General features: G+C 41.9%; 2 long non-coding RNA genes across 2 annotated transcripts; one reads left to right on the top strand and one right to left on the bottom strand.

Annotated features, from left to right (window-relative positions):
• Positions 1 to 15040: 15040 nt before the first annotated feature.
• LOC133240390 (uncharacterized) lies at positions 15041 to 57882 on the top strand. The gene is made up of 7 exons (XR_009734215.1): positions 15041 to 23557; positions 23723 to 23848; positions 27158 to 27279; positions 31041 to 31162; positions 49007 to 49164; positions 52853 to 52897; positions 54750 to 57882. It is a non-coding gene; the product is annotated as an uncharacterized LOC133240390 (long non-coding RNA).
• On the bottom strand, positions 37520 to 48044 carry LOC133240392 (uncharacterized). Its single transcript, XR_009734217.1, has 3 exons — positions 42731 to 48044; positions 41305 to 41396; positions 37520 to 40822 (listed from the first exon to the last, which is right to left on the bottom strand). It is a non-coding gene; the product is annotated as an uncharacterized LOC133240392 (long non-coding RNA).
• Positions 57883 to 72089: the final 14207 nt, after the last annotated feature.

Here is a 72089-nt window from a genome sequence, read left to right as displayed (position 1 = left end):
AATGTCAAGAACCTCCGTCCATAGTTCTTCAGGCTATCTATCAGACCTAATCCCTTGAATCTATTTCTCACTGCCACAGTATAATCATAAGGAATTTGATTTAGGTCATACCTGAATGGTCTAGTGGTTTTCCCTACTTTCTTCAACTTCAGTCAGAATTTGGCAATAAGGAGTTCATGATCTGAGCCACAGTCAGCTCCCGATCTTGTTTTTGCTGACTGTATAGAGGTTCTTCATCTTTGGCTGCAAAGAATATAATCAATCTGATTTCGGTGTTGACCATCTGGTGATGTCCATGTGTAGAGTCTTGTCTTGTGTTGTTGGAAGAGGATGTTTGCAATAACTAGTGTGTTCTCTTGGCAAAACTCTATTAGTATTTGCCCTGCTTCATTCTGTACTTCAAGGCAAAATTTGTTCACTGATTCCTAAAATGTTGACCTTCACTCTCACCATCTCTTGTTTGACCACTTCCAATTTGCTTTGATTCATGGACCTAACATTCCAGGTTCCTATGCTATATTTCTCTTTCCAGCATTGGGCTTTACTTCCATCACCAGTCCCATCCACAGCTGGCTGTTGTTTTTGCTTTGGCTCCGTCTCTTCATTCTTCCTTGTGTTATTTCTCCACTCTTCTCCAGTAGTATATTGGGCACCTACTAATCTGGGGAGTTCATCTTTCAGTGTCCTATCTTTTTGCCTTTTCATGCTGTTCTTGGGGTTCTCAAAGCAAGAATAGTGAAGTGGTTTGCCATTGCTTTCTCCAGTGGACCACATTTTGTCAGATCTCTCCACCATGACCCGCCCATCTTGGGTAGCCGTATATGGCATGGCTCATAGTTTCATTGAGTTAGACAAGGCTGTGGTCTGTGTGATCAGATTGGTTAGTTTTCTGTGATTGTGGTTTTCAGTCTATCTGCCTCTGATGGAGAAGGATAAGAGGCTTATGGAAGCTTCCTGATGGGATAGTACTGAGGGGGAAACCAGGTCTTGTCCTGATGGGTGGAGCCATGCTCAGTAAATCTTTAATCAAGTTTTCTGTTGATGGGTGGAGTTGTGTTCCTTCCCTGTTATTTACCAATGGAACATTTCACACAAAGATGGGCACAATAAAGGACAGAAATGTATGGACCTACAGAAGCAAAAGATATTAAGAAGAGGTGGCAAGAGTACACAGAAGAACTATACAAAAAAGATCTTCATGACCCAGATAATCACGATGGTGTGCTCACTCACCTAGAGCCAGACCTCCTGGAGTGTGAAATCAAGTGGGCCTCAGGAAGCATCACTATGAACAAAGCTGGTGGAGGTGATGGAATTCCAGTGGAGCTATGTCAAATCCTAAAAGATGATGCTTTTAAAGTGCTGCACTCAATACGCCAGCAAATTTGGAAAATTCAGCAGTGGCCACAGGACAGGAAAAAGTCAGTCTTCATTCCAATCCCAAAGAAAGGCAATGCCAAAGAATGCTCAAACTACCACACAATTGCACTCATCTCACATGCTAGTAAAGTAATGCTCAAAATTTTTCAAGCCAGGCTACAATGGTATGTGAACCATGAACTTTCAGATGTTCAAGCTGGTTTTCGAAAAGGCAGAGGAACCAGAGATCAAATTGCTAAAATTCATTGGATCATAGAAAAAGCAAGAGAGTTCCAGAAAAATATCTATTTCTACTTTATTGACTATGCCAAAGCCTTTGACTGTGTGGATCACAATCAACTGTGGAAAATTCTGAAAGAGATGGGAATACCAGATCACCTGACCTGCCTCTTGAGAAACCTATATGCAGGTCAGGAAGCAACAGTTAGCACTGGACATGGAACAACAGGCTGATTCCAAATAGGAAAAGGAGTACCTCAAGGCTGTATCTTGTCACCTTGCTTATTTAACTTCTGTGCAGAGTACATCATGCAAAATGCACGCTGGATGAAGCACAAGGTGGAATCAAGATTGCCGGGAGAAATATCAATAACAGATATGCAGATGACACCACCCTTATGGCAGAAAGTGAAGAAGAACTAAAAAGCCTCTTGATGAAGGTGAAAGGGGTGAGTGAAAAAGTTGGCTTAAAGCTCAACATTCAGAAAACTAAAATAGTGGCATCTGGGCCCATCACTTCATGGGAAATAGATGGGGAAACAGTGGAAACAGTGACAGGCTTAATTTTGGGGGGGCTCCAAAATCAAAATCACTGAAGATGCTGACTGCAGTCTTGAAATTAAAAGATGCTTACTCCACAGAAGAAAGGTTATGACCAACCTAGACAGCATATTTTAATATACTTTTTAAAGCAGAGACATTACTTTGCCAACAAAGGTCTGTCTAGTCAAAGCTATGGTTTTTCCAGTCGTCATGTACAGATGTGAGAGTTGGACTATAAAGAAAGCTGAGCACTGGAGAATTGATGCTTTTGAACTGTGGTGTTGGAGAAGACTCTTGAGGGTCCCTTGGATTGCAAGGAGATCCAACCAGTCCATCTAAAGGAAATCAGTCCTGAATATTCATTGGAAGGATTGATGCTGAAGCTGAAACTCCAAAACTCCACCTGATGCGAAGAACTGACTAATTTGAAAAGAACCTGATGCTGGGAAAGGTTGAAGGCGGGAGGAAAAGGGGATGACAGAGGATGAGATGGTTGGATGGCATCACCGACTCAATGGACGTGAGTTTGAATGAACTCCGGGAATTGGTGATGGACAGGGAGGCCTGGCATGCTGCAGTCCATGGGGTTGCAAGAGTCGGACATGACTGAGCGACTGAACTGAACTAAACTGAACCTGCTTGCATATTGTGAGGATTAAATGAGGCAAGATGTGAAAGAAAATACCCAGTGTGGTGCCTGCCATCCTGTTTGGATTAGTTTTCTTTCCTTCTCTCCAGGCTTTTGCAAGTGGGGTTGATGGCGGAATGGTGTTGTCCTTCAGAAAATCAGGGAAGCAGAACACCAGCTTGTTTTGTTGGTAAAGATGAATTTGACTTTGGGCGTGTTGACTTTGAGATGCTGTTGAGACAGTCAGTTGAAAATGTCCATCTGGTAACTGAAATGAGGGATAACAGAAATTACTGAACCATCTTCATGGCTTGTGTCCATCATTGTAGGTGTAGATAGGAGATGAGAGCTGTGAAGGAGAGCACAGGGAGGAAAAAATGAAAAACAGCATTCAGAGTTCAAAACTGTGGAGAGAGCAGCTTCAAAGTTGATACAGGGTGATGAATAGATGAAGCTGGGTGAAGGTCAGAATCACCAGAATTAGGTCAAGAAACTAAAACCTACACTTGTTTTGTCACAAGGAAAAAAAAAATCCTTGAGATCCTTCAACATAATCTACCTGCCAGAGTCAATGTAAATGCTGCCCTCTCTGAACATCCCTGGCACATTCCCCTCTCTGCTCTGTTACTCACTATCCAGGAAGCTCTACCAAGATGGTAACAGTCCTTCCAGGCCCAGTACCAGTCTTACTTTTGTGAATACTTTCTCCCATCTCCAGCCCACCAAAATCTACCTCTCCTGCCTCTAAACTCCTAAAGCATTTATTGACTACTGCTTTTTTTAATCATTTATTGTTTATGTCCAGGATGGGAAGTGGATTTCATCCCACATTCCAGTACTGGTCAATTCCCAGTGGCTGCTCAGAGAAGAAATCTAAGACATTTTCCAGATCCAATGGGAAGAAGCCATGGTTGATATGCATGTCTGTCAAGAACTCTGGAGTGGAAATGCGGCCCATGTGCTGGATATTTGCTGGCCACAATAAATGACTCTCTTAGTTTGAGTTCCCCCAAAGAAGGTGGTTAGACAAAGGTTTGGGTGCAGGGAATTTGTTTGGGAAATGAATCCTAAAACCACAGATGACACAATGCAGAAGATGAGACAAAGAGGGAGAGAAGGAAAATGTGGGTTACCACTGGAGTATGCTACTTCCGAGGACTCTCCAGAAAACTGTTGTCTGCCTTAGCACCCTCCCCTGGAGTGTGGGAGCCTGGGCATTGATCTACCCACTCTCACCCACTGTTGACTGACGGTTGCCCCCAGGGGTGCCAGAGCAAAACCTCAGGCAGAAAACAAGTGCAATTCAAACATCTGAGTGAGAAGTTGACAGAATGTGATAAAGGGTCTCTCCCAGGTGAAGCCAAGCGAAGATAGGCTGAGCATCCACAGGTCTGCTCCAATGGCCTGGTCACCCTGCTTTCCTAGTGCTTTTCTTCTAATTCTGTTAGCTGCTTGAAGGCAGAGTCCCAGGAAAAACTTATGCACAATGCCTAAGACCTAAAAAATATTCAGTCAGTATAAAGTCAATTATTGTTGATTAGCCTGTGAAGAGAGAAAAGGGAGGACAATTAGATTCATCATTTGCAGTTTCTTGTTTAAAGCCCAAGATTGTGCGGATTGAATCACCTCCTGTGAAATCCAGCTATTTGGCCAAAGCAGCATGCTAATCTAGATCATTTTCATCACACAGACACCACTCAGAAGTCCAGAAAACCAGACAGCACGCTCCCATGAAAACACTGGGCTCAAAGAAAAGATGGAGGATGATTTAATGAAGGCACTTAGAGACTGCACTGTCCTGCAGATGGGGCAGGATGAATGGTCCTGGGAGGCCTCTGAAAGGGCATCCTTGAGATGGAGACCTGGGTCATCTGATCACAAAATATGTATACCTTTTATATTTTAAAACTATCCTTTGAAGTCAAAAGCACCTCCTCTTTCAACTTGCTTGGATAAGTGCCAACTAAACAAAATAAAACTGCTTTAAAAGATGTGCACCCCTCTAGTAACCTGTACCAGAATTTCATTTCTATGAACTGAATTATGTTGCTACAAAATTTATATGCTGAAGCCCTAAACCCCAATGTGACTATGTTTGGAGATAAACGAAGTGTGTGTGTGTGTGTGCATGCATGATCAGTTGCTAAGTCGTATCCAACTCTTTGCAACCCAAGAACTATAACCCACCAGTCTCCTCTATCCATGGGATTTTCAGCAAGAATACTGGAGTGGGTTACTATGTCCCTCTCCAGGGGTCTTCCCAACCCAGGGATCAAGCCTGTGTCTCCTGCATTGGCAGGCAGATTCTTTACCACTAAGCCACTTGGGAAGCCCTCTATAAGGAAGTAACTAAGGCTAAATGAGGCCATAAGAGAGGGGCCCTGATCTGATAGATTAGTGTCCTTAAAAGAACAGACAACTGCTGGTGCTCTCTGTCTCTCTCTGCCTCTCTTTTTCTTTGTGTCTCTGCCTCTTTCTTTCTCCCTCTCTATCTCTGTCTCTCTTCCCCTTCTGCTTCCTTCATCCCCAACAGTAGGGACACAGCAAGAAGCCAGCTACCTACAAGCCAGAAAGATATCCTTTACTAGAAACTGAATTGGCTGGCACATTGATACTGGATTTTCTACTTTTCAAAACTCTAAGAGAAAAACAGTTTCTGATGTTTAAATGACCCAGATTGTGGCATTTTGTTGTGGTAGCCCAACTGACTAATATAACCACTCTAGTCCCTTTCCTAATGGTTCATACTGAAGTCCCAAAAAAGTGCTACCAAAAAGAGTCTCATCTGAAACTCTCACTACAATTTCCATCACAGCCTTGCAAGGGAAACTGGCCAGGAATTTTTATGTGCATCCCAGAATCAGAGAAGTGAGGTTCCCTAGGATTTAGCCCAATGCTCAGTCACAGTAGAAGCTCAATAAATATTTGGTGGACGTAACCTTGAAGCATCCCAAGTGTAAGATCAAGTAGCTGACTCTTCTCCCAGGGCTCATTATTCTCTTCAACACTGCATTTTCTCCAATGTCACACAGTTGAAAGAACTAAGAAATGGCTTCTCGAAGCTACCTGAAGTTGTAATTTGAGTTCAAAACCCTAGCTGAGTGAGCTTGGGCCAGTTAAAGTATAAGTTTGGGTCCCCAAAGAAAGCTTCAGATCTAAGTAGTTTATTTGGGAGGTGCAGGAAACATCTATATGGTGGTGGGAGGCCAACAGGGAAAAGAAGACAGTTGTTCAGTTTGTGTTATCGAGCAGGTTGCCACTGTGGGCCACTGGAGTTAATCCCCTTGCAGAACTCCAGGGATCAGGGTAGAACACATGCCTCAGAATTAAATCCCCACCCTGCTACCAAGGGAGCCGCAGAGAATTTGTACACCAGCTCCTGCCAGTTACTAGCTGACGGCTGCTCCTCGTGGATATTTATCCCCCAACTCATCTGGCATGCCAGAACACAGCAGACTCCAGAGGAGAGTAGAAGCTCTCAGGTCAAATTTTGGCGTTTGGAGGTTGAGTTGGTAGATGCTGAGATGGTGAGGACCAAGGAGACATGGGTGGGGCACAGACAGTGTCTGCCATCTGGAAAAGAAAGACAAATACCCGAATACCCAGTCCATTAGATGAGTTGATATTTGCGGTGTACTTGGAACACTGGGTGGTATACAAATGCTCTGACTGTAGCAGATTGTATTTTCCATACACAGACACAGAAATTTTCTGGTCCCATATGCTTTTCAAGAACCTTGCTATTCCCTCTTAAGGGCTGGAGTCTACTTCCCCTTCCCTTGGACTTTATGACTGCCTTGATGAAGGCAATGCTGCAGAAATGAAGGGGGTATTTTATGACTGCCTTGATGAGCACAGCGCTGCAGAAGTGAAGCTTCTGGCTTCCAAGGCTATGTCATATGGGTCTGCCTGTTACTCTATCTCTGTCTGTCTCTTTTTGTATATGAATATGTACACACACACACACCTTGGGAGCCTCACCCTGAAGCTACCACTCTGGAGAGATCACATTAAGAGATGACATAGGAACAGAGAGAAATAGCCAAGGAGCCTCAGCTATTGGAGTTGTTCCAGATCAGGTGCCTTTTGGGTGAGCAAAGAAGGCTTTGAGATGATCTCAGCCACAGTTGTCTTACAGCCACAGTCACAGGAGAGACCCTGAGCCAGATATGCCCAATTAAGCTGGACCTGAATTTCTAATCCACAGAAACCATGAGAGGAAATAAACAGTCATTGTTATTTTAAGACACTAAATTTTGAGATAAATTTTATGTAGCCATAGTAGCTAGAACAGTGATTGATAAACAATCTCACCTCTTCTACTCACAATTCCTCCTAAGATATGAAAGGAACCCTTCATATTATGGATATCAGATTCTAGCAGATGGTTTTTAGCACAAGTTCATGTTTTTCCAGAAGTCAGATGTTCACAATGTTGATATGGTAAGGTTTTATGTTAAAGTTGATGTGTGCAAAGGTTAGGTTTAGTCCTGGGCTGGACATTGTGGTGACTCCTCAGTACCCACTTTCCTTGTATCCCATCCAGGAGCAGCTTGGTTGTTTGATCATTCACCTCTGACTTGAGAAGTAAGCTATAATGATCTAAACCTTCAGGAAATCCCAGACCTCTTGCCAGTGATTGGACCACATAAGTCAAGCATAAGACAGTCAACACTTGGCTTTCCCCTACAATCGGTTAGGGATGGTATCATCAACAGTACGTGTAGTACTTTTGCTGGGGATTCTCCAACGTAGAAGCATTCTTCTTCTGGAGAGTAGTGGGTTTATATTGCAAACCTTTGCAATCATTTTGCTAGCGTGAAGGAAACCATCCTGAGGATGGAATCAGTACACAGAAGAGGCAAGATTGAAAGAATCACATAGTCTAGAGCCTTGGTCAAACCATATGGAAAGCCCAGACTACAGCTGCATTTTCAGGTATGGGAGCCAAGAAGTCGCCTTTATTGTTTAAACCACTTTGGTATGGATTTTCTCTTGCTGGTGCTTTAGTCATGAAAGAGTGTCTGACTCTTGTGACCCTATGGACTATATCTTGCCAGGTTCCTCTGTCCATGGGATTTCCCAAGCAGAAATACTGGAGTGGGTTACCATTTCTTTCTGCAGGGGATTTTCCTGACCCAAGTATCAAACCTGAGTTTCCTGCATTGCAGGTGGTCTCCTGCATTTCAGGCAGATTCTTTACCACTGAGCCACCAGGGAAGCCACGGATTTTTCTCTTACTTATAACCAAAAGTGTCCTAATTAATTTAGGTATCAACATCTCAGACTTTAGTGACTAATGTCACTAGAACTCTTCTCAAGAGGTGGAAGAGAGAAGCAATATTTAATCTATACAACATTTCCTAACATTTTCTTTGGATATATTTCTATAAAACCTTGAGTTTTGCCAAGAAAATAGCCAGCATTTTCCTGGCTTCATCTTGAGTGTAAAAGTGTGTACACATTCTGATAGTACTAGGGAAGGCTCTGCCCCCAGCCTCTCTCCTAGTTTCTGGTGGCCTCAGAAATTCCTTGACTTGCAGATAGCCATTTTCTCCCTGTATTTTCATATCATTTTCTCTCTCTGGGTGTTTGTCTTTGTTTCCAGATTTCCCACTTTAAAAGGACACTGGCCATACTGAATTAAGGCCCATCCTGATGACCTCATTATAAACTTGATTGACTCTGTATGGACCTGATTTCTAAATGAGGTCACATTCTGAAGCACTGGGCATTAGAACATCAACATATCTTTATTAGGGGACCCAGGCCATTCCATAACAGTGTGGGTAGAGGGAGTTGCTTGAGAGGGTATACGTGAAAATGACAAGACAGCAAACATAGGAAAGTTAACAAAAACACTCTATCAAACACAATTTTGGAGTCATTCCTATGTAAGAAGGCCTTACTTTAATTTGTAGGAAAATGGAAAGCACAGGGTTCTTGACAGAAGACATGTTTCTTGGCTGAGACACGGTGATGAGTTGAAAGAATCAGAGCCAGGTTCCTGAAACACAGAGTCTGTGTTGCCTTTATTTTTTTTCTGGCCTAGATGTTTCCATTACAACAATCTCTGTTTTGTTAGGTCATTTTTTTGAGGGAATACACACAAAGCTTTGACTTATATTATTCTCACTGCATCCAACTGAATGAAATTTATGAAGCTTTTTGCACAGTGTGTTCATTGTTTGGGTTGGGATAATTGAAGTGTCAGGAATATTTGCTTATTGAAAACAACTCCAGAAGGCCCTGATATGCAACCAGGCCAGGGCCACAAGGCATGCCATACTGGGGACAGCTATGTCCTGATGCCTTTCATGGCAGGAGCATCTTCCCAGGTAAATTAATTTCACACCTTGGGAGGACCACTGGATTAGGATTCAGAGGGCTTTATTTCTGATAGGAGCATCACAGTGCACTCACCCTGTGACTGTAACTTTGAATAAATCATCTAATTTCTCTGGGCTTCAGAGTTAAATAGACTTGAAGAACATGGTCTTATCTACTTCACAGGGATACTGTGTAGCTCAAAAGGGATAACCTATGTGAAAACATTTTATGAAGCAGAAAATGTACAAATGTGTATTATTAATGATAAAAGTAATTATTTCTACTTCTGCTCAGAAGATAATATTTAATTAAGCAACTATAATGGGCAAAAATGTTCTAATGATTCTCCATTTTCTCCCCAAGAGCTGTCTTCTACCCTTTTCTCTTCTGCTCTGTGTTCTGGGAGATTGAATGCTACAGGTTGCATTAACTAGACCTTCCTTATCTTGTGGCTTCGGTTTGAGTTTGACCGATAAGGAGTCAGAAATGAGAAAGTAGGAGGGGAGAAAGATTGGGGGTATTTATGCCTCTTGCTCTCTGCTTGGCCATTAAATGTTCAGTAGTAGCTTTGTTCCCCTACAGCCACAGCTCTGACTGGACATCTCTTCCACTCCTTTAGCCCTCACTGGACTCCAGGTAACACCTCTCCTCCTCTCTAGGTTGAGGAGGATAACAGTTACCACTGTGACTGATCCTAATGCCTTGTCTCTATAAACAGTCTCTTCTTCACTACTTTTCGGCCCTTTGAATGTGCCATCTTATTCCTGAGGACCCCTGACTGTAGCCATCCTGACCAAAATGTGGACACTATCTCCTTTTTATGAGTGAATGACTGTTTCTGTTCTCTCAGATAGACTACGTTGTCTCTTGTCTTCAGCCATTGGGCAGGTCTGCAAAATGATTCTTCTCTTATAGAAATGAGCATCTTTGTATCTTGAAGGATTATTGAGATTTGGAGGTCTTTGCTATTTCCCATCAGCAAATGGGAAATGGATGCTTTCTTTAGATTTAGGAGGCTAGGTTCCTGCCTGTCCTTTCTCTGGTACTCCTTGTCACTCCCTGAGTTTAGGTGATCCCCGAGTTCGGTCAGTCCTTCTCTCATGTTCACCCACTCTGTTCTCAGGGAGCATACAGGGAGCTTATCCAAGACCTTTACCTCTAGTCTCTCCTCCTGGTCCTGTGTCTTTAGTGGTGCTCACTGAATAGCCACGTGGATCACAGCCTCTTTTCTCTTTTTCACTCCTTGCCCACAGCTTTCTTGTTTTTCTTCATACTGCCTAGGCTTGGAACCTTGGCTCATCCTTAGTGTCTCTGTTTGCTCCTTATGTACAAGCAGCTACCATGAACTAGTGCTTCTTTCTTTTGAATACTTCTTTCATTCCTCTTTGTACTCTCATTGTCTCAGTTCAGACCTCTCTGTACTTCCTGAATTTCTGTCCCAAGATTTCCAATTGGCCTTCCTTTCTACAGTCTCTTCCAATTTAGTACCGTCCATAGACTCACTGTGCTAGTTTTCCTGAAACTTGGCTTTGGTTGTGCCCCTTCTCTGTATGGGCTTCACTAACTCTCTGCTGCCTACCAGACAGAATCTGGATTCCTGATCATGGCACTCAAAGCAATACACAATCTGCTTCTTGACCTATTGATTCCCTGACAAACCCTCTTCTCTCCTCACTCCCTTCTGACCATACCAGGGGTTTTGCAGCCTCCAATCCAGTGCTCACCTTGGACCCAGCTTTAGGAGCTAGCTCTCCTGCCTAATTGTGTGAACACCACCTATTTGTCACAATGAACCCCGATGCTACTTGCTCTATGACACCTTGACCACTGTGAACCACAGTGGTATTTCTCTCCTCCCAAACCCTCTATGAAGTCCCAGAACATATTTGTTGACCTGAATTTCAACTCCTGCGGGCACTGTTTGCACTTATCATTTAAGAATGATATATCATGTTTGGGTTACATGTGTCTTGCACAGTAGGGTTAAGATTCACTATTTATTGAATGAACAAATAAGTACCTGGAGGAAGTTAGCTTTTTCAAACTGCTGATCATTAAGGGGTTGGACACTCACATGTATTTTGACTATTAGTGGGTCTGTGGTGCTAACGTCACATGCTTACTCAGAGAGGCTCTGGGTCTAAAAAGGAACAGTGATGTTGATGATGAGGATGATGATGAAGGTGATAAAATAAAAATGACTACCATTTCCATTCACTGAGTACTTGTTCTGTGCTAGTGCCTCACATGCATGATCTCTTTTAATCAACATGAGGGACTATTTTTTTAATATATGCACACAGTTTTGTATATATTGCAGCGTCAAGCCATGTAGGGCATTCACTCTTACTTTATACATTCAGGTATGTTTGAAATACTTCTTAAAGTGGCAAACATATATGAATGTATAAAACAAGAGTAAATGGTGATACTGAGGACAGTGCCTTGCACATCAGCAGCACTCATTAATAGTTTTTTAATTGATTCTAACCCATTCCAAGTCTGAATTTTAAGTGTGTCTTGTGGAAGGACCTGGCCAGGATTGCACCATTGGTTTTCACAGGAATTACTTTTCCATTCCACACATATCATAAAACCTTTAGTTTATCTAATTACTTGTCTCTAGAGTTCTCCCCTTGATGAGGCTTTGAACTGTGTTGACTTAGCTAAAATGATAGTATTTCCCAGAATCCTCTTCCCTGTATGGAACCAGGTCAGGGCTGGCCACAGAGGAATTTTCTTGAGATGGGGAAGTCAGAAGTGAAGTAGCCACAACTCTGCAGATTGGTGTAGGGTGCCAGGGAAGCCACCTTAGCTCATGTTGATCTAATGGCTCATCCTACTGGCATGGAGCAGCACCTGGGCCTGCAGTTCCTTCGGCTCCCACACAGTCTCCTCCTTCAGATTCTCTGAGCTGCAAGCTTGCTGTGTTTGCAGTTCCATGGAGAAGGTGCCAGCTTTCGCAGGTCCCCTGTGTTGTCTAATTTGGAGGTAATAAGAGACAACCATGGTTTCTGGCCCTTTGCTCATTGGTTCTAGTGTTTCCCACGCTTCCAGTTTATGTTGCTTGCCCCACTTTAGGTGCTGCATTCCTTCCTGATTATCAAAGCTGCTGACTCACAGCGACTTCAGCTCCCCACCGGATGCAGAGACAACAGCCTGCCTGCCGCTGAGTCCACCAGCTCCCACAGCTGTGCAAAGTGTAATCTTTATAACAAATCTTTATTTCTGCATCACTCACAGCAGCTCTGCTCCTCTGATCAAATCCAAGGTCCTACAGCCCTTTCCCCCAGGCTCTCTGATCACATGGCTGCCCCAAAGAAATTTGTTCCTGGTGATTGGGCAAAGTCACCATCAAAGCAGGATTGGTGAGCCTCTCACACCCTTTCTCTTTCCCTTGCCACAGTCTGGTGTTGTTTCTGGAGGCAGGAGCTAAATCAGATCTGACTTGTAGTGAAACTCAATGTAAGATACCTTGGAGTTATTCAAGGCTGTATCTGCCCATGCAAAGTTGAGCTGAACTCAGCTTTGCTGTCACTGCTTTTGGAGGCTGTGGGGCACCTCCACCCCTTTGTGGTTGCTCTCAGATGTCACTGGTGCATATGATCTTGTGCAGAGAGCTGGGCTTGGGACTCGTCACAGTCAGACCAGAAGGGGTTGCCTATAGTGAGTGCTGTGTTCCCAGAGGCTCTGAAGACTGATGTCTTCATCCAGGTGTTTTAAAGTCCAAAATTTCACCATTAGGGAGTCATTTCTTTGGATTAGTTTTCCTGATGTCATTAAAATGACATACATTTTTGATAAAAGGGTCATCTGCTGAGTATAGTGGAAATAACATGGTTTCTGGAATCATATCCTATCAAATCCTATCATCTCTGCCATTTAAAACAGCTGTGAGACTGCAATAAGATAGTTATTTGACTTCTTCACAGTGCAGTTTTCTTGCCTATTAAAATAGGAGTAATAATAATACCCAGTTCAGGCTATACCTTAGTCTGTTCAGGCCGCTATAACAAAAGTATCTTAGACTGAGTGAGTGGCTTATAAACAACATAAATTTATATGCACAGTCCTATAGGCTGGTTGAGAATCTGCTTCCTAGTTCATAGACAACCATCTTCTTGCTGTGCTCTCAACATGGTGGAGGGTCTCTTGTATAAAGGAACTAATCCCATTCATAACTCCACTTTCATGACCCAATCACCTCCCAGAGGCCCCATCACCTAATACCATCACATTGGAGATTATGAATTTTGGGGGAATACAAATATTCCATTGCAGTATACAAGCCAACATATATGAAAGTACCTAGCACAATGCCTGGCACATAGGTGATGCTGAGTAAACGTTAGCATTTACTCCTGATTTCCTTTTCTCGAGGTAAGTTATACATTGGAATTCTTAAGTTCTGCGTACTGTGTCTTCATCACCATTATTGCAGTACCTTCACAGTCAGGATCTAGTGGGTGAGTGTTAAGAGTCTACTATGAGTGTGTGTGTGTGTGTGTGTTTTAGAAGAGAGAAAGGTCACCAGAAGACCAGAAGATAAGTAAGTTTGGAAAAACTGGTTCATTTCCATCTATTGATACCTCTCTCCACTTCCATTGCCACTGTTCCAATTCAAGTTGTCCTCTATTTCCTAGGTTATTTCAATAGTTTTACCTGGTTCTTTTGACTCTATTCTTATTTCTTTTTAGTTTATACTCTTCTTAGAAACCAGTGATCAAAGTGCAAATCAAAATTTATTTTAAATCCTTAAAACTCATTGATTCTTTAAATTATACTTGTCATCTGATCTAAATCCTAATCTTAGCCTGGAAAGCACTCCACATCCTGGCCCCAGTCTACCCCTCCCCCATCAACTTAATTTCCATCTTCTCCCCCCAGCTTATTACACTTTAGCCTCGCTAGAAGTCTCCCAGAATCTTGGATCCCTGAATTCAAGGCCTTTGTCCATCTTTCCTTCATCCCTCCTCCCCTCCCCTCCTCTTCTCTGTCCTCCCTGTCCCTCTCCCCTTCCCTCCCCTCACCCCCATTCTTCTGACTTCTACTCAACTTTCACATCTTTGTTCGTATGTAATTTCCTCTAGGAAGCTTTTCCAATGGAACAAAATCAGGCCCACTTCTTATCTTTCTCATAGAAGAGCTCTTCTATGGTTTTCTTCTTATAGTCTGTCACATTTCAAAATTATAGAATTCTGTGTATAGTTTCTTTCTGAGTGTTGTCTCCTCTCACAGAGTGGAAGCACAATAGTCTCGTTCCCTGCTGCATTACCAGCAGCTAGCGCGCTGCCCCTAATGCAGAGGTCTCAGTGCTGGTTCATGATGAATGAATATAAAGTAGTATACTGGGATAAATCTGTCTGCATGTGATTCGCATGTTCTCTTCCACAAGGTCATGGTCTTGAGCTTGTGATCTCAGAGTCTTACAAAAGCCACCAAGATAATACAGATCCTGTTTGGCTCTTTTTAATTTTGTTTCTTTTTTCTTTTTTAAACTGAGATATAACTTACACAGAGTAAACTGCACAAATACTACATGTGCAGATGGTGAGATTTTCATAAGTATACACTCATGGAACCACCACCCAGATGAAGATCCAGAATATCCCAGCATCCAGTAGGCTCCTTTGTACCCTTCTGAATCTATAACCCCCCTTCTTCCCCTTCCCCAACTTGGCCAGGTTAATCACTCTTCTAATTTATATCATCAAAGATTAGTTTTGTCTGCTTCAAAATTTTATGTCAGGGAAATCATACAGTTGGTATGTTTTTGTCTGGCTTCTTTTTCTCAACATGTTTTGGTATTCAATCATGTTACTGTGTGTAGCAGTATATATATATATATATATACATATATATATGTGTATATAGATATATAGATATATATGTGTGTATATATATATATATATATATATATATATATATATTTTAATCTGTAATGACTTCCTTGGTGGTCTAGTGGCTAAGATTGTGGTCCATTGCAGGGGGCCCGGGTTTGATCCCTGGTCTGTGAATTAGATCCCACATGCCACAACTAAGACCTGGTATAATCAAATAAAGAATAAATAAAATATATATTTTTAAATTATATGTTTAATTGTTGAGTAGTATTTCATTGAATACATATATGTGTGTGTATATATGTATATACACATATAATATATATATGTGTGTATATATATGTTACAATTGATCCATTCTACCATTGTCTGATATTCAGTTGTTTTCAACTTTAGACTATTATGAATAAAGCTGCTATGAATATTCATGCACATGTCTTTTGGTGGACATGTCTTTGGGTACAGAACAAGGAGTGGAATTGTTGGGTTTCTGTCTTTAAACCAGGCTCCTTTGGTCTGTGATACATTCTTTTTTTCAATATTTTATTTTATTGAACTTTTATTTTTTACTGGAGTATAGCCTATTAACAACATTGTGAAATTTTCCGGTGAACAGTGAAGGGACTCAGCCATACATACAGGTAGATCCATTGTCCCCTCAAACCCCTCTCTCCTCCAGGCTGCCACATAACATTGAGCAGAGTTTCATGTGCTACATAGTAGGTCCTTGTTGGTTATCCATTTTAAATGTATCAGTATGTACATGTCCATCCCCAAATCCCTAACTATCCTTTCCCCTGGCAACCATAAGTTTGTTCTCTAAGCCTGTGAGTCTCTGTTTTATAAGTAAGTTCAACTATATCATTTCTTTTTAGATTCCACATATAAGCGATGTCATATGATATTTCTTCTTCTCTGACTTACTTCACTCAGTTCAGCACTCTCTAGATCCATCCATATTGTTGCAAGTGGCATTATTTCATTCTTTTTAATGATTGAGTAATATTCCATTGTATATATGTACCACATCTTCTTTATTCCTCTGCTGATGGACATTTAGGTTGCTTCCATGTCTTGGGTATTGTAAACTGTGCTGCAATGAACATTGGGATCCATGTATCCTTTCAGATTATGTTTTTCTCTGGATATATGCCCAAGAGTGGGATTGCAGGGTCATACAGTAGCTCTATTTTTAGTTTTTAAGGAAACTCTGTACTGTTCTACATAGTGGCTGTACCAGTTTACAGTGTAAATTTACAGGTCACAATTACAGCCTCTCCACACCTTGCCAGCATTTATTGTTTGTGAATTTTTCGGTGATAGCCATTCTGGCTGGTGTGAGGTGATATCACATTATAGTTTTGGTTTGCATTTCTCTAGTAATTAGCAATGTTGAACATAATTTCATGTGCTTATTAGCCATCTGTTTGTCTCTTTGAAGAAATGTCTATTTAGGTCTCCTGCCCATTTTTTGAGTGGGTTGTTTGTTTTGATGCTGTTAAACATCATAAGCTGTTTGTAAATTTTGGAGACTAATCTCTTATTGGTCACATTATTTACAAATATTTTCTCCTAATCTGTGGATTGTCTTTTCATTTTGTTTATTGTTTCCTTTGCTGTGCAAAAGCTTTTGAGTTTAAGTTGGTCCCATTTGTTTGTTTTTGTTTTTATGCCCTTTATTCTGGGAGATGGATCAAGAAAGATATTGCTGTGACTTATGCCAGGGAGTGTTTTGCTTATGTTTTCCTCTAGGAGTTTTACAGTGTCTGGTCTCACATTTAGGTCTTTAATCCATTTTGAGCATATTTTTATGTGTGGAGTTAAAGAATGATCTAGTGACGATATTAGACTGTCCAGTTTTTCCCAGCATCACTTGTTGAAGAGACCGTCTTTCCAACATTGTGTAACGTTTCCTCCTTTGTCATAGATTAATTGACCATAGGTGCATGGTCTTACTTTTGGGTTTTTAATCCTGTTCCATTGATCTAACTTCTATTTTTTTGCCAGTATCATACTGTTTTGATGACTGTAGCTTTGTAGTATAGTATATACTTGTAGTATACACTATAAGATACAAGACTATAAGACTATACTTGTAGTATAGTCTTAAGTCAGGGAGACTGATTCCTCCAGGTTCATCTTTTGGTGGACATGTCTTTGGGGATAGAATGAAGAGTAGAACTTGTGGGTTTCTATCTTTAAACTGGCTCTTTTGGTCTGTGGTGTATTCTTCAAAAAATTCTGGCATATCTCAATCTGAATTCAAAACTGAGATAAGTTAGGGGTAATTATCCATGTAGCTCCAAGCTTCTTACTTGTATAAAATCCTTCCTATGGCTTTTTATTAATTGCATTCAGGGATTTGTGTCAATATCATTTAACAATTTGATACTAAGCCAGTGGGATGATAGTTCCAAGCAACTTAAAATTGTTCTCTAAAGGGAGTCTGTCTATTGAAGCTTAGTCAGGAACCATATTAAGTTAATTCAAAACTTGTCATCTAAGCCAATAAGAAAATGTTATTCTGTTTGTTTAAATCATTGAGCTACAGAAGCATTCTAGGACACATTTTTTTTAATTATATTGATCCTAAGATGATTGCTTTGGCCATTCCTATAAAGCACTGTAGCTAACAGGTCATTTACCCTCTGATATATACTAAAGGCCAGTAGTAATATTTACTGTTTGCTATAATATCAGTGTGGAAGATTTTCTGACATAACTAAGTAGTTATTTTTTTCCTTTTTGTAGGAACACATAGGGCTAATAAGCTGTGACCATTAAATAATATCCACCAAATTCTGTGTGCCTTTTTCCCCAAAGATAAATTATACTGTTGGAGAAGGAATGGCAACCCACTCCAGTATTCTTGCCTGGAAAATCCCATGGACGGAGGAGCCTGGTGGGCTACAGTCCACGGGGTCGCAAAGAGTCAGACACGACTGAGTGACTTCATTCACTCACTCAAATTATACTGTAGGAGGAAGAACTTTATCCCCGAAGATTCTCTTGCCAAAACCTTCTTGCTTTCCCTTGAAGGACTCTTCTATGTTGTTTAATTTTCTATGGGAGAATTTGCAAAAATTTCCCTTAGTGCCCTGTATAAGGTAAGAAAAGCTCAGAGTTGGCCCCAGGGGAGGTAGTAAGTAGTTAGACCACCTTGCCCATTGGAAGCAGTGGACCAGTTACTCGCCTAGACCACAGAGAGGGCTATGCCTACCTCTGTCTGCTTCTAAGAACTCAAGAGGCTTATCGGCTTAGGGGGGCTGGAACCACCAGTCGGGGAAGAATAGAAGTTTCATCAGAGAGATGGAAGCATGTGGCAAATATGTGATTCACGCTTTGAGTGAAACTGCAGAGACAACCACATCCATTTGGACACCTGCCTCTTAGTGTCCTGAAAAATCCTTCTCGTTGCAATGAAAAACATTCCAGGAATGGGAGGCAAGCCTCCTATTATAACTAAATTCTAAAATAGCATTAAATGATTTTATTTAATTCCCACTATAAGCCTAACTAAGCAGCTATCATCATCACCCCCAATTTAAATATAGGGAAACTAAGGTTCTTTGAGTTTGAATATTTTGGCTAAGCTTTCAGAGTGGTGATACAGATTTGAACCCAGGCAGCTCAACTCCAGAGCCTGAAAGGGTTTGGGGAAGAAGTAGTTCCAACACAGGGTAACATCCTCCCATTCTCCCCCTACCTTTGTAAGTTTCATCTGAAAATGTCATGCAAGGTCACCTTTACTGCACAGAGGAGATGAAGAAACAAATAAATATGGGGGAGGAGGAAATGGAAAATAAAACTCCCACTGGGGTCTGGCTATTAATGTGTTTGCACTGTTCCTATACATGAATAGATCTGGTTGAGTCTGCTACTGAAAAGGAACCAAAAATGACCTTGAATTGAAACTCTTGCATAGGAAGGTGCTGTGATGAGCTCAGAGAGACCACAGCACACCTCTGCAAGGGCTCTGAGCACCATCGTCATGGTTGCTTCCAGCCAGTGGAGGGATTGGGCGGGGGCATGCTGGTTATGTAGTTTCAGTTCTGACGAACTACCTGACTACTAACACAAGGCCTGGGTTTTCCTCTCTACAGGATGGAGATGTCCTTTCCTAAGGGGGGACTCTTCCATCAGTGGCCCCTTAATATATGCTGCCTTTGTGGAGGCAAAACCCTAGTTAATATAAACATGGTTGAGATGAGGGGGTCTCTTAAGCAAATATCAATATCAGTCAAGCCCTCCCCGCTTCTACCTCATCTCCTATCATTGCTTTTGCTCTCAGTGATGTCCAACTCTTTGTGGGCCCCTGGACTGTAGCCTGCCAGGCTCCTCTGTCCATGGGATTTTCCAGGCAAGAATACTGGAGTGGGTTGCTATTCCCTTCTCCAGGGGATCTTCCTAACCTAGGGATCAAACCCGTGTCCCCTGCATCTCCTGCTTTAGCAGGCAGATACATTGCCTGTTGTTTCCTCTTTTTTTCCTCTTTCAGTCACCTTTTGCTGTTCCTGGAACATACCAGGCACACTCCTGCCTCAGAGACTTTGCACATACTCTTTATGCTGCCCAGAAGCTTCCCCTTTAGCTACTCCATGGTTTCCTTTCTTCTCTTAGGCCTTTCCTCAAACATCCTCTCTTCAGTGAGACCTTCCCTGGTTATCTGTTATATCCACAACTGCATTCTGAACTGCATCCACCCTGCAACAAACACACAGTCCTGCTTCCTCCCCTCTTCCCATTTTTGATTGTCTCCTCTAACTGAAGGTTAGCTCCATGAAGGCAAGGATTTATGTCTGCTTGATGCCTGTCTATATTTCAGCACCCAGGCAAGGGGTTTGCTTCAGTCATGTCCCGACTCTTTGTGACCCTATGGACTGTACCCCAGCCAGGCTCCTCTGTCCATGAGATTCTCCAGGCAAGAATACTGGAGTGGGTTGCCATTTCCTCCTCCAGGGGATCTTCCCAACCTAGGAATTGAACCCAGGTCTCTTCTGTCTCCTTCATTGCCAGGCAGGTTTTTTTTTTTTTTTTTTTTTTAACCACCAGTGCCACCTAGGAAGTTCCCAGTGTGTAACCAGTACTCAATAAAAAAAACATGTGGATTGGATTAACATGTAAATTCACAGATACTGGCTCTACCATATATTACCAGGCAACCTTTAGCAAATCAGTGAATGAGGTTTATTCTACTTCTATAAAATTGGGATAGTAATTTCTACCCTCCAATTGTGAATTTTAAACAAGATTACAAAAGTACATTCCTAGGACAATATTTGCATGCACTCAATGACTTATTTTCTGAGTTTGGTGAAAGTTGGACACATAATAGTAGTAAACATTTTTAGATTATTTATAGAAAATAAACTACCAGGCATGGGTTTAAGCACTTTATCTATCTTAATTCATTTAATTTGTACATCCTGTAAAGTTTGTACTATTATTATCATCATACTTATCTGACAGATAAAGAAACTGCAGGACTAACTTGCCCAAGGTCACAAGACTAGGAAAAAAGAAAAAAAAAAGAAAATCACTGAACCTGGATTTGAACTCAGGCTGATCTGTTTCCAAAGTCCATCAGTTAGCTACTTCCCCACATTGCTTCCCCCAGGAAAGAAGACACAATTTATTTAATACAGGTATAGAAAAGCACGTTCAAGTAGTGAAAACTTCAGTTCACAAGTAGTTTATTTTTTTAACTAGTGGAATATCTTCATAGATAAAAAATGATAATAATTCACTTTCTAAATCAATTGGAATATTTAGACAGTGGCTAAATTATATTGAATCCCAAACCATGAAATATCTTTGGACAAGAAATGCTACCACTGAGGAGCTATGTGGAAACTGCCTTTTATTTAGACACAGTCTATATGAACCAATACATTTCAATTTTAAAATAGACAGCAGTGTCATTTAGTTTCCAAAGTTGAGTGGAAACAAAAACGAGGGCCATATAGACACACCCTAAACCAAGCACCTGCTTTTGAGGCTGCATCAAATATTATTGTCCTGTTTTTCTTGTGAATTGGCTTCAATCATTTGTGATTCCTGTGCATTTAGCATGTCTCATAACCAGCAGTCATTCATCATCTATTTTAAGTTTGGTTGGTTTCGCTCATGAGAGAGAACTCAGTAAGACTATGTCTTCTCCATTCATGGTGCTGCTTCTACAAGTCACTGCATACACATTAAGGTGGCATACACACACAAACTTTCCAAATCGTCTTTAAAGGCTTTCAGTTCCCTTTTTTCTTTTTTTGGTTTCTATTGCCTTCCCAGTAATGGCTAAGACATTGTCAGTTTGCCTTTCTTCTTGAGATTTCTTTAGAAGGCCTTGTGGCCTGAGCATTCATTTGGGACCCAGTTTTAATTTCCCATTGGTTTTGGTTTGGCTATTTTACTTGCAAGAACAGATAGCCATTTAAGCCAACTCAAGATGAAGGGCTTTAGCATATTGTATTACATCACTTTATTTTAAGATGATGAAGGAATGTGGAAATCCAAGAACCAGAACTGTATTAAATGTTGGCCTCAAAGAGCCTGGAGCTCAAAGTTGACTCTAGATTCAAGAAGGCTCCCAGGCCTTCAGCAGCAGGAGTTCATGGATCTTTGATTTCTATGATTAAGTAACATGCTATATATCCACTTCATCTGGTCCTAGCATTAAATGATGGCTATTTTTCTTCATGCTCAGGGCCCTAAGAGAGAATCTGATTGGTCCCATCTTCAAGGGCAAACTAGAACTCCCTGACCAGTCTGTGGTTTGTGTACTGGTGCCTAAGCTACAGCCAATCATTTGTGGACAGAGGAGGTAGGGCTCTGAGTATTAAGCATGGCTTCCTGGGCCTGCCCCTTTGGCAGGAAGTGTGGGCAGGGTGGATCCCCTCAGAAGAGGTTGTGAGTGAGTTGGCACAGTGCTGACCTTTCCAGAATATCATCTTGTAAGAGACTAAAGTGTTACCCAAATCACACAATCATTTACCAATGTAAGATGATATTACATTGACAAAGATGCAACTTGGAAAGATGTGCACAAAACCACATATATACATCTTTGCAATTGGCATGCTTAAAACCTGAAACAAATTTCATTATTTCTTTGCAGTATGTTTTATCTAAAACTGTTTGTTCTTTTGCCTGGTAAGTCAAGCTGTTAAAGCCCTGTGGCTTTCTTAGTCAGGCCCTCCAAGTTTTGGTGAACAGATTACACTCAGCACAATTCTAGCTGATGCCATTCATAGAAGTTTCAATGTGTTGACCAAAGTGAAGCTTCATTAACCTTTGCAGTTGCCTAGTCAGTTATTGAGGTTTTGTTTTAATTGAGCTGGTTAAAGCCACTGACTGATTACTACCATTGACTGAGTATCCACAATGCCAAGGGCCACAGTTTTAAACACAGGCAGAACACATTCATGACTTCAGAGGTCCCTTGTGTCAAATTTGTGATGCCCATGCTGTTGGTGAGCTCTCCTTTGAGGACTGGCCTGCTGCCACCCATGGACCCTGAAGAACAAGGGGCATGCAATGGGAACATTCAAGATCCAGTTCTGGATGCATTCTGCAGTGGCTGGGAGATTTGTGGTGCTGGTGGTAGGATGGCTGGTATAAAGGTATATGGCATGACATACTTGGCCTGCACTACAATTCTAGAGAGCAAAACTGCCTAGGCAAAGATCAGATCCTTATGCTCAAGGTAACTGTTTTAGGATGGTTTGAGTCACTACGCACGGCAGGCATTGGTGACATGTATCTGTGTGAATGGCACTCTCTTTTCTTGAGTCCCCAACAGAAGCCAGCCTCTCCTGACACTAGAGGTCCATAGCAATCTAGCTGTGCTTCTCTGTGGCCCACATCATTTTCTACCCATATTGACAATCTCTGTCTGATTTTTTACTATCCTCTGATGGAAGCTTCTTTAACACAAGATCAATGTCTAGTTCCTTTCTGGTGTTCCTGCCATTTAATAAATATCTGTTGAATGAATGAGAGTAAGAACCTAAACCTCTTCAGTCACCAGATTGACTGTGGCCATGTTGCTTCACTGTTCTCTTTGCTCAGTGACAATATTTGGCCTGAGAGGAATGTCTGAGATGGGATCATTGTCAAGTGAAGCTTATTTCAGTATCAAGTTTATTTAAAATTTTCAAATGTCTGTAATGTACATATTGTGAAACACCATCAGTATATCCTGTAATATGTAGAAGAGTCCACAGACACAGTAGATTACCAGCAGGAGGACAAAATTTCTAGGGGGCAGATCAGGAAATTTCCTTGAGTGTATGGAGAGAAGGAGGAGGAGAAGGGGGAGGAGTGGTGGGTAATAGCTAATGTTTATTGATAATTTACCATGTGCCAGGTCCTGTTATAAGCATTTTACATAATTAACTCATTTAAAACTCACAACACTTACCTTGTTGTCCAGTGGCTAAGATTTCATGCTCCCAATGCAGGGGGCCCTGGTCTGATACCTTTTCAGGAAACTAGATCCCACAGGATGGAACTAAAGGTCTCACATGTTGCAACAAAGGCCCAGCACAGCCAAAATAAGTAAATAAATAAAACTCACAACAGACGTATGGGGAGTTACCGTCATCCCACTTTACAGGTGAGTCTGGCACAAGACCGAGCAAGTTGTCCTGTGTTCTGTGAAGTCCGACTTGTACTCCAGGACTCTCCTTCTCCTTCACCTTCTCCTGTTTCTTTCCCATTCTGTTTATACCCCATAAATTCAAAACATTGTTGATAAATGTCAAATATTGTTAAATACTAGATGTTAAAATATGGCTGCGTGGTGCAGGAGCAGCAGCTGTGTGGTGCAGGATCTGCCCAGAGGAGCTACCCCACGTCCAAGGTCAGGAGCAGCAGCTGTGCTTTGCTGGAGCAGCCGTGAAGAGAGGTAAGAGAAACCCAAGTGAGAGGGTAGGCGCTGAGAGAGGGCGTCAGAGGGAAGACAGAAACCATAATCACAGACAACTAACCAATCTGATCACATGGACCACAGCCTTGTCTAACTCAATAAAATTAAGCCATGCCATGTGGGGCCACCCTAGAAGGACAGGTCATGCTGGAGAGGTCTGACCAAATGTGGTCCACTGGAAAAGGGAATGGCAAACCACTTCACTATTCTTGCTTTGAAAACCCCATGAACAGTATGAAAAAGAAAAAAGATAGGACACTGAAAGATGAACTCCCCAGGTTGGTAGGTGCCCAATATGCTACTGGAGATCAGTGGAGAAATAACTCCAGAAAGAATGAAGGGATGGAGCCAAAGCAAAAACAGCACCCAGCTGTGGATGTGACTGGTGATAGAAGCAGGGTCCAATGCTATAAGGAGAAATATTGCATAGGAACCTGGAATGTCAGGTCCATGAATCAAGGCAAATTGGAAGTGGTCAAACAGGAGATGGCAAGAGTGAACGTTGACATTCTAGGAATCAGCAAACTAAAATGAACTAGAATGGGGGAATTTAACTCAGATGACCATTTCATCTACTACTGTGGGCAGGAATCCCTTAGAAGAAATGGAGTAGCCATCATAGTCAACAAGAGAGTCCGAAATGCAGTACTTAGATGCAATCTCAAAAACAACAGAATGACCTGTGTTCATTTCCAAGGCAAACCGTTCAATATCACAGTAATCCAAGTCTATGCCCTGACCAGGAATGCTGAAGAAGCTGAAGTTGAACAGTTCTATGAAGACCTACAAGACCTTTTAGAACTAACACCCAAAAAAGATGTCCTTTTCATTATAGGAGATTGTAATACAAAAGTAGGAAGTCAAGAAATACCTAGAGTAACAGGCAAATTTTGCCTTGGAGTACAGAATGAAGCAGGGCAAAGACTAATAGAGTTTTGTCAAGAGAACACACTGGTCATAGCAAACACCCTCTTCCAACAACATAAGACAAGACTCTGTACATGGACATCACCAGATGGTCAACACCAAAACCAGATTGATTATATTCTTTGCAGCCAAAGGTGAAGAAGCTCTATACAGTCAGCAAAAACAAGATCGGGAGCTGACTGTGGCTCGGATCATGAACTCCTTATTGCCAAATCCAGACTTAAGTTGAAGAAAGTGGGGAAAACCACTAGGTGATTCAGGTATGACCTAAATCAAATCCCTTATGATTATACAGTGGAAGTGAGAAATAGGTTTAAGGGACTAGATTTGATAGAGTGCCTAATGAACTATGGATGGAGGTTCATAACATTGTATAGGATACAGGGAGCAAGACCATCCCCAAGAAAAAAAAATGCAAAAAAACAAAACGGCTATCTGAGGAGGCCTTACAAATAGCTGTGAAAAGAAGAGAAACAAAAAACAAAGGAGAAAAAGAAAGATATACCATCTGAATGCAGAGTTCCAAAGAATAGCAAGGAGAGATAAAAAAGCCTTCCTCAGCAATCAATGCAAAGAAATAGAGGAAAACAACAGAATAGGAAAGACTAGAGATCTCTTCAAGAAAATTAGAGATAACAAGGGAACATGTCATGCAAAGATGGGCTCAATAAAGGACAGAAAAGGTATGGACCTAAGAGAAGCAGAAGATATTAAGAAGAGGTGGCAAGAATACACAGAAGAACTGTACAAAAAAGATCTTCATGACCCAGAGATAATCACAATGGTGTGATCTCTCACCTAGAGCCAGACATCCTGGAATGTGAAGTCAAGTGGGCCTTAGGAAGCATCACTACAAACAAAGCTCATGGAGGTAATGGAATTCCAGCTGAACTATTTCAAAGCCTAAAAGATGATGCTGTGAAAGTGCTGCACTCAATATGTCAGCAAATTTGGAAAACTCAACAGTGGCCACAGGACTGGAAAAGGTTAGTTTTTATTTCAGTCCCAAAGAATGCTCAAACTACCACACAATTGCACTTATCTCACATGCTAGTAATGCTCAAAATTCTCCAAGCCAGGCTTCAACAGTACATGAACCATGAACTTCCAGATGTTCAAGCTGGGTTTAGAAAAGGCAGAGGAACCAGAGATCAAATTGCCAACATATGCTGGATCATCAAAAATGCAAGACAGTTCCAAAAAAATATCTATTTCTGCTTTATTGACTATGCCAAAGCCTTTGACTGTGTGGATCACAATCAGCTGTGGAAAATTCTGAAAGAGATGGGAATACCAGACCACCTGACCTGCCTCTTGAGAAATCTGTATGCAGGTCAGGAAGCAACAGTTAGAACTGGACATGGAACAACAGACTGATTCCAAATAGGGAAAGGAGTATGTCAAGGCTGTATATTGTCACCCTGCCTATTTAACTTACATGCAGAGTACATCATGAGAAACGCTGGGCTGGAAGAAGCACAAGCTGGAATCAAGATTGCTGGGAGAAATATCAATAACCTCAGATATGCAGATGACACCACCCTTATGGCAGAAAGTGAAGAACTAAAGAGCCTCTTGATGAAAGTGAAAGAGGAGAGTGAAAAAATTGACTTAAACCTCAACATTCAGAAAACAAAGATCATGGCATCCGGTCCCATCACTTCATGGGAAATAGATGGGGAAACAGTGGAAACAGTGTCAGACTTTATTTTTTGGGGCTCCAAAATACTGCAGATGGTGATTGCAGCCATGAAATTAAAAGACACTTACTCCTTAGGAGGAAAGTTATGACCAACCTAGACAGCGTATTAAAAAGCAGAGAAATTACTTTCCAACAAAGGTCCCTCTAGTCAAGGCTATGGTTTTTCCAGTAGTCATGTATGGATGTGAAAGTTGTAAAGAAAGCCGAGCGCCGAAGAATTGATGTTTTTGAACTGTGGTATTGGAGAAGACTCTTGAGAGTCCCTTGGACTGCAAGGAGATCCAACCAGTCCATCCTAAAGGAGATCAGTCCTGGGTGTTCATTGGAAGGACTGATGCTGAGGCTGAAACTCCAATACTTTGACCACCTCATGCGAAGAGTTTACTCATTGGAAAAGACCCTGATGCTGGGTAGGATTGAGGGCAGGAGGAGAAAGGGACGACAGAGGATGAGATGGTTGGATGGCATCACCGACTCAATGGGCATGAGTTTGTGTAAACTCCAGGAGTTAGTAATGGACAGGGAGGCCTGGCATGCTGCGGTTCATGGGGTCGCAAAGAGTCGGACACGACTGAATGACTAAACTGAACTGAACTAAGAATAATTTATTCACTCATTAATTTATTAACAAAATTTCACGAACCATTATTATGTTACAGACACCTTTCCAGCAGTGACTATATTTGCCCTCTGAGAAGCCTTGAATGGTCGAAATGAAGTGATGATCAGTCCTGATTTCATCCTTGTGGGACCATGCTAGCTCTTTTCTGCTCTCATTAAAGTAAGCCTAGGTCTTTGATAGTCTTCAAAAGATTAATAGACTGTCAATAAGAAAGACAAATGCACTTTTTGCTAACCTTATTGCTTCTCAGAGTATAACGTTGTTGTAGTGTTTTTCAAAATAAAACAAAACTGTCCTTCACTGGTGAAGATGAGATGAAGTGAAGACAGGAGTTAGAGAGCCCTATCCTACTTCTGTCCATAGCTAGTGTGTGTGTGGCTTCTTCAGCTTGGGCAGGTTTACTTTTCTAGTCACACTAGATGAAGGCTTTCACTACCTTGAAGCTACTCTGACTTTCAAAGATACTACTTCAAAACCTCCAGTGTTATTTGGATAAATAATTCCCACTTCCTGGAAGGGTCTTTTTATTCCTCATTTGTTTTTATTGTCGACAATTTTGGTTTGGTGATAGAGAAAGCTTTCTGGCAAAAGCTGTGTCTAAGACAAGGAAGCTAAGTCAAATGGCAGGAAGGTTCAACTTGGTCCTACCAGACCAAGACAAAAAGAAATTCACCCTTCTGGGAACTTAAGTGTCATGTGTACCCACTGCCCGAAAAACAGGAATTACATAGTTCTTCAGATATTATACTTAGGCAAAGAGGAGAACCGAAGCAGCATCCAGAACTCAGGTTTGGCTACACAACTACTTCACAATAATGCAACACTATGCACATGCCTAGAAGCCAGGCATATACTGGCATTCAGTAAATATTTGTGGAATAGGATATGATTTGGAATAGGATAGGATTTGTGGAATAGGAATGAATAGGAAAAAATCTCGAAAGGTGTCAATTGCAAATGTTGAAAGTAATTATCAATTCTTTGTTGTTGTTCAGCTGCTAAGTTGTGTCTCTTTGTGACCCCAGGGACTACAGCACACCAAGCTCCTTTGTCCTTCACTATCCCCTAGAGTTTGCTCAAATTCATGTCCATTGAGTCAGTGATGCTACCTAACCATCTCAGCCTTTGCCATCCACTTCTCCTTTTGCCATCAGTCTTTCCCAACATCAGGGTCTTTTCCAATGAGTCAGCTCTTTGCATCAGGTGGCCAAAGTATTGGAGCTTCAGCTTCAGCATTAGTCCTTCCAATGAATATTCAGGATTGATTTTCTTTAGGATTGACTGGCTTGATATCCTCATATAGCTGCAAATTCTTGTTTTTCTACTATAAATATGTGTTATTTGTATAATAATAGTTTAAAGATTGTAGCCTCAATTTTCTAGGAAATTACTGATTTTAAGCTGTAGTGAGGGCAAAGATGGGCCTGGATTTTTCTGGCTTTATAATTGCTGAGCTCGGCTTTATCATGAGCAGTATAGCTACAACCCTTGTGACTAAGTTCCTGGAAGACTGGTCCTTTTCAGAATCTGGATCAAGTTAACACTTTCTAACCAGTGGGGAAGTAACTACTTGGTTCTCTATGCAAAGGGCTTAAGAATCACAGAATGTTGAAGGTTGTCTTCCCTAATTTTTTTAGTTTTCAGATGAAGGAACTGTGGTTGGTAGCCTTGAGCAAACCAGTAGTGAAACTGGTATTAGGATTCAGCTCTTCTAACTGTGAGCACAATCCCCATTTTCTATCAGTCAGAAATCCAATAAAGGACTGGTGGCATACCTAACTGGGTAATTGAGGAAGATTTAATAAAGGCACTATTTTAAAGGTGTGGGCAGAGTTGAGATGATCCAGCAAAGGAAGCGATGCATTCAGGTCATGCAAAATGGTGAGCTGTTACATTCCTTGGCCTGAGGGAGACAAGAGTGGGAGCAGTTATAGAACCTAGAGAGATTAGGGGTAAGGAGAAGGTGCCTGATGTACTGGGGCCTCCAAGTAGAGGGACACAGTCCATCTGCAGCAACCAGAGAGACTGGTGACAAATAGCCCAGCCTCATTCTTTACCCAGCTGGAAACCAGAGGTCCAGAGCCTGTTGATGCAGTTCAAAGAGGTCAACATCTCAGGGCATAGAACAGTGAGGAAGGATGGAGTGTGGATTTGAGGGGCCTGTGGAAAATATCCATCACATCTGGCCTCGAGAAGATAACCCCAGTCCTATCTTTGTTCTCACTTCAGCTTTAAATCATTAATAACCTGGACAATTGAAGTAACATTTTTGAAAACTATTATTATACAAATAATACATATTTATAACAGAAAGCCAGGAGAATGGCATTGAAATATGTATAATATCGTATATGAAACGAGTCGCCAGTACAGGTTCGATGCACGATACTGGATGCTTGGGGCTGGTGCACTGGGATGACCCAGAGGGATGGTATGGGGAGGGAGGAGGGAGGAGGGTTCAGGATGGGGAACACATGTATACCTGTGGCAGATTCATTTTGATATATGGCAAAACCAATACAATATTGTAAAGTTAAATAAAATAAAATTTAAAAAAATAAAAACATTAATAAAAAATTAAATAAATAAATAAATAATCAGGGTGACAATAAAAAAAAAGAAAACCAGAACAATGCAGCTATTTAAAAAGATTATAATTACTTTCAACTCTTATGATTGATACTTTAAGACTTTTTATTCATTTTCATTCATTTTCATTCATTTTCATTCATTCATGCCATAGACATTTATAGAGTGTCAATGTGTGCCTCCCTGTTCTAGGCATGTGTATGTTGGAATAAACAAAATAGACAAAAATTCCTTCCCTCAAGGAGCTAACCCTCTAGGGGGGAAGAGTCCCAGTAAAGAACATAAATAACCAAAATGACAATATGTGAGATAGTGATTAAGGAATAAGAAGAAAAATTAAGCAAGGGAAGAAATAAGAGTGGTATGGGGGAGATATTGTAATTTTAAATAAAGTGGCCAGGGGTCTTTGTGGGGGGTGTGTGTGTGTGTGCATGTGTGTGAAAAACAGGGAAAGCCAGTGAGCAATAACCACCTGTTTGTAGGGCTTTTCCTCTGGCTAATTGCTGAGTGTTCAGATAATGGAGAATGTAGGTGGTGTGACTTCCCCCCTCCCTCGCAGTTTCAAAATGTCTTTCTTTAGATTTTTTAAAGGGCAACGCTTTCTCCACTCCTTATATTAACCATTAAAAAAGTGCCATGGGGAAACCTCAGTGCAAGTTTATTAGCCAAATTATTGGTATCTGACCCTTTCTAGCTGGGTGACTTGGGGAAGTCATTTAACCTCTCTGAGCCTCAAGTTCCTCATGTGCGAAAATGAGGGTTTTGGAGACAAGGAAGGAAATCAGATTAGATCCGAGACAGACCTTGTGCCCAGCACACAGTTGATGGTCAATACATGGTGGCTTCTTCCCTTCTCTGGGCAGGGCTGCATAAAAGGCAGTTCTGGGACTTCCCTTGTGGTCCAGTGGCTAGACCAAGCTCCCATTCCAGGGAGCCCAGGTTTGATTCCTTTTTGGGAAACTAGATCTCACATGCTGCAACTAAAGATCTGACATGCTGCAGTGAAAATCAAAGATATTACATGATGCAACCAAGGCCTGGCACAGCCAAATAAATAAAGAAAAATAAATATTTTAAAAAGGCATGTTTTTCTAAAAGTGCAGACTTCAGATCAACAGAACTGAGGACTTTGCTGAACAATCTATTAACAATAATAGCTGGCATTAACTGACAACTATGTACCAGGCAGAAATTTACATGTGTGTCTCGCTAAATCCTTGCAATTTAAGATGAGGCATTGGAGGCATAGACCCCCTTGCACAGGCAGTAGGTCACAGAAGCAAGGCTTGACTCCAAATCTGGCTGACATTAGCCTGTGCTTTCTTTACCAGGTACTGTGCTCCTCCTCTCCCCTGCCCTGCCCCATGAGGAAGAGACAAGGATGGATGGAACCAGAGTGTAGGGAAGGATTTTCTCATAATTCAAAAGCCCATGAAGATCTCTAGACTACCAGGTAGGGACCGTTTATGACCCTGGAAAAACTTTCACTAAATACCATTGAGACAGTGGTTCTGAAAGTTGGGAGTTGGACTGATTGCCTCTGAATCTCCTTGGTAGTCTTTTTTTTTTTTTAAATACAAATGCCAGGACTTTATCACTTGAAATTCTAGTTAAGCAGGTCTGACGCAATGCCTTGAGTGTTTATATTTTTCAACACGGTCCCAGGTGTTTCTGATATGCAGGCAGATTTGGAAAACACCTCCCAAGGGCCCAAATTATTAATAATAATGCTCCCTGGGACTCCTCTTTTCCCTTTGCCTGGTTGCCACCACGATCATGAATGGATAACTCTTCCCAATGGTATTAAGCATGCTGGGGTATCTAATCCAGGCTTCATCTGAATATTTTATAAAAATGTTAAGATGATATTCCCTTGAAGCATTAAGAGGAGAGACTCCCTCCTGGTGAGCTCACTACTCAACATTCCTTGGCCATTGAAAGAACAGTCCATCAGCTGTTCTACTTTCTGGGCCACAACTTCTGTTAATACAAGCTCATTATGAGAGACCTTGTCAAACATTGCTGAAATCAAGATACACAGTGTCTGTGCTGCTCCTTTCACTAAACGCTCTAGAAGCACCAACCAAGCAAAGTGCAGTTGGTTGGCATAACTATCAGTGAACCCGTACAAGCTGCCATATCAGCAACTTCTTTTCCAAGGGCCCAAAAGGTTTTTTTTTTTTTTGAGAAACAAAAGAACCTACTCTTTTCTTCGTAAGTTTCCACAAATGTGAGCTGGAAAATGGTGCTCACATCAGTTAATTATAAAATTAATTTGAGCCCCAAATGGCATCATTTAGGTCTCGGTATTAACATTTCTATCAAGAAAAAGGGCTCAGGTTATTGGCATGTCTGGGACTTTGGAGAGAAGAAAGTACTGGAATAACTCTGACCCAGTGGTCTTAAAGTTGTACATTTACCACCTTTCTTTGATAATCAAGACAGGAGAAAGCTACCCAGTCGTTCATATTCAATATAGATCATTTAGTTAGTCTACACTGACACCTTTGGGTCTATACCCATCCTGTTACTTTCTTGATGCCAGCGAATGGATCTGACAGCTCTCCTCCTTCATCACAGCAAACATGGAATCAAAGCTTCTAATTGGGAGGGAGTTTTCTTTTCTTAATTGGTTTATGTTTTTTATTTTCTTTTTTTGAAAGATTGATCTTTTCTTACTTTTGGGTAAGGGTGGCTGTCAGTTCCTTATGAGTCTTCAAATGCCCCAATAAGTACTTTGAAAGTGAGTTGTATTGCCTTAAGGATATGGCTTAATCAGCATTTCCTTATGTATCTGATCTGTATGTTACCTTTCATCTTGGTGCTCATGTTTCTTGACCTGAGTTAAGCCTCTTCTTTGGTTTATTTATCCTAAAGTGTCCTATTTATATTAAAAAAACAACATGTTCAAAACTTAGAGTATTCTTTACTTTAGTAGTAGATTCACTATGTGATCCCTTAAGTAATGAACACAGCCAAGAAAATATATTAAATCAATACTCTCATTTTTGTAACTGTCCATATCTTATATGTCAGTATATACATGTAAAGATAGTCTTGTCATCATCCATTAGTTACTTTTCTTTCTAATAAATTAACAAACTCATATATTCTTTGACCTTATTTAATACTGTTTTGGGTTATTTTTTTCTGAGAGTTGCCTTTTAATTATTGGAGAGCATGTAAAAATGTTAAAGAGTAAAATCATAGTCATAATCTATTGAGGGCATTTACATCAGATACTAATCTTTAAATGCCATACATGCATTAAGTTATTAAAACTACATTTTAAATTATGACACTGCTGCTGCTAAGTCGCTTCAGTCGTGTCCAGCTCTGTGTGACACCATAGACGGCAGCCCACCAGGCTCCACCGTTCCTGGGATTCTCCAGGCAAGAACACTGGCATGGGTTGCCATTTCCTTTCCCACTGCGTGAAAGTGAAGTCGCTCAGTCGTGTCTGACGCTTCGCAACCCCATGGTCTGCAGCCTACCAGGCTCCTCTGTCCATGGTATCCTCCAGGCAAGAGTACTGGAGTGGGAAATTATGACACTATTCTAATTATTATCCTCTACTTTTAACCATTTTGCTTTTCTTTCTCAGCTGTCACCCCAAAGCTTATAGCTCAGAGAAAGTCCATTTTTTCCCTCCCTTGGAATAAAAAGAATTCCAATATATTAATACTTTTTTTACATCCTAAGTTAACTTGAATAGGCCTTCATGTAAATATTAGTCTTTTATGTTAAGATTGAAAACTTTTATTAGGTCTTTGTTACTAGCCCTGGAGTGGGATTTAAAGATGACAGAGGATTACTAAATTCATGCATTTGTTCATTCTTATAACAAGAATTTATTGAGTATTTACTACAAGTAGGACACTTTGGTAGACATTAGGAATACAGAGATAACATGCTCCAGATTCTTATTCAACATTTATTACAACACATTATCTAAGTGCAGTCTTTACTTACACCACTGGGGAAATTTCTTGATGCATTTTAGAGGCAAGTTCCCTCTGCCCAATGCAGGTCCTTCTTCCCTGATCCTCCCTTATTCTTATTTGTGAACTATTCTTGAGGAGCACCTGAGTTTTTATTGACTTAGTTTGTGCTCTGTCATTCAGTCTGGATCCAACGCTTTTGGTGGCGCAGAATCCATTTAATCTCCCAGCCCTACTGCCAGAATACTCTGCTATGTGGAGTCCTTGCACTGCATGCTCTTGAAGTACCCAGTATTTTAGAGACAGAGGGGATTTTACCTAAAGACAGAGATGGTTATCTGACTCGGTGCAGATGCTAATTAAACCATGATGCTGTCACCCAGGTCATGACCTTCTCTTGGATGGTCTTTCTTCCAAACTGGGGAGACAGTCCAGCCTTGTGATTTCTCTGAAAAACTTCAAAAATACTGTGTCTATACCTGTGATGGATTCATTTTGATATTTGGCAAAACTAATACAATTATGTAAAGTTTAAAAATAAAAAAAAAAAAGAATAAAAATGTAAAAAAAAAAAACAAACTTTGTCTCTGCAGCTTCCTTCTACTTCACTCTTTGACCCAATGTTTGCAACTTAATTCATAGGGGCTAATTCTTGTAAAATAAAAATGCCCTACTTAGCCTCTGATCTAGATGTAGGTTGGATTTCCAGCAACCATGGAAATAATTGGGAGGGAGAGTGGTGGATATAAAACCTCAGAGCAGCCAAAATAGCAGATGTCAAGGTCATGCACTGAAACCCATGCGATTTTTTTCTGTTTAATAGACTTCTAGGCCCCATGTTATTTTCTTATTGCTGCTGTAACAAATCACACAAAGTTTCATGGCTTAAAACAACACAAATTTATTCTTATTCTTATAATTTGGGGGGTCAGAAGTTTGAAATGGGTCTCATTAGGCTAGAATCAAGCTGTCAGGAACACTGCATTCCTTTCTGGAGATTCTCAGGGAGAAGCCACTTGCTTGCCTTTTCCAGCATCTCACTTCTAGCTGCCTGAATTCCTTGGGTTGTGGCTCTCTTCCATCATCAAAGCCAGCAATGGCTGATCGAGTCTTTCTCTTATCAAATCATTCTGACACTGAGTCTCCTACCTCCATGTTTCACTTCCGAGTACACCTGTGATTACACTGAGCCCAACCAGTAATTCAGAATAATCTCCACTTCTCTGGGTCAACTGATCAGAAATCATAATTTTCACTTGCTGTTTAGCACAGTATATTGAATATACTGTCTCTAGGAATTAGGACATGAACACCTTGTGTTGTCACTTCAGTCGTGTCCAACTCTTTGCAACCCTATGGACTGTAGCCCAGCAGGCTCCTCTGCTCATTGAATTCTCCAGGCAAGAGTACTGGAGTGGGTTGAAGTGCCCTCTTCCAGGGGATATTCCCTGACCCAGGGATTGAACCCACTTCTGTTAAGTCTCCTACATTGGCAGGCAGGTTCTTTACCACTAGTGCCACCTGGGAAGCCCATGGACACCTTTGCGAGGACATTATTCTGCCTTCCACACCCAGGCTCAACTATACATATCTCTAGTTCATGGTAATACAATTACAGTTATTCTAAGTATGAGCTTTTAAAGTAGTGAACATTGTGACTGGTGGACAGTACACACAATTGCATCTACAATAGCGGAGGAAAGCTAAAAGCCTAATGTCAGAGAAGAGATCAAAATTGAAAATTAGCCACAGAATTAGCAAATCATAGAGTCTGAGGTCTCAGAGAATGGGGGAAAATTCTCTCTACCATTTCAGTGGTGCCTGGGAATATTTTGTCTTATGACACAAAACTTTAAACACTGTTTATAAATATAACCCTGCCTGAGTCATTAAGAAAATGTTTTATTCAGTTTTAAAAACAAGTGGCACACCATATTTTTTAAAAGAGGATTTTAAAAAATGAAGCCATAAGATATCCAGGAAAAATCTAGTGAGTATTCATCTGATTTCTGAACAAGAAGCATTTTCTAAGCATGAAAACAAAGAAATGAAAACAGAAAGGGAGTCATATTTTAATATAAATAGATACTAATATTTACATATTTAAAACAATGTCAAATTAAAAGATAAATAACAAGCTGTGAAAACTATTTGTCACAAATATGACATTCAATAACCTTAACAGAGTTCATACAAATCAATGAGAAAAATACTAAGGCCACAGAGAAAAATGGGTATGTTATGTGTAGACAGTTCATAGAAGAATAAAATATTGGTGGTAAATTAGTATATATAAACATTCAAATTCGCTGGTAATAAAAAATGAAAACAGTATGGCAGTTTTAACTTATCAAATTAACACTTTTAAAAATTTTGTTATTATTGTTTTGTGTGTGTGTGACTACACTGGGTCTTTGCTGCGACACGTGGGCTTCTCTGGTTGTGGCTCACAGGCTCTAGAGCTTAGGAGCTGTGGCACTAGCTTATTTGCTCTGCAGCATGTGGGATCTTAGTTCCCTGATCAAACCCTGTCCCCTACATTGGATGACAGATTCTCAACCATTGGACCAGCAGGGAAGTCCCAACACTGTTTTTTTCAAAAATGATAATATTTAATGTTGGTGAGGGTGTGGTAAAATATGACCCTCATATAGATAGTACAAATCATCTGGAAGGCAATTTGACAATATGTAACAAGGGCTTTATAGGTACTTATGTATTTTGACTTATTAGTTCTACTTTTAGGTATTTATTCAGAAGAAATAGAGACAACTATTTATGACAAAAGATGTTCATAGTTATTTATAATAAAACAGTTGATTTATCCCATGAAGGTAATGGTTAAATGAAGTATGATGCATTTATATGATAGACCCTTAAAGAGTCATTAAAACATATTTTCAAAGAATGTTTAGTGATATAGAAAATATTAAGTGAATTGTATCATTTATTCTATATTTAAGAAACACTTTCTATACAGAATAAGGTGAGAAAAATTACATCAAATGTTAAGTTATAGGTTTGTGAGTAACTTTTGCCTTATTTCTTCTTTTCCAAATGTTCAAGCTTTTAAAAATAGGCATATGTTTACTTTTATACTCAGAATTGTTTTGTTTTTCATAATAAAAAATAGAGATGTACATACACTTTAGAAAGATTTTCAGATAAAATGATTTAATTGTTTAGGTGTCTGAGGCTTCAGTTATGTAGACAGTTCATCCACATGAAATTTTTTTCTCCCAAAATGGTGGATCAGACATTAGTATACTTTGGAAATGCTAGCTTACTTGAATAAAAGATAAAACTAGATTCATTTAACTTGGTTTAAGTGTTCGGCTTATGGCAGCATTTTTCCAAGTGTGTTTCAGGTAAATGGAGAACTTTAAGTTGTCTTGTGAGAAAAAAGCATTTGGAGTTCAACTACAATTAGAGAATACTGTATACTGTATTCCCTTCTTCAGTCAGTTCAGTTCAGTTGCTCAGTCGTGTCCGACTCTTTGCGAACCCATGAATCGCAGCCTCCCTGTCCATCACCAACTCCTGGAGTTCACCCAAACTCATGTCCATCGAGTCAGTGATGCCATCCAGCCATCTCATCCTCTGTCGTCCCCTTCTCCTCCTGCCCCCAATCTCTCCCAGCATCGGGGTCTTTTCCAATGAGTTAACTCTTCGCATGAGGTGGCCAAAGTATTGGAGCTTCAGCTTTAGCATCAGTCCTTCCAATGAACACCCAGGATTGATCTCCTTTAGGATGGACTGGTTGGATCTCCTTGCAGTCCAAGGGACTCTCAAGAGTCTTCTCCAACACCACAGTTCAAAAGCATCAATTCTTCGGCGCTCAGCTTTCTTCACAGTCCAGTTCTCACATCCATACGTGACCACTGGAAAAACCATAGCCTTGACTAGACGGACCTTTGTTGGCAAAGTAATATCTCTGCCTTTTAATATGCTATCTAGGTTGGTCATAATTTTCCTTCCAAGGAGTAAGTGTCTTTTAATTTCATGGCTGCAATCGCCATCTGCAGTGATTTTGGAGCCCCAAAAATAAAGTCTGACACTGTTTCCACTGTATCCCCATCTATTTGCCATGAAGAGATGGGACCAGATGCCATGATCTTAGTTTTCTTACTGTTGAGCTTTAAGTCAACTTTTCCCCTGCTTAGAGACTCACAATTCACATTAACATTTTCAAGGCTCTGAAAAGTCCAACAGTAATGAAACCTGCTTAGTTTTGTTTAAAGAGGGTTTCTCAGAGTAATACTCTTCAGAATTCTATTGAATAACACCTATTAACATCTCTGCACAAATCATGTTTCCTGTATGTGACAAACTGGAAAATCATGGGCTTAAGAAAAGCTCAACTGACTCATTTATTTCAGCTCACAACTTTGTAGACTCTGAAGCTAAGATGATGTGAGTCCAGTTTGGATGAAATTTTTAGGGACTATCAAGACAATTCTAGCTGGGTGGAGAGGCTCTGTGTGGTAGCTGTATCCTGTCAAAGACTTCAAGCTGTCTTTCAGGTTGCCAGTTTCCTGTTCTAAATCCCATCATCAGCCCCAAGCCAGTGAGTTCCCAGAGTCTTTGACCTGCTGAAGGTTTTCCTTTCTAAGCACAGTGTGCCCAATGGGAACAGAACTTTCCTGGCAGTGATCTGAAGGGGGACTGAATGTCCAGCTTCCTGCTCCAGATTGTAGAATAGTGTGTAATCCCTTAGTCACACCTGTTACATCCGAGTGGGTGTGATGAGGGAGTCCATTGCTAGGAAGTAAATCTTGTTTTAAAAGACAAAGAATACACATGGACTCTCAGATTGTATTCTCTAAGAGTTCTGTTATATTCCTGGAGCCTCTGCCTCTTTTCTCTAGCTTCACCAGATTCTCTCCTAGAAAGAGGTGGAAATGGGGAAGAGGGAGAGGGAGACTGGTGTGAAACATATGCCATCCTACTTAGATTCACAGACCCCCATGATCCCAGAGTAGGCTGAGAGCTTCATGACTATCTCATCCAGTGGCTTGTGGATATCTGGAGTTTATTGGACAGAGTGGCCTTTAGGGGATCCTCTAGATCCATATTTACCACTTCAACCGCAGCAACTCTGCTTTTTTAATATATTGGAGATGCAGGTTAAAATTTTGTTTGAGAAAAGACACCTGCTGCTAAAAGCAACAACTGAAGACAGAGGGTCTAGTCCAGCTGCATGCATGAATCTCTGCAGCAAGCAGTCATGCATCTTCTTCTCAGACCCTTCTAGTAACCAGGAGCTCATTACTATTCCATATTTGGCTGTCTGTTATGTGAAACAGAAATCTGCTTCCTGGAGCCATTTGTCCCAGTTCTGCTTTCTGGAGACAGATAGAAATAGTGTAAACCAGTTTCCAACTTAAAGCTTGCCCAGAGCAGGGGCTTGGTCAGTTTTGTTCTTTAGTGCATGCAGGGGGAGCTTAATAAGTAATTTTTGAATGAATGAATGGATGAGTACCTTCATATATCTGCTGTAAGATCACCAAATGACGTGGGTCTTAAAAATGGATACAACCTAAGGGCTCACATGATGCCAGCTTCCTGTCCCTCCTCAGGCTGTCTTCTCTGTTGAAGAAGTCCCAGATAGAGTGCCAGTGTGCTAAGGATCACTGGAGAAGAGGCAAAGGCCTTTGGGATTTAACTACTTCTGCCTAGTGTTTCTGAAAAAAAGCTGAAACAGAACTATTGCATAAAAGTAAGGTTGATAACCATGAGGAAAGCTATCAGCCTCTTGTCAGGGAAGGAAGCATGAGGATCATGCTTCCGTGCCCTCATCATCAGTAGTCACTGTAGGACTTGAGGGGCACTGGAAAGTCCCATCAGCTCCCGTGATAGGACCAGAAACTTCACCATTAGAGAGTCATTCCTTGGGGTAAAGTACTCATCCCCTCTAAATGTAAACACTGGTTGTACTGAATTGCCAACACTTCAGAGAGAATAAGCTGATTGGGTTGTTTTCTTTAAGGATTAAGACACCCTCAAGATACTGAATTCTGGGGAAGAACTCAGAGAGAGAAGAGGCAAAGGCAAGTGAGCTGGAGGGGGAAAATAAAGTACATTTGGTTTGACTTGATACATGCACAGGGTCCCCCCACCCCCATAAGCTGCTTTGGTGTGGGGTGTTGGCCTGGTTCCATACAAATCTTTTGAAACTTCGGAAGAACCCTTCTCACACCCCACCCCACCATTGTGAGTCTCCCAGGTGAGTTAAAGTAATACCGATGGATGCTGAATGTGTTCAAATGACTATCAGGCCACTGGGGAAGGTATCCAAGCTTTCATTAGGTCATTCTCTCACCATAGAAGGGAAAAACCAATCCCTGACAAGCACACGGCTGATTATTAGCCGTGTGATGAAGTGTTACTTCCTGAACAGGACATTCACAATTCTTAAGAAACTCTTTCTCAACCAGAGTGAGTGACAGTTTTAGAAAATGAAGGCCTTTGTTTTCTTCCTCTATGTGTGTCTCCCCACTTCCCTGAACTTCCCCCACTTCACACCCTCTACCCTAGAAGGAAGATTTGATTTGGGAATGTGTGTGCCCACCCTGTGGGGGGAGGCACTTAGAAAACTGCAGTTTACCTGCCCTGATAGAACTTGAATTACCCGTATAGACTTCTCTTCCATGGTCCTTGCAGCCAAATGTTGCTTTTTTTTTTTTTTTCCTTTCCAGATAATGCAAGTAATATCATTATCCATGTGGGGGTGTGTTTACTATTCTGAGATCACATTAACATTACTCATTTAACGATCAGCAATGTTTTGAAACCAACTGTCTCACCATATCCTAGAGTGGGAATTTTTTTCTCTACTGATGCTTTGATTGATAAAGACTGTTTATGACCATGACCTTTAAGATGCACAGTTTGTGGGGTGTAAGACTGGGGCGAAGGGAGGAGAAGGCCATCCAATCAGCAGGATCAGTGAATGCAGTGCACACCTCCTGGCAGGTTGGATACTTTCTGTATTGGTGGAGGGCTCAGGAAGCTGCTCGAAGCTGCTCAGACTGAGCAACTGAGACTGAAACTGACTGACGCTCTCAAAAGTGGCTTCTTGGATTTTCAATTCCGGTTGATATGAAGGATGATGAGGTGCTGTCTTCTCTTACGAATCAAACACGGAATCAGTGCCTGTTTTACGGCAGGCCCTGCGCACAGGAGTGAGAGTAAAGACTAATAAGATGTCATTCCTCACCCTGAACTTTTTTCAGTCTAGCAGAGAGACAGACATGTAAATAAGTGTGGTAGATACCTGACAGAGATATCCTGTGGCAGATCAGAGAAAGTAGTCAATTTCCTAAGGAGAGGGAAAGTTAGAGAAGGCTAAAGAGATAGCCCTTTGTTAATAAATAGACACTTATCTAGGTGAGAATGAGATGCAAAGACAAAAGAAAAAAATTCTTTTGCATTTAAAAAAATATATGGAAACGTATGGAACAGCGTGGTCTTTGGGAGAATTTCTAGAAGTTCTAAGTTCTAATATAAGTTGGAGAGAGGGAGGGAGAATAGTAGTAATAAAATATAGTAGTCAAATCAAAGAACCCCTGGTAGGCTCTGAAAATGGGTTTTTATTCCACCGTATAAGCAATGGGAAGTTGATCACTAGGCTTTAAGGAAGATAGGGACTTACCAGAGTTTCATTTTGGAAAGATCACTTGGGTGTTTGTGAGGAGAATGCGTCTGAAGATGGCAAGACAGGAGGCAGGAAAACTCATTGAGAGGCTGTAAAAAGAATTCAAGAAAAATGTGAGAATTGCAACTTAAGGTAGTGGGTGTGTGGATTAGAGGTTTTGAAAGATATAATTTCCAAAACTCGGTGGACATGTAGCAGGGAAGGAAGTGGAAGTTGAAGGAAAATGAGAAACTTGTGATGACACCCAGAGTTCTAGTTTGAGTGACTACAGATGATGTGGCGAGCAGGGGGTGTGAGAGAGAATGAATTCAGGTGTATGCGTGTTGGATTTGAGATGCCTGTGGGATATCCAAGTGGACATGCCCATCGTGCAGTCAGTTATGTGGGCTTGAGGCTCAAAAGACAGGTCGGAGATGACCAGAAAAATACGAAAGTCGTTTGCATGTTGGTGGTAGTTAAAATCATGGCAGGGGATAGCTATGTCCTGTGAGGACAGAAAACCAAGGATATTTCCTTCAACTCATCAACCAAAAGTAGCGAGCGAAGAAGAAGGAGCCAGAAAGGGAAACTGAAGGAGAAGAAAGGGAAACTGTGGCAAGAAGGGCAGGGAAGAGGGTTTCAAGATGAAATGGTGCCAAAATCTCTTTGGCTGAAGTTCCTAGGTGACTGCTGTCTAGCCTCTTTGAACAAAGGGGTTCAGCACACATTTATTAAGAATAGATTTGGTGCTAGGAACTACCCCAGCTGAGGACAAAGAGCTATAGCGATGGGCCCTAGGGAGCCTCCAGACCAGTAGGGACACAGATAAATAGATAATCCCTTTACAACATAGTAAATGTGTTGAAAGAGTCTAAACAGGGTGCTATGAGACCATGAGCTATGGGGCTTCTCAGGTGGTGCTAGTGGTAAAGAAGCAGCCTACTAATACAGGAAACAATAAGAGATGCAAGATTGATCCCTGGGTCAAAAGATTCCCCTGGAGGAGGGCATGGCGGACAGAGGAGCCTGGTGGGCTACAGTCCATAGGGTCGCAGAGAGTTATACACGACTGAGGTGACTTAGTATGCACACACAAACAGGCTGCTGTGGACCATAGGAAGGACTCCCAGATCATCCTGGTTGCCTGTGTCACATACTTCAGGAAGGCCAGTGAGGCCAAAACTCACCCACAGAATAAAGGCACCCATTGACCCTGAAGGAGAGCAGTGCCTGTGCTCCTGCAAGGGTGTGAAGTCAGGTTAGAGGAGGTGGGGAGAATATGAGTGTAAGGAAATGGATACTGTGCATGTTGACAAGGCATTCAGAAGGATTACCTGTGAAAGAAGAGAGCTTCAGCAAAATGTCAGTATTTAGGACTAGTAATTTTGATATGTACTAAAAAGATCTTCATGACCAAGATAAGTATGATGGTGTGATCACTCACCTAGAGCCAGACATCCTGGAATGTGAAGTCAAGTGGGCCTTAGGAAGCACCACTACGAACAAAGCTGGTGGAGGTGATGGAATTCCAGTTGAGCTATTTCAAATCCTGAAAGATGATGCTGTGAAAGTGCTGCACTCAATATGCCAGCAAATTTGGAAAACTCAGCAGTGGCCACAGGACTGGAAAAGGTCAGTTTTCATTCCAATCACAAAGAAAGGCATTGCCAAAGAATGCTCAAACTACTGCACAATTGCACTCATTTCACATGCTAGTAAAGTAATGCTCAAAATTCTCCAAGCCAGGCTTCAGCAATATGTGAACCATGAACTTCCTGATGGGCAAGCTGGTTTTAGAAAAGGCAGAGGAACCAGTGATCAGATTGCCAACATCTGCTGGATCATAGAAAAAGCAAGAGAGTTCCAGAAAAACATCTATTTCTGCTTTATTGACTATGCCAAAGCCTTTGACTGTGTGGATCACAATCAACTGTGGAAAATTCTGAAAGAGATGGGAATACCAGACCACCTGACCTGCCTCTTGAGAAATCTGTATGCAGGTCAGGAAGCAACAGTTAGAACTGGACATGGAACAACAGACTGATTCCAAATAGGAAAAGGAGTATGTCAAGGCTGTATACTGTCACCCTGCTTATTTAACGTCTATGCAGAGTACATCATGAGAAACGCTGGACTGGAAGAAGCACAAGCTGGAATCGAGATTGCCGGGAGAAATATCAACAACCTCAGATACACAGATGACACCACCCTTATGGCAGAAAGTGAAGAGGAACTAAAAAGCCTGTTGATGAAAGTGAAAGTGGAGAGTGAAAAAGTTGGCTTAAAGCTCAACATTCAGAAAACAAAGATCATGGCATCCGGTCCCACCACTTCATGGGAAATAGCTGGGGAAACAGTGAAAACAGTGTCAGACTTTATTTTTGGGGGCTCCAAAATCACTGCAGATGGTGACTGCAGCCATGAAATTAAAAGACGCTTACTCCTTGGAAGGAAAGTTATGACTAACCTAGATAGCATATTCAAAAGCAGAGACATTACTTTGCCGACAAAGGTCCGTCTAGTCAAGGCTATGGTTTTTCCAGTAGTCATGTATGGATGTGAGAGTTGGACTGTGAATAAGATTGAGTGCTGAAGAATTGATGCTTTTGAACTATGGTGTTGAAGAAGACTCTTGAGAGTCCCTTGGACAACAAGGAGATCCAACCAGTCTATTCTGAAGGGGATCAGCCCTGGGATTTCTTTGGAAGGAATGCTGCTAAAGCTGAAACTCCAGTACTTTGGCCACCTCAGGCGAAGAGTTGACTCATTGGAAAAGACTCTGATGCTGGGAGGGATTGGGGGCAGGAGGAGAAGGGGACGACAGAGGATAAGATGGCTGGATGGCCATCACTGACTCGATGGACATGAGTTTGAGTGAACTCTGGGAGTTGGAGATGGACAGGGAGGCCTGGCGTGCTGCAATTCATGGGTTGCAAAGAGTCAGACACAACTGAGCGACTGAAATGAAATGAATGAATGAATTTTGATATGACTGCTGATTTTGTCTGGAAGTCATTTCACAAGCAAAATGCTAGGGCAGCCTCATTATACAAGAAAGGTTGCAGACTCTTCAACTACGGAACACTTCCCACTACTTTCTAGGCTCTGGGTTGGGTACTTTGACATGATAGTCTTGGTTTTTCTTTTATCTCATTCTTTCCTTTCCTTTGAGTTTTTTGCTACCACCCACCCCCAACTTCTGATTCTCTCTCTACTCTACCTAGGCCTGCTTGCTCCTCAAGGATGTTTGAGTTCTTGGTACAATATTAGAAGTACAAGACTTTCTCAAAATATTTTAATAAGCAAGGCTAAAAATAATAAATAATAAATGTTAAACAGCAAAAAGTAATGGCATTAAATCCTTGTAAACTGTTAAAGAAGAATGTAGGCAAGAATGCTGTCCAAATGGAAGTGAGGTTGCAGTCCCAGCCATGTCAGGGGCGCAAGCACAGAGGCCCTGGGTGGTGAATATGAGTTTCAGGGGTTGTGGTACCCAGTATCCATCACACAGGGTTAGCCTGCTGCTGTGTTGTTTTTAACAGCACGTCCTAAACTGAGCTGCTTTTAATTCTATAATTGTAGAGTTGTAATCTTTACCTGTTTCAAAGAGCTGGGAGCCTCAGACAACTGAAAAATCAAAATGCAGATGTGACAACAGTGTCAGAGACACACCTTCCTGAGTGCAGAGGTGGTGAAACAAAAAAAGCAATGGGTGGAACAAACTGTCAGGGTTTCCAACTTCTCTAATTCGGAAGGAGTCATTAGGCAAAGAAATAGCACACTCCCACTCACTCCAGCAGAAGCCAGAATGGCCCAGTGGGTAGATCAGGAGTAGAAATAGAAGTTGTAATGTCTCTGTGTTGAGTTTTCAGTAGGAAGACCCAGTGGGGTCCTAGACAATTTGTGAAGTAGGCCAAGCTTAGCCTATCCTGTCCCTTCTTCCATCATCCTTCTTCCCTCCTAGGCAGCAACTTTTATGTTAGAAGCTCAGAGTAGGTACCCGCCACTGGACTAACCACACTGAATATTTTCATTTGAATATTGCAGCTACCCTACAAGCTGAGTACTATTATCATCCTCATTTTGGATAAAGAAACTGAAGTTTGAAGGATTAAGTAACTTGATAGAGACACACTGCTAGGTGACTTAGTTGTATCTGACTCTTATGTCTGTGCTTTTAATAACTTAGCAATAAAGCTGCAGCTAGGATATAATCTTTGAATTTTGTCCTCAGTTGGCTATTATGTCCTTTTAAAGTGTTACTCCTCCCAAAGATTTTGGGAGTGGAAAAGCCTTCAAGAATCTCCAATATGACATGTCACTTCCTGCCTTGATATGTAATATATTCATGAAAAACACGAAAATCAGATATAGATATCAAGCAAAAGACAGACACTATTTGGTTTAGTTAAGAGGTAAGAGGACTTCCAGAAATTTAAAAAGTAATTATAAATATGCTAACTAACTACTCTTTGTCTTTTGGACACTATATTTGATACTACAGTCCCAGAATTTTACCCATGCTCTTTAATTTGTTCTTTTTATTCGTAATTGAACATGCAATCAACATCTCTTCCGTTGAGCATCCAATCACAGCTGAAGACTGGCCACTTTTAGCACATCTAATTATTTCTATTTTTGTCTTAATTTTATTTAGTTAATGAGAACTCTTTGCATATTTTTACTAATATCAGCACTTTTCTTTTTCTGTTTCCCATTCACTTTTATAAATTAATATTTGAATATTCAGACAATTACATGAATCTTCCATTTCCAAGATGGTGCTTTTATCAAAAGGGAAGAGTTGCTCAGCTCCATTGTGGGAAACTCATAGTGTTCTTTTGTCAAATAGTGAATGAACATATGAACTTAGCATGTGAGTAAATAATTTAGGGTAGGATTGTCCAAGGTATGTAAAGTGTGGTCAGTAAGACAGTTAGCATACGACAGTCAATATGACTGTAAATATTCATCAGTTTAGCAGACATTTAAGGGGTGCCTAGTATGTATGCTTGGCCATGTGCTAGGTTTTGGGAACTCTAAGAACGACCTGCCACTCTGTGATCTTTTGAATGGACCTGATTATTAGAATGATATTTGGGGTTAAGAGGAATGGTGCCAAATCTCTTTGGTCAAACTTCCCACGTGACTGCTGCCTAGCCTCTTTGAAGCAAAGGGGTTCCACACACATTTATTAAGAATGTATTAGGTGCTGGAAACTAGCCAAGCTGAGGACAAAGATACACTTATGAGCTTAAGGAGACTCCAGACCAGTAGGGACACAGATGAATAGATAATCCCATTACAATGCAGCAAATGTGTTGATGAAGTATAACAGGGTGCCATGGGACTGTAGAAAGGACTCCCAGATCATTCTGAGAATTTAGGGACGTCTTCCTGGAAGAGAGCTGAAGACCAGGTCAGAAGCAGCCAAATGTGGAAAAGGAAGAAGGATATTTTGGATAGTAGGATTAGCATGAGCAAAAATGCAGGCGTGCATTTGGGCCACTGTTCTGAATCTCTGTAAGACAGACAATGAGAGATGAGGTTGGAGAGCTGTAGAAGGATCAGGGCATCTAAATACTGGATTAAATGTCTCATATCACTGTATCGAGGACTGGACCTTGTACAAGTGGCTCCTCATTCATTATTTGTTATAGACGTACTGGAGAAATTTGATTTTTTCTTCAAAGATAACTAAAACCACCTTCCTACTCCAATGACTGGCCAAGTCTGGAACTCTTTGAGTGAGCCCTGAAAAAAAAAAAATGCAACCATAGGAAAATACTGACACCTGGAAGAGCAGTTAATCTCCGAGGATCGTAGTGCACAAACTAACTTTCTAACTAGGCTTTGAGAAATGAAAAGTTGATTTCTCCATAGCTATAAACCAAGGACCAAGATTCACCAGGGTCAACTTTAGACAGATTCATCCCACTGGAATGGGAGAAGTAGATTATAATAATCATGACATGATCTCCAGTGGTCTTTTACATGAGGAGAGAAGCCATCATAGCCCTTTTCGAAATATTAATGCTTGAGCTGTAGCTGGAACTGTGTAATGCCTTTGACCTCCCTCCTAAGACCACTCAGCAGACCATCTCTGGGTAGCATTCTTCACTTCACTATTCCTTACTCAGTGTTTGTGGTATTCCACAGCTTAGCTCCCCTTAACAGCTTCATGAGATATAATTCTCATATCAAACAATTTACCCAATTAATGAATGCTCTTCAGTGACTTTTAGCTTATTTACAGAGTTGTACATTCATCACCACAATCAATTTTAGAACATTTTAACCACTTGAAAAAAATAAATGCCTTACTCCTTAGCCATCACCCTCCAACCTCCCATATCCCTCAGCCCTAGGCACCACTACTTTCTGTCTCTATAGAAAAACAGTGTTAGTTGCTCAGTCATGTCTAACTCTTTGTGATCCCATGGACTGTAGCCCACCAGGCTTCTCTGTCCTTGGGATTCTCCAAGCAAGAATACTGGAGTGGTTTGCCATTTCCTTCTCCGGGGGATCTTCCTGACCTAGGGATTGAACTTGGGTCTCCTGCATTGCAGGCAGATTCTTTACTGTCTGACTCACCAGGGAAGCCCCTTCTGTCTCTATCAAAGTGAGTGAAGTTGCTCAGTCCTGTCCGATTCTTTGCGATCCCATGGACTGTAGCCTATCAGGCTCCTCCATCCGTGGAATTTTCCAGGCCAGAGTACTGGAGTGGGTTGCCATTTCTGTCTCTATAGATTTGCCTATTCTAGACATTTTGTGCGGAGAAGGCCGTGGCACCCCACTCCAGTTCTCTTGCCTGGAAAATCCCATGGACGGAGGAGCCTGGTAGGCTACAGTCCATGGGGTCGCTCGGAGTTGGACATGACTGAGCGACTTCACTTTCCCTTTTCACTTTCATGCATTGGAGAAGGAAATGGCAACCCACTCCAGTGTTCTTGCCTGGAGAATCCCAGGGACGGCGGAGCCTGGTGGGCTGCCATCTCTGGGGTCGCACAGAGTCGGACATGACTGAAGCGACTTAGCAGCAGCAGCAGCAGCAGACATTTTGTATAAATGGAATTACACAGTATGTCATCCTTTGTGAATGGCTTCTTTTACTCCTTACCTTTTGCTTAAATGAACTGTCACATACTTATATGAGCTCAGTATCTTGTCCCTGGATACTAAATGGGTATTCCTCTTGGCTTCTTGCACCATGTTATACCAACCCTGGCCAGATCCTCTAGGCAGCTTGAGAACTACCTACTTAGCCTGCATCAGAGTACATGAACTAGACAAGCCAGGGCAAAGTTAGGACGTGGCAGGGGCATATAACAGGGAATTGGATGGATCCGCCTAGATGGCCCCATTTTCTCTTTCCCACTAGTTGATTTTATGCTGCTGTTACCCAAAGGCATGGACTGAAATTAGTGAGTGGGAAAGAATGTCTTCCACCTTGAAGATGACAGCAGTTTTTCTTTTCTTTCTCTCAGCTATTTATACTCCATTCTTTCACATAGTCTAAGTTCAGTGACTGGTTATAATCAGATGTGCCTGACTGTTCTGGTAGCTGCATGGTCAGCTCAGGGAGCATCCTTGGTCTGTGACCAACACGTCCCCTTGACACATGAGAGAATAAAGGGAAAAGCTGGAAAAGGTGACCGCTCCCCACCTCCCTTTACTGCCCTCTTTTGTATGTGGAGTATTAAAAAAGCTTATATTACAGACTACAACAATTTACTGGATGCAGCGTACGTGTTGTTTCACTGAGTTCTCCTGGGGATCTTCATTTCAACTAGACCCATGAATCCTGTCTACACATTTATCTGCAAAGACTGTGGGAAATGCTCTGTCATCACAAAGAGGAGGAAATCTTTCTTGAAGGTACGATGTCTACAGGTAGGATAAGAAGCAACTTTCTTTTGAAATTTAAAATGTTAGTCGCTCAGTCATGTCCAACTCTTTGCAACCCCATGATCTGTCCATGGAATTCTCCAGGCAAGAATACTGGAGTGGGTTGTCATTCCCTTCTTCAGGGGATCTTCCCCACCCAGGAATCGAACCCAGGTCTCCTGCATTGCAGGCAGATTCTTTACCACCTGAGCTTGAAATAACATTATTTCTTTTAAAGAAGGCATCGACTACACAGATTGTCACTTGGCTGGTAATATGGAATACCTTAAAATCTTTCATCCTCCCTGGTTATTTCAGTTAGCCAGGAAATACAGCAGTGGCTAGACACGAGGGACCTTATGATGAGACTGTGAGTTTGGACACTCTCAGTGTTGGGCTTGTGCAAAGAGGAAACTAAGAGGAGGAACTATTCATCAGTACCCATCCTCACCCACGCGTCTATAATTACCAACAACGGTTGCAACGCAACCCATAAACACGATGAGTTGGCTAAAGCCCAGGGTGCTATTTATAGTTTCTATGGACCCACTAATAACCCTAACACCCTCCTTGAAACATAACCCAAATTAGGAGCAGGGGACAAAGGGGCAGTCTCAGTTGAGAGAAAAAGTAGCTACTCTTGTACCTCCAGTTTAACACTGTCCATGTATGAATGACCATCAAAAACATCCAGCCGTTCTGAGAGAGGTATATCTCAAAATAAACATTTTCCTGAGCAGGCCAGACAAGAGCACAGAGCCAAAGGATTTCCAACTCAGACTTGGAAATTATAGGGTGTAATTGGAAGGCGTGACGGGGGCACGTCATCGTTGTTTGGACGTTTGACCTAAACTGTGTTTGTTCAGGCACGACAGGAAGTGGTCAAAAAGAAGTATGACACAGTGGAAAAAGCAGGGGCTGGGAGTCAGTCAGACGGTCCACGTTTAGCTAGGTGTCCTTGAACAAATTTCTAGATCTCTCCAAACCTCAGTTTTCTCCTCTATAAAATGGGAGTACTAAAAATATCTACCTCATAGGGAGATGTTAGCACGTATGGCATATAGATCCCCCAAATGGGAGTTTTTTCATTGTTCCTAATGTACTATTATAAATCAGGATTTCTGAAGGATTTGTCCCATATAACTCACAATGGGTAATTCTCTCATGTTTCTGAGATGGCCATATTATTTAAAAAAAAAAAAAACTTTAAAGAATTAAAGGATATTTTTAGAGATTCGTCTCCTACATAGCTCCTACAAAGCTATTTCAGAAAGTTGAAAATAATATTTGCTCTATATTCATATATTTGCAATATTCAAAGATAATATTTATTTATATAGCATAGTTGCAAATTCCATCTCTTTGCACACTTTAATAAGGAGCAGTCCATTTGATGAGATTAGCAAATGACATTATATATGTTTTAATGTTCAGGAAAACAAAGCATAGGAATTCTATATCTTGGTAAAATTTCATTAAATCTTACAGAGAATCAGAGACCTCACTGCCACCAGTCTCCCTACCACCATTGCCACCTCACCAACAAAATATTGTCTCTAGCATCCCTGAGATGTTGGCACCTGTCTCCTGCTTGAGCCCTTCAAGACTCCGGGACCCAGAAACAATCTCTCCTGTTCTGGGGGCCACGGAAATGGTTCCGAATTTCTTCCTTCTGTTGAACCCAACTAGCTCTCTCTCGCAGTCTCATTTATTGGTTCAGTTTATCCCTTGGGAACAAAAAAGAACAACTCTTTCCTCTTTATGATGGCCTATCAAACTTCAGAAGCGCCAATGACACTCTATAACTTTCTGAGAGCTTTCCCTTATGCACCATACTAAAAGCTTGTATCTTTTTAATATAAAAAAATTACATGTTAGATGCTATTATCCTCATTTACAGATGAGCAAAATCAGGTAGGTCATTGAATGTTGAAGTAATCTTGCCCAGGGTCCCAGGGTGAATAATTGGCCATTGTCAGTGTCAGGATTTTAGCCATGCTTGTCTAATCCCAAAATCCAAGCACTTGGATTCCAAGCAGCTGCTGTTTGGTTATTTAAAGTCAGGAAGGCTCAGACAGGAAAAACAGGAATACTGCAAGAATTCACTAAAGCATGGATTCAAAGAGTGTGTCATTACCATGCCCAGCAGGTATGGTACTTTGGGGCAGAGCCGAGGACCACTAGGTATGAGGGGCACAGCCCAGAGGATGAATCCAGTGAGGGCTCAGTGAGAAAGGAACCCTAAAGGAAGGGGTTTTTCTACTTAGCATATGGTTACACGCACACATGGCCGGGCTCCACTGTTACTGTCAACATATACATGCTGGGAGCATCCATTTACAGACCATGGAGGGGTCAATTGCAATTCCTTCTGTGTTGTTTTTGTTCAGTTGCTCAGTCATGTCTGACTCTCTGCGACCCCATGGGCTGCAGCACGCCAGGCTTCCCTGTCCCTCACCAACTCCTGGAGTTTGCTCAAACTCATGTCCATTGAATCGGTGATGCCATCCAACCATCTTATCTTCTGTCATCCCCTTCTCCTGCCTTCAGTCTTTCTCAGCATCAAGACCTTTTCCAGTGAGTCAGTTCTTCGCATCAGGTGGCCAAAGTATTGGCCAATTCCTCCTTATCTGAACTTTTAAGTCTCAATTGCCAGTCCTCACCAGAAAGTATAGCATACACATGATGTACAATACCCTACCTTAACAAATTGGACTCAGAACATTTTGTGGATTAAATCACACTTAAAATGAACTAGGATATCTTTGCCTTTAATAATATTTATTATAATATTACATGATACTGTAATAATAAACCACTGTTAATAATTTTATATACTATCCCCAAATTTATTTTTAAGAGCTAAATATGAATTTTGATTGTCAAATAACCTCACATTCACTTCACATAGATTTTAGTATCTTCTTCAAACATAGTAAAAATAATATACAATCAAAGAAGCACAGGAACTCCTGTGATATTTATATTCTGATATCTTTTTTGTGTTCAGTCTCTTTCACATACGTTCTCACATCTGATGTGAATTAAGTAGTTCGAATTAATTCAGGTAGAGTGTTTTGCAGTTTATGAAGTTGTTTTCTATCACCACTTCTTGTTAGCAGAGAAAGAAAAATGAAGCTGAGAGAAGTAACTTAGCATCATTACCCAGCTGGTAAATGATGAAGTCAAGATTTTCATCCACATCATGTTAAATCTAACATATAATGCAACTTTTAAAGCTCAAACAACAGATGATATTTGAGCTCTGTTGAGGAAAATTGTAATCGACATTTAAAGATACTATGTCTCTTAGCAACCACGGAGTTTCATGGAGTTCATCCAGGATTCACACCCTGACCCAGGCCAGCTAGCAGTAAACGGTTGCCCTGCCAAGGTTCCCAGGGACCTTGTGCGACACAACACGTTTGCTGTTTCTGAGTAGATGTAGAGAGACGAGATGACTAATGGGTACATCATCAACCAGATATGGACAAAAAATTCTTGCCTTTTTCTTGATATCGAGTTGACCAGTGTAGTCAAAGCACTAGAAAGGGCAAGAACAAGCCCAGTTCACAACCCCAGTGGGTGGGGTGGCATGAATTTCAGACCCTTTCTCTTAAAGCCTCTGACCCCCAAGCACCGTGTTATTCTAAACAATCCATTTTTTCTGTGCAACTAGGAGAACATTGCTTGCTCTTTCAGTAACAGAAGTTTGGACAACAAGGTGAGATTTTTGTTTTCCCCTCTCTCCTGATCTATTTTATATTTCTTTGTATACTTATTCATTTAACTTGATATAAACAAATTAAACATCATAAAGGCAATTTTTCTTAAAGAGAAAAACTGCAACTGATCTCTCCTAACTCATTCAACCGGTTTAATTTTGGGAGTTTTCAGCAGGTGAGAGTGTGTACACATGATGCTTCTGTGGATACAAAGTGGGCATCTGCCTTTGTGTTTTGCATAGTATTAGGATGAAAACAGCCCTCAGGCTTTAAGCACACTTTCTAATACCTTTGTATTGATCCTTAAAATGTAAAAATGATGTTGGACACCTGTAGCTTATGTTAATGAAGAAGTTAAAGCCACAAAGATAAGAACTCCAGAGAAAATAAAAGATCTCCCTGGGTGAGAGTATTCACTTAGCTAGGACAGTGGCCCTTCCTGTTCCATACTGACACATTATAGTCTTGTCATTTGCACTCGGCAAGAGCACACCCAGCAGGCAACCTGGGAGCCCTTTTTAGTGTCAGGCACAGTGATGGGCACAGGCACATGGAGAGTGTGTTTCTCTGTTCTTGGAAGGTTCAGACTCTGAACATGAGGACAGAAGTTGGAATCAGCTGCTTCAATTCAGTAGAGAATAGAGGACTGGAGAGAGGGCTGCTGCTGCTGCTAAGTCGCTTCAGTCGTGTCTGACTCTGTGTGACCCCAGAGACGGCAGCCCACTAGGCTCCTCTGTCCCTGGGATTCTCCTACAGGCAAGAATACTGGAGTGGGTTGCCATTTCCTTCTCCAGTGCATGAAAGTGAAAAGTGAAAGTGAAGCCGCTCAGTCGTGCCCGACTCTTAGTGACCCCATGGACTGCAGCCTACCAGGCTCCTCTGTCCATGGGATTTTCCAGGCAAGAGTACTGGAGAGAGAGGGCTAAGGGCCTTTAAAGAAAGCAGTAGTGACCCCAGAGACTCCAGGAAGTTTCCTCAGAGAAGGAGGCATTTAGGGGAGCTAGTATGAATATGAATGTGTTTGCTAATCTAGGAATATTTCCCTGAATAATGCCTCTCATCTTCTGTTTCTATGAGTCCCCACTTTTCTCACCGCCCCCCGCCCCCCAATAACCCTTCCAAAGACTCCCATTTTCTGTTGTGGAAAGGTGGGTTTACTTTGAAGACTGGTGGACAATAGCCTAAACGTTGTTAAAGCCTGCCTAAAATGTTGTTTTTCCTAGCTTCTATTCTTTCTAGAGCCTATTCAGTTTTTGCTGTGGTGGTGGTCGTGGTTGTTTTTAAAAGCCTTCTCCTTCCAGTTTCTGTCTTCTATGAGCTGGATGCAAAGCAAATAAGATAAAATGCTTAAGAAATCCAAGTGGTGATGCTGTTCACCATAAGATGAATGTCAAACCATCACATGTTAGTGTATCATTGACTGTGCTCCCAAAGCTGTGAATTGATTGCCATTTCCCTTTGAAGACCTCCATCTCCAAAGATCAGAGAAGAGAAACTGAATATGCTTTTTCTCTGGTTTGGGCTTAGAGGGATTTACAGTCTGTGTTCTAGAGCTGTGACCACCCACTGGGACACATCTATCCTGAAAGCAACTAGATGTCCCTCATTCTCCTGCAGAATAGTGGAACATCCCCCAGATAATCAGAAAAGGCAGCAAAGCCTAGAGAGTTGAGTACAGAAATGTTTCATTGGCCTCTGCTATAGCCCCAGTCATTGTCAAGCTCATCTCCCACTGGATCCATTAACCCCCCTTGTCAACTTCTGTTTCAAGTTCCCTCATTCAGGTTATATCTCTTTTCTCAGTGGCTTTTCCCCCTACTAATAAGCAGTTTTGGTTTTACATATCTAAAGGTTTCCTCTGCATAGACAACCAGGAGATGCACTTATGTTCAAGTGAGAGTGAGTCAAATGATGGCCTTGAAAATACTGCTAACAAACTCTGCCCAACCTCCCATCCCTCTCCCTCAAGACCCCTCAGCATGCCCCTTGAACTCTCAAGATCTTGAGTGATAAATCCTCAACTGGAAAGGGAGGATTATCTTGCTACAGTTGGCCTGGTCCCAACGACCTCCAAATAACTTACTGGTGCCAGCCTGCTTCCTCAGGACCTGCTCCTAACTATTTCTTCATCAAGCTTTGGATTGAATAAGACACAGACAAGATGTCTTCACTTGTGAGTTGCTGTGAGTTGCTGACCAGGACCCTGTCCTGAAGCTGTTCTCTGTTCCACCGGTGCAAACAATGTGTATCTGAGAAGGGGACATTGTTTCCATTGTTTCCGCCTCCATTGTTTTACAGTGTTTTGAATTCTTTAATTTTTTAAAATTAGAATACAGTTGATTTACAATGTTGCATTAGTTTCTCCTATACAGCAAAGTATATCAGTCATACATATCCCTATGTCAACTCTTTTAGATTCTTTTCCCATACAGGTCATTACAGAGTATTCAAAAGTGTTCCCTGTGCTACATAGTAGGTCTTTACTAGTTTATTTTATATATAGTAGTATGTGTATATCAATTCCAGTCTCCCAGTTTATCCCTCCCACCCACCCCAGCTTCCCCCGCTGGTAATCGTAAGTTTGTTTTCTACATCTGTGACTCTATTTCTGTTTTGTAAATAAGTTCATTAGTACCATTTTTTTGGAGAAGGCAATGGCACCCCACTCCAGTACTCTTGCCTGGAAAATCCCATGGACGGAGGAGCCTGGTGGGCTGCAGTTCATGGGGTCGCTGAGGGTCGGACACGACTGAGCGACTTCACTTTCACTTTGCACTTTCATGCATTGGAGGAGGAAATGGCAACCCACTCCAGAGTTCTTGCCTGGAGAATCCCAGGGGCGGGGGTGCCTGGTGGGCTGCCGTCTATGGGGTTGCACAGAGTCGGACATGATTAAAGTGACTTAGCAGCAGCAGTACCATTTTTTTAGATTCCACATATAAGTGCTGTCATATGATATTTGTCTTTCTCTGTCTGACTTACCTCATTCAATATGACAATCTCTAGGGCCATCCATGTTGCTGCAAATGACATTATTTTGTTTTGTTTTGTTTTTTTTATGGCTAAGTAATATTCCACTGTATATATGTACCACTTAGAAGTACATATATACAAGAGGCACAAGTGAAGAGGAAAACATAGGCATAACTCTCTGACAAATTGCAGCCAGATCTTTTTTGATCTTCCTCCTAGAGTAATGAAAATAAAAACAAATGTAAGCAAATGGGACCTATGTAAACTTAAAAGCTTTTGCACAGCACAGGAAACCATCACCTAAACAAAAAGACAGCCTGCAGAATGGGAGAAAATATTTGCAAATGAAGTGACAGACAAGAAATTAATCTCAAAAATATACAAATAGCTCATACAACTCAAAATGAAAGAAAAACAACCCAATCAAAAAGTGGGTGGAAGATCTAAATAGACATTTCTCCAAAGAAGAAATACAGATGGCCAAAAAGCACATGAAAAGATGCTCAACATCATACCAGGCTCCTCCATCCATGGGATTTTCCAGGCAAGAGTACTGAAGTGGGGTGCCATTGCCTTCTCCGTCATTAATTATTAGAGAAATGCAAATCAAAACTACGCTGAGGTATCATCTCACACTGGTCAGAATGGCCATCATCAAGAAGACTGCAAAAAATACACTCTGGAGAAGGTGAGGAGAAAAGGGAACCCTCCTACACTGTTGGTGGGAATGTAAATTAGTACAGCCACTACGGAGAACAGTATGGAGGTTCCTTAAAAAACTAACAATAGACCTACCATATGAACCTGTTTTTAATTCTTTATGTGTATTTTGAGGACCTGTTTGAGTCCAGGCCCACATACCACCTAAGACAGACTTCCAAAACAGTTTCCACCCAGCCGGGAAATTTTGCACACTTATTGAATTATTTGAAGCTATACTGATTTTGTTTGTTTTTCAGTTTTTTGGCTAGTGAATCTTCTTGTTACCCAGATGTAACTTGGTGCATAGGTAAAATAGAAACTCAATAAATGTGAAAGGGGAGAGGAAGGGGGTGGAGATGTGAAATAATACTGTAAGATAGTCATATTAATATCCTAATATGAAAGATAAGATAACAAGGTGATGCTTGGAAAATGTAATTCACTTGAAGTGTGGCAGAGAGACAGCCAAAGCAGATAGACTTGGGGGATTTCCTGCCTCATCACTTTCTAGTTATATGATATTGGTCAAGTTGCTTAATTGCTCTCAGCCTATTTCCTCATTTATAAAATTAATGCCAATGACATTCAAATTAAATAAGATAACGTATGCAGGAAAACTTTGCACAGTTCATGTCACATAGTCAGAGCTTAATAAATACTATGAACCATTATCACTGCAGAAGTTTTCACATAGAGTATTCATTGGAACCATATTCGATTCCAAAGCCCTTGGGATGCTTCTATGAGGCCACATGTGCAGCCCTCCAACCTTCCTCTCAGAGTACAGTTCTAAGAAGCTGATGCGTCACTGCCTGCTGAATCACTCCCGACAGGGATCTGCTATGAACAACATGTGCTTCTTGCTCTCTGGTTGCTTCAGGCCTTGCCACCAAGATTGCTCAAGAGGGTCCGACAAGGACCACAGGGGCTGTTCCACTCCAGGCTTAGTGGGACCTCGCCTGGGGAATGGGGTCCATGTACAGGTGAGGGGCCGCATACCACATAGTGTTCAGAGAAGGAAAATGGGAAACCAGCAGAAGCCCTTTCCACCTAAACCACATGGCCATGCATACCTTCTGAGTGTTCACCTGTACAGCAGCCTCAGAAGACTTCTAAGGATTTTCAAGGATGTAGAGAAAGACAGTTAAAATGATCCAGGACACAAAGGAGGACTTGACGCAAAACTAAATGATGAGAATCTCTTAATCCAGAAAGATGATAACTTATATGGCCAAAATCTAAAATGGTAAAAAAAAAAAAAAAAAAAAAACATTTTTAAGCAAAAAGAAAATTTGGAAACATAACCACAGCATATCACATCACCAAATGACAGAGTATTAAGACTAGAGGAAAACCATTTAAACTTCTAGCACTTAAAGAAAAGATAAGGAAATACCAAATGACAAATGCATAAGAAAGAGACAATGAATCTATTGCTTTTAAAATGGTGTAATTCAAAATATATTCTTTAGTATTTTCACCCTGTTTCCAGAGAAAAGACTTAAAGCTGCAGTTCAAAATGAAAACTACTTAAGGAAAAACGAAATGAGGTACCTCTTTCTAGACCATTCTAAACTGCAAAGGGCATTTCAGTCTTGGAGGTCCCCCAGTGTTTCAGGGCCCCACATTGCTAGAAACCAGGGGGCTGAAATAAAACTTGCTAAGTATTTCCTCCAGTCTCATTTAGAAACAAGGAAACTGAGGACTAGGGAGGGGAAGGAACATTGAAGAGCCCAGCTAGTCAATGTATCAGTCAGAGTCCATCTGGGAAGAGAAACCACACAGAAGGGAATAGAGGGAATTTTATTCAGGGAATTGACTGGACATATGATGCGTATGCAGAAAAGTCAGCAGGAGCCAGCCAGTGAGGCACGCCAAGATTACCAACAGCAGAAAGCCAGAGAGGACAAGGCAGGGGACGTAGAACTGCAAGAACCTTGCGACCGTTCTCCTTATAGAAAGTGGCAGCTTTGTCCTGTGGGAGCTGGTACCTCCCCTGTTATAGATTGTAGCCTGTGGTATTGCCCGAGGCAGAAAGGAAGGAGAGAAATACCTTGGCTTATTTCTTACTCTGCTGTCTTAAGTACCTTCAGTTGACTTCCCATGGGTTAGGCCCAGTAGGAAGCCAGGAGACACTGTAGGGAGAGGGGATGTGACACAGAGCAGAGCAGAGAAAGAGTAAGGAGTGGGCCTGAGAGTTCAGACTTGAGGACCACAGCATCCATCATTAAACAATCATTTCCTGGGCACTCCCCTGGGCAATGGTACTGTCCTGGTAGGACATAGTAATCTTTGGAGGCACCCATCAGAGCTGCCTCTCATGTGCAAACTATCGGGGCTGTGTCATAGTTTGCTAATTCCTGATCGGTTTTCCCGTCAGAGAATGGTTCATATTTAATAGAAACCCATTATCAATCTTTCTAAATGGCAAACATTTTCTTAGTATGTTTGCTTGGATTTCCATATATTGAGTTAGTTTTCTTTGTCTTTGGAGGCTGGGTGGGGTGGGGGGCTCTTCCTGGAACTATATTGGCATGCTAAAATTTTTAATTTAGGATGAAAGCATTCCCCAGAAGTGGTTTGTAGAGATAAGGACTTTAGTCCCTTAAAATAGCCACCAGCAACCCTAAACTATCCCAAATAAACATACAATCAAATCCTTGAACTTGCTGTGTGTGTGCAGCTTCAAGACAGGTCCTTAACTCTAACTTGCAAGTAAATTACAGCCCTTAAGAACTCTCTCTATAAGCTCTCTAGAGCTCTGTCTCTCTAGAGCTGCCACATACCAAGAGGCAGGGGTCAAGCTCTGAATCTAGAACAACACCTGCACCACAGACAGTAACCAATAGAGAGGCTTGGTGGGGGCGGAGCTGGAGCAGTGTCCTGGAGACCGCTTGTGTCAGGAGTTAACCCTTTCCATGTTGCACTCTCGAGGGGATGGCGGCAGGTGGGCTATGGAAGTGGTCAGGACAATAGTTAACTGTCAAATATAGTTCAGTAAGCATTCTGGCATACTGCCTGAATATCAACATTGCCACAAGGTTCCTGAAACAGGGTGCTCATTGACAAAATGGAAAATCTTTTGGTATCCAGAAAAAGGGACCCTAATTGCTAGCCTTGGGGTGGCCTCTTCACCTGTTTTCTCCCCAGGATCGTTGGTAACTCCAGGGCAGTGACACCTCTAACTCATGCTTGGGTCTGGTCCCAAGGGCAGTGCCAGGCACACAGACGACTGGCACACAGGAGAGGAAACCGACCATGGGCGCTTGTGGAGTGGATGAAAGGTTGAGCATCTCTTCCTCCCTCACGGTCAAGTTTTTGGGGCTTTTTATTTTTCCAAGATCTTCCAGAAAAAGCAGAACCTTCACCCAGACAGGGCAAGTGTGTCACAAAGTTCTGCTTTCACTGTGTGTTAAGTGGAAATGATTAGGCAAGCGGGTAGTAAGAGATTCCTCTCTGTGTTTCCTCTGTATTGGGAGGTTCTGCCATGGACCTCTGCACACTCAGACCTACAGTGCAAATTGCGATAATTGCACTGATAACCCCAGGATGCCTCACTTATCTGTCATCATGGCTTATCCACACAGAACGTCGCTGAGGGGGCCACTTCCTGCACACATACGTAGGTGTGAAGATGCTGGGATGTGAGAGTGTGTGCGTGTGTTTTCAGGACTGACTTGAAGCAGTCAGTGTTTGACTGAAGTGATGGCACTTGTTCCAAGAGCTTTTGGCTGATGTGGTTCTTTCTGTCCCTGGGCTGTGAGATCTGGACTAGGCTCAGAAACCACTGACCCTAAGACGGTTATAACTGTCTCCTCCCCACTGTCATTCACTGAGCAGTAAATGTTCTCAGCTCTCTCAGAGGTATGTCAGGGTGACCTAACTGCACCCCCTAGGCATGTTCCAGCTGGACTGGTGGGGATGTGAAATCAGTGAAGCTTTTTGGTTGGTTAAACTCTGCACTGAGAGTTGGTGGATCTGTCAGAGATTCTCAAACCTGACTGTATTATTTATACTGCCATGGGAAACTTTCTAAAAATACAAATATTGAGGCCCCTTCCCAGATGAAAATCAGATTTGTTAAGAATGCAGCCTGGACATTTTGTTGTTGCTGTGTTTTTAACTCTCTAGTTGATTCTAATGAGCAACCAAGATTGGTTGACCTTATCTGTCAGCCTGGTCATTTACCCCGAGTTCCCTTATCTATAAAAGAGATTTCATAGTGGCAGCAGCCCATCTCCCAGAAATGAGAGCAAGAATGCAGGATCTATATAGGTTCTGCGCATTTTTTAAACTGTGTTGTTTGTTTTGATACTGTTAAGCATCATGAGTTCTTTGTAAATTTTGGATACTACACTCATCTCACACGCTAGTAAAGTAATGCTCAAAATTCTCCAAGCCAGGCTTCAGCAATATGTGAACCATGAACTTCCTGATGTTCAAGCTGGTTTTAGAAAAGGCAGAGGAACCAGAGATCAAATTGCCAACATCCGCTGTATCATGGGAAAAGCAAGAGAGTTCCAGAAAAACATCTATTTCTGCTTTATTGACTATGCCAAAGCCTTTGACTGTGTGGATCACAATCAACTGTGGAAAATTCTTCAAGAGATGGGAATACCAGACCACCTGATCTGCCTCTTGAGAAACTTGTGTGCAGGTCAGGAAGCAACAGTTAGAACTGGACATGGAACAACAGACTGGTTCCAAATAGGAAAAGGAGTACGTCAAGGCTGTATATTGTCACCCTGTTTATTTAACTTATATGCAGAGTACATCATGAGAAACGCTGGGCTGGAAGAAACACAAACTGGAATCCAGATTGCCAGGAGAAATATCAATAACCTCAGATATGCAGATGACACCACCCTTATGGCAGAAAGTGAAGAGGAACTCAAAGGCCTCTTGATGAAAGTGAAAGTGGAGAGTGAAAAAGTTGGCTTAAAGCTCAACATTCAAAAAACGAAGATCATGGCATCCGGTCCCACCACTTCATGGGAAATAGATGGGGAAACAGTGTCAGACTTTATTTTTCTGGGCTCCAGATTCACTGGAAGATGCAGTGGTGCATCTTCCAGTGAATCACTGGAGATAGTGACTGCAGCCATGAAATTAAAAGACGCTTACTCCTTGGAAGGAAAGTTATGACCAACCTAGATAGCATATTCAAAAGCAGAGACATTACTTTGCCAACAATGGTTCGTCTAGTCAAGGCTATGGTTTTTCCTGTGGTCATGTATGGATGTGAGAGTTGGACTGTGAAGAAGGCTGAGCGCCGAAGAATTGATGCTTTTGAACTGTGGTGTTGGAGAAGACTCTTGAGAGTCCCTTGGACAACAAGGAGATCCAACCAGTCCATTCTGAAGGAGATCAGCCCTGGGATTTCTTTGGAAGGAATGCTGCTAAAGCTAAAACTCCAGTACTTTGGCCACCTCATGCTAAGAGTTGACTCATTGGAAAAGACTCTGATGCTGGGAGGAATTGGGGGCAGGAGGAGAAGGGGATGACAGAGGATGAGATGGCTGGATGGCATCACTGACTCAATGGACGTGAGTCTGAGTGAACTCCGGGAGTTGGAGATGGACAGGGAGGCCTGGCGTGCTGCGATTGATGGGGTCGCAAAGAGTCGGACATGACTGAGCGACTGATCTGATCTGATCTGAATCCCTTGTCAATCATATCGTTTGCAAATATTTTCTCCTGACATGTGGGTTGTCTTTTCATTTTGTTTATTGTTTACTTTGCTGTACAAAAAACTTTTGAGTTTAAGTAGGTCCAGTGTGTTTCTCAAAAAATGATATACAGATGGCCAAGAGGCACAGGAAAAGATGTTTAACATCGCTAATTATTAAATGAATGCAAATCACAATGAGCTGTCACCTCACATCACCCAGAATGGCCATAATAATTTTAAAAAAATCCACAAAAAATAAATGCTGGTGAGATGTGGAGAGAAGGGAACTCTCCTACACTGTTGGTGGGAATGTTCATTGGTACAGCCACTATGGAGAACGGTATGAAAGTGAAAGTGAAAGTCGCTCACTTGTGTCCGACTCTTTGTGACCCCATGGACTGTATAGACTGTATATTTTGGCCTGAATTATCCAGGCCAAAATACTGGAGTGGGTAGCCTTTCCCTTCTCCAGGGGATCTTCCCAACCCAGGGATCAAATCCAGGTCTCCCTCATTGCAGGCAGATTCTTTACCAGCTGAGCCACAAGGGAAGCCCAAGAATATGGAGTAGGTAGCCTATCCCTTCTCCAGTGGATCCTCCTGACCCCAGGAATCGAACCAGGGTCTCCTGCATTGCCGGCAGATTCTTTACCAACTGAGCTGTCGGGGAAGCAGAGAACAGTGTAGAAGTTCCTTAAAAAAAAAACACCAAAACTAAAATTAGAGCTACCATATGACCGTACAATCTCACTCCTGGACATACAGCTAAAGAAAACCATGATCCAAAGGGATACATACACCCCCAATGCTCACTGAAGCACTGTTTACAATAGCTAAGACATGGAAGCAACCTAAATATCCATCGACAGACGAATAGATAAGAAGATGTGGTACGTATATACAATGGAATATTGCCCAGCCATTAAAAAGAATGAAATAATGCCATTTGCAGCAACATGGATGGACCTAGAGATTGTCACACTGTGTGAAGTAAGTCAGACAGAGAAGGAGAAATATCATGACATCCCTTATATGTGGGATCTGTAAATGAATGATGCAAATGAACTTACTTACAAAACAAAAAGGGACTCACAAACGTAGAGAACCAACTTTTGGTTGCCCAGGGCAGGAAGGATGGGGGGAAGGGATAACTAGGGAGTTTGGGATTGACATGTACACACTGATATATTTAAAATGGATAACCAGAAAGAACCTACTGTGTAGCACATGGGACTCTGCTCAATGTTATGTGGAAGCCTGTATGAGAAGGGAGTTTGGGGGAAGAATGGATACATGCATATGTATGCCTGAAGGTCTTCCTTGTTCACCTAAAACTATCACAACTCTTAGATGTATCACAATTAACTTGTTTGTTCATTGGCTTAACCCCAATACAAAATAAAAAGTTTTTTTTTTTTAAAAAGAATGCAAAATCTAGAATAAAAGAAATTGGGTGTTAGAGTTCCAGTGACTAGCCTTGTGATTGTGGGAATGCTACTCAATCTTTCTTGGTCTCAGGCAACAGCTCAACTTGTATGACTTGTGAGAATTAAATGAGATAACTCCAATAGAGCATTTATACCTGACATACAGTACGTGTTCAATGCATGTTAGTCATTATTTTTCTGAAAGCATTCCCTGGGTTCTTTGGAAGGGCTGTCTACCCATGACAGTGGTTGTCTTGTAATGATTCAGTATTGTCATCATAAACTGTGGTTCTCAAGTCCTCATAAATGAAAATGTTACCTAACCTAAGATAAGGGAGGAGAAAGGATGGACCTAAAGGACCCAAAGCCAAGAGCTGTTTCTCAACAGCAGAGAAGAGTTGGTCTGATTGGTTTCTTCAGACAGAATAGTCAGAAGCCAGTCTAATGAGAGTCCAGGTTTCCATAGCAGTTAAGGGAGCTTACTGGGAGCTTTTTAAATGCTCCTCACACACACACAGACTCCCTGGGGGTTAGATAGACTTCAGCTGAAGGCCACTAGCTATAATGGACAATGTACCTGAAGCTTTGTAAGGCAAGGAGGCTCCAGCCACTCCAGAATGAAGACTAACCCACTGTCTGAATTCATCGCAAGATGACGCTTTGAGTTCCCCATGTATGTGAAGCATCTCTGCCAGCTGCCAACACATTACTAAGACTCTGAAGGCGAAAGCTAACCTTTTGCCCTGGCTATTCAGAGTCCTGGCAATGAAATAATCTGGCCTAATAAAAGAGGCAGCCAGACTCTGCCTACTTGGAAAATGAAGTTCATTTAAGTAACTCTCAGAAGGAAGAAAAAAAGAGCAATTTATACAAGTTAGAACACAGGAAGGATAAATGCAGACACCTCATCCATTATCTTTCTGTGGAAGACACCCCATTTTTTCTGGCCTGCCACACTTGGAAAGTCAAGTGGCTTCCTCTGGGGTTCCGTTCTTCTTACTGCAGGGTTTTATCATGTTGAAGAGACTGGAGTATGAATTCTGAGAAGGCTCTGCTTGGCAGTTACGCATGCTGGCTCAGGTCTAGATCCAGAGACTAGTGGGGTGGGATGCCTATTCAGTGACATCTCAGACCATGACACCCCACACTCACAGGAAAAATGAAGGCCAGCGCAAGAACAGTAGAATTTCTAATCCAAGTTACCTATTAATTCAACATTTACTCCTTTCTAAAACTTAAGTTTATAACTTGAGTTGGCCTACTCAGTTATCATTTGGTGTTCAGTCCCAGAAGTGCGCCAAAGTAAAGTGGTGAATCTCCAGGTATTCTTTGAAGCAGGTTCTGAAGGCCTCACTCCTTATTGAGCCTGCAATGGTTAGGATACCTCCCCTCGGCTTATGCTCTGGGGACATCCTGGGTTAATCAAAAGGTTCGTTTGGATTTTTCCAAACTTTTCAATGAATCTTTTGGCCAACCCAATACATTTCTGAGCTTAAGCAGGAAGAGTTATAGAGCTGTATCATGGAGGTCCAGGTTTCCACTGGACTCTGATCTGGAGAGGACTCTTTCTGCCAACATAAGACAGTATCTTCTCTCTAACCATTGCAAGACGGCAGGCAATGAAAAGACACAGGGAAGTCCTCTTAGAGAGAGAAACCATTCCTGGGTTATATAACAGACTACCAGCCAGTGTCTTTCAGAATATATTTGAAGAACCATCTAAACCTCAAATCGAGTTGATAAACACTTGATTCCTGAGAGTAACCACATTGTTGTTGTCATTTAGTTGCTAAGACACGTCTGACTCTTTTGCGACCCTGTGGATTGTATGCTGCCAGGTTCCCCTGTCCATGGGATTTCCCAGCAAGAGTACTGGAGAGGGTTGCCATTTCCTCTTCCAGGGGATTTTGCCAACCCAGTGATCGAACCCTTGTAGCCCGCATTAGCAGGCAGACTCTTTACCACTGAGCCACCAGGGAAGCCCCAACCACATTAACAGAGACTGAGTTAATGAATTTAAATATTAATAAGGGTTCTAACACAAGAACAATATCCACCCCAGTCTAACAGCACTGAACAAGAACAGTATGGAACACAGAGAAGAGTGTGGAAGATGAGGGTCAAGCTGGGCTCTGACAGAGTCTGCTCTGTAAACACTGACTCGTGGTGATGGGACCCCACTGTCAGCTGTCACTGCCTTCCACTCTGAGCTCTTCTCCACTCTCCACTGATGACAATTCCACCTGCACAAGAGCAGGAAGCAGAGGGAGGCGTGCCAGCTGGTCCAAGGGAGTCACAAGAAGAGGTTTACACCACACAATACTAGAAACCTGCTTCATAAAATGTGTTAGACAAATGTCTTCTCCTCTTAACCCCTTTCCTTCAGGGCCCTCTATGAGCCCTTCTTTTCCTGTGATTCTTCTCCAAAGCAGTTCTCAGCCCAACTTGTACCTCCTTCCTTCTCTCCTGGATAATTTTTTTTTTTTTCCTGTAACATCCAAATCCTCCCCTTCCCTTATTTTGAAGAGCGGCTCCCCACTACTTCATAGAGTTGGGGATCAGCCTGGTGCCCAGTCCAGGAGGCTCTCTTCTGCTCCAAAGTAAGTTCATCAAAGCAGGTGTCAGTGCAGGCATCTCTCCCTGTGAAAGGCTTCCTCAGGCTGCACAGATTCCATCATTCAGAGTGTGTGCTAGGACCCTCTTCTGGAAAACAAAACAGATAAAAATCTCTGCTCTTAGGGCTTCCATTCTAATAGGGGGAAATAAAGTTTTATGTGATACACACATGTGCACACACATGTTTGGTGACTGATTTGCGTGCATGTGTGTGTGTAAATTAACAGGCCACTCTGTCATTCTCACTCCAGCATGTAAGTTCAGTCATTCTCAACAAATCTGTCTGGCATTTTCTTCATCTAACTGCTCTGCCCCTGTGAGATGGCGAGTGAGTGGAGCCAGCTTAGCTGGCGGTGGGGCGGGGGTGAGGTGTGATTCCCACGAGGCTCTTAGGGAGTGCACTGTCCCGGGGCCTCTTACTTGCAGGCGCTGCAACGGAATGTGGTCAGGAGGCACACAGCAGACCCAAATGAGACGACCATCTGAGAGGCTGAGGAAAAGAAAGTGCCGTAGGGTAGCGTGGAAAGTGGGAGTCCAGAAACCAGGACAGCACAGCAAAGAGTGGTAGAACAGCAAATGGAAAGCTGTCCCAGACGGGACGGGAGACAGAGAGGTGATGGCGTTTCAGGCAGGTACATGAAGATGAGCCAAGATCCTCAGAGATCCTTAAGGGAACAAGTTATACTCCTGCAGTATCCTTTCCCTTCTTCCTCTCCCCCTGTTTCTTAAATCTTCCTCCACAAGCCCGACCTGGACAGGGATCTTCTCTGTCTTGCTCAGAATAGTACTTTGCAAAGAGTGGGTGCTTAATAATTATGGGTGGACCCAATGATGGGCTTGCCCTCTGAAGCCTTCCAGCCCAGCTCAGCTTCATGATTTCTCCTCTGAACTGAAGCCCTTAGTGACCTGGCAGGAGGCTTTTCCACTATGGAAAGCACACAGAATGAAATCTTGGCTCTGCCTTTTATCATGTTTCCAAGTCATTTAGTCTCTTTCCACTCTCAATTTTCTTGTCTGCAAATGGAAATACTCCTCCCAGGTTTGTACTGAGAACCACAGGACAAGCATATAGGCATGGACGTCCCTGGCACTTTAAACCACAAATTCAGTAATTATCTTGCACTGCCATTTGGGATGCTTCTTTTGTCAAAAACACAAATTGAATCCTGATTTGTCTGCCATGCAGCTTTGCTGGCCTCCTAGCCTCCAGCAAAGCTTAGGCTATGCTCTTAAGATTATGCTCAAGGCCAGGAATCACACTTTTTTAAGGTTTTGCTATGTTTTATTTCTCTTGTTTTATTTTCAGCTTTCTTGGGGTGTATTGACAACTAGCAATCATATATATATATATATATATATATAGTATGCAACTTGATGGTTTTATGTATGTACTCATGGGGAAATGATCAGCACAATCAAACTAGTTAACAGATCCATCACTTCACATAGTTACAATTTTCTTTTTTTCTTTCTCTTTTTTTGTGGTAAGAACACTTAAGATCTACCCTCTAAGCAAATTTCAAGTATACAATACAGCACTGTTATCTGTAGTCACCATGCCATTAGATCTCCAGAACTTATTCATCTTGCATAACTGAAACTGTGTGTACCCTTGACCAAAATTTCCTCATTTCCTCCTGCCCTCAGCCCCTGGCAACCACCATTCTACTCTCTGTTTCTATGAATTCTAATATTTTAGACAGGAAGGATGTCTTACTTATCTGTGTCTTTAAGAGAATCTAGTCCCTTGCTTCTTTGTCCCCAACAGACATCAATACATTTGTTGGTTGTTTAACACTCTATTAAAAAAACAGTATTGGGGCTTTTGATCTGGAAGCTCATTTTCTGACTGTAAAATATTATGGTATTCTCTACAGACTACAGTCTCTTGGCTCTGAGAGGTTAAGTAAACTCAAAGGATGAATAATCTCAAGAAAGTGTTGTATTCCTGCATGATAGATTTATAAGCTTCAAGGGATGCTGGGGGGACATCCCGGGGTATTTGGGGGTACTGTCCAGAAGGACAAACATTTTCCCTGGCTTGGATGGACTCTGGCTCTGACTGGCTTGGCATGTGACACCCTGCCTGGCAAGACAGGACAAGAAATGAATCAATTGCCCAGTGAAATGGTATGTGCTATTTCTAAGCTGCCTAGCTAATGAGTACTGCACAATCCAGCAGCCCACTCTGATTTGTCACACCAAAGGCTGCCTTCTTAGTAAACAGTTGTCCACACTTCTGTTCGTTCTGAGTCACCACTTAGTGTTCAAACTGAAATGCCAGTGCAGGTCCTTGGAATACACCATGCAGTGTGAAATCAGAGGAGGTGGGGCTGGGTGGGATGGCACTTCCCGTGGAAACATCCATGTCCTACAAGGGAGCCAGAGCCTCAGCTAGGGTTCGGCAAAGGATGGTTGCAGACAGCTGCCTGTTCATAGTTACCCCATCTCCTAGGTAAATCCCTCTCTTTATAGCTGAGGAAATCGAGGGTGAGCTGGTTCAGTGACTTGCACATGGTCTCACAAGCTTTTTCATGAAACTCCTGGCTCCTACCCTCTCCTAACTTATCCCCCTCCTCGTCCCACATGTATCCTCTTTCCCAGTCAAATTCAGTCACGATAGCTCCTTGAGTGCACGATGTTACTTCACTTCTCTTGCCTTTGCACGTGTGTTCCCTCGCCGTGAAATGCTGTTTCTGCTCCTCCAGGGTAGCGGACAACTCACTCTACAAGGTCCAGCTCAAGTGTCCTGTCCTTTCACAAAGCCTGACCAGCTGTCACACCCCAGCACGCCCCCTTCCTCATCAGAGCAGAGCTGTTCACTTTGTTCTCTGTGCTGCCTGCACCGTACTCCCATCACTCCCAGTGCCTGGGATTACATCACTTGTTAGAAGTCTAGTATTTGCTTTCATAGGCCATGGAGTCAAGCATCAGTAAGGGCTATGTTCACTCGCAAGTAAGAAAAAGCGCACTTAATTCATAGCTTAGACAAATTAGAGAATTAATTTTTTTTTTTTTTTGCCATGAGAACTCCATGATACCACTAGAGACCCAGTTTTCCCATCTTTACTGTGGTTTTTTTTCCCTCATGCTTGTCACCCAGTGGTCACAAAATGGCTGCTGTTTCACTGTGTCTATATTCCAGGCTGAAAAAAAAGTAGAGGTAAAGGATAATGATGTATTCACTAATCAAGTCTGCTCGTTTTACAGAGCATTTCTAGAAGCCCCACTTAGTGACTCTTTTATCTCCTTGGTCAGAATGATATTTGAAGGATAACCCATAGTGTCAAAAAAGAATGGGAGACATATTTGTTTAATTGGACGTATTGAAACTCACAATATAATTTGGGTTTGGTTAGTAAGGCAGAACGGGGAGAATTAATATTGAGTAGACAAGTATCATTGTTTAACCATACACAGAGATTATGTTTCACTTAGCATTCTCTCTGGGGCTTAGCATAGGGCATGGCTCATAGTAGATACTCAGTAAATAAAAGTCTAAGAAAGAAAGGAAGTTTTCTGACTCCTCAACCAATGATGTTTTCCCAGTATGACTTAGCACATCTTTGACCTTTCAGACATGAAGCAAGGCTTCCTGGGTGTGTGAAGGAATGACAGAGGGAGAAGTGATCGGAGGGGTCTCAGACAGATGCTTACTGCCCAGCTGGCAACTCTCAGCTTAGCAATGCCTCGGAGCTAGGAGGAAGGTATAGTAGGGTCCTTCTTGGCATGTACGTTGTCCTTGGGACCCCTATTCCTAACTCAAAAAAAGCACATTAGTCACTACACTTCAAAAGTATCACCAGGTTCCTGGGACATCTCTTTCTCCTTTTCCAGTTGAGAATCCTCAGCCACAAGGCTGGACTCAGTCTTGCTTCCTTTAAGGCCAGGCACTATTTCCGTGGGCTTCCCAGGTGGCGCTAGTGGTAAAGAACTGCCTACCAATGCTGCTGCTGCTAAGTCGCTTCAGTCGTGTCCGACTCTGTGCGACCCCATAGACGGCAGCCCACCAGGCTCCCCCGTCCCCGAGATTCTCCAGGCAAGAACACTGGAGTGGGTTGCCATTTCCTTCTCCAATGCATGGAAGTGAAAAGTGAAAGTGAAGTTGCTCAGTCGTGTCCGACTCTTAGCGACCCCATGGACTGCAGCCCACCAGGCTCCTCCCTCCATGGGATTTTCCAGGCAAGAGGACTGGAGTGGGGTGCCATTGCCTTCTCCGGCCTACCAATGCAGGTAGAAGTAAACACATGGGTTCGCTCCCTGGGTTGGGAAGATCCCCTGGAGGAGGGCATTGGCAACCCACTCCAGTATTCTTGCCTGGAGAATCCCATGGACAGAGGAGCCTGGCAAAGCCTCGCAAAGAGTCAGACACTACTGAAGTGACTTAGCACACACACACTATTCCTGTATGTCATGCTTGTGCTATCAAGCTTTCCATTATTATGAACAACTTTGCAATGAACCTCATTGAAATAAATCTTTGGGTTCATCCTTTGCATTTTAATGATTATTTCCTTAGTCTAAATTCCAAAAAGTAGAAATGCTAGGTGTAAGGCTATGCTCATTCTTAAGGTTTCCCGTGAGTGTTGTCTAACTGTCAGAAAGGCATGTTGCTCTATGCTTCCATCAGTCACAAACAGAAAGCCTACATCTTTCCAGTGGTGCATGCTCTCTCCTTCTGAAGGTTTCAGTTGTGAGCCAGTCATTCCAAGGGCCTAGCCTGTCCTCCTTTCCAGAACAACAGCAGAACAACTCCCAACTGGAAACAAAGATAGAGGCCATCTGATACAAATGTGTCTTGGTTCCCCTACTTAATCTTAAGTTTCACTCTGGAAAGAACAGGAAACACAGATTCTGTGTGCATAAAGGAAGCATTCATTAAATGTTTGATGAGGGAACTCTGAGATGGTTCTGGGGATCTAGCTATGATCCTGGGGGTTATTCTTGACATCTCTGTATTGTTCTCCATCAGGTTACCAAATCCTGTCAAGGTGTTTGACTGCAAATGTGTCTGACCTTCTAAACATCTTTGCAGTCAGCCTCCTCTTCTAAATCACCTTTTCATCTGCCTCTGACCCTGTCTTTGTCATGTCCTCATCATTTCCCTCGATTGACTGCTTTGCCACCCATTTCTTTTCTTCTGTCCCTCAACCCATTCTCCATGCCAGATTGATTTTAGATTGATTTTTCTAAATACCTATGTTGTTGTCATTGTTTAGTTGCTAAGTCAGGTCCGAGTCTTTGTGACTCCAGGGACTGTAGCCTGCCAGGCTCCTCTGTCCGTGGGATTTCCCAGGGAAGAATACTATAGTGGGTTGCCATTCCCTTTTCCAGGGGATCTTCCCAACCCAGGGATCAAAACCATGTCTTCTCTGTCTCCTGCTTGGCAGGCGGATTCTTTACTGCTGAGCCAACTGGGAAGCCCAGAAATACTTATGACCACATCACAGTCCAGTTTCATCTTTGTTTTTAAACCTGTTCTTATAACCCAGCAGTTGCCTGAAGTGTTAATGTTCCTTCACATCCTCGTGAACCATGAGGATTCCATAAGCAGGATTTGTTGCAGGGAGACTCCTTGTTCACCATTTCCCACTACCCCTTCTCCAGGGAACCAACTCCATTTTATAGATGAGGGAATTGGAGGACTCGCATCTTAAACACCTTCCCTTCCCGCTTCAAATAGCAAATTTAAGGTTTTCCCTATTAAAATTCAGCTCATCATCTCTTCCAGCAAGATTTGGGACACCCCTTCTATAAAGCCCAGGGGACCCTTCTCTGTGTCCTCACAGCACCCCATGTTTAT

Source organism: Bos javanicus, chromosome 28, assembly GCF_032452875.1.
Source record: "Bos javanicus breed banteng chromosome 28, ARS-OSU_banteng_1.0, whole genome shotgun sequence".
NCBI classification, from domain to species: domain Eukaryota; kingdom Metazoa; phylum Chordata; class Mammalia; order Artiodactyla; family Bovidae; genus Bos; species Bos javanicus.
The sequence above is the reverse complement of the archived record's forward strand: the minus strand, read 5'-3'. Positions and strand labels throughout refer to the sequence as shown.